We start from the raw sequence: 70,411 nt of genomic DNA, 5'->3' as shown, positions 1-70,411 counted from the left end.
GATTCATTGGACGCCCACCACCCCCAAACAGCACAATTTCTATAAATTTCTAAAAATTAAAAGTAAAAATATTAGACAATAATAGTGTGTACCTAATGCTATAATAAACGAAATGTACTGTTTACGATATTTTTTATAAAATAATTATACAAACTGTTAAATTAAAACATCGATATAATATTCAATAATACTCTCACGTGACTTTGGTTTACCAATGAAAACCCATTAAATTGGGTAATAAATCCATAACGTGAATAACGATGGTCGATCGATGCCGGTTATATGCGATAGAATCGTATATTTCGGACAAAACCGACGAACCTATTTTCTAACCCATTGTTATGTGTAAAAAAATATTTACTGATTCAGAAGGGAAATGACTGTGTCTGGAGGGGGGGGGGGTGTCCTAATACTATAGTATATATCATAGGTATGTATCCACATCAATGTTATATTATTATTGTTACCTGCACGTGCGCGTTTTTCTATACCGTGTTCGGTATACACATAGGTACGTGCCAGCCACGGTCGTATAACAATAATTGACACTATATTGTATTTGTTTTACATTATCGTCACTTTTATTATTATTATTGTTATTATTATTTTATATTTTATGGTCGATTAATAGATGTCGTCGGGCTCTCTGGCACACGAGCGGTTTTCGAGATAAATATCGCATGGTTAACGACTGTGTGTCCGAAACAAATTTACCAGTCCTACTGACTTGTCATATTGAATTATCTGCTAACCTGTCCGACGCACCACTTCATTAATATGCCAAGCTATTATTCCGTGGAAAAATAATAAAAAGGTAAAACGATAATTTACGGGCACACGTATCCACCGCTCCGGCGTGTGTGCGCGCTCGCATGTGTGCTGGACAGGTTTTTCAACGGTATATTATTATATTATACTATATTATATTATATTATATTATTAATATATACCTTTGTGCTCCGTCGTCGTCGTCGCAGTCGTGTTTATAATAATATTAGACTTTTTTTCCTTGTTTTTTTTTTTATTTTTATGTTCATCTTTCGATCTCCGTGCGGGACCGCCAGTCCGCATCTCTCGCTATAGTCGATGATGATCGTACACAACAATATTATGATCGTGATACAAGTGCGGCGTATTCCGTTCGGACAGATTTCAAATGTTCGGTCCAACGACGACAATATATTATTATTATTATTATTATTATTATTATTATTATTATTATTATTATTATTATTATTATTATTATTATTAATGTGTAGTGTGCGGTGATAACAATGACGTTTTTTAAAACAAAAAAACAACAGTTACCCGCACGCAATGCTCGTTTGTATACAGTGTGAGCGGAGTTGTCATTGCATCCTTCTCTACTACAATATTGCCTATCTAATTTAGTTACGGCAGTTATTTTTCGGGATTTCTAACTACCCTCGGCTTTATCTGCGGGTAATCGTTCGAAAATCTGATGGCCGATCTGGCGCGGATCCAGAGGGAGGGCAAGGGGCTTTAACTCTTTATTTCCCCTATTTAAATTCATACTTGATGTGTTCAAATAAATAGTTCATATAGTCTTAAAACCCATAATTTTAAAATATAAGCAAAATTGTAAATATTGCTATCAAATCTTATCGTTCTGTAATGATATGTACAGTCTATTATGCAGTACTGAAATTTAAAACAATTTTTCGTTCGGAAAGTTGCAATGTACACAATGAATTAATTCTAAAATAAAATAAAATCTCTGATATTAATAGTTTCCATTACATGTTCGAAGAAAACTTGTACAAACTTGATGACACAAGTGTTTATATTTCTGTTTAAAAGCTAAAGCGCATAGTTAAGCCTTATATTATCTTTGCATTGTATATAATATATTATCAGTGTTCAGCGATCTTCAACCATAACATATTATTGAACCAGCGACCTAGTTAAGTTATTTTTTTTTATGATACATAATATACGAAGAAAAAAAAACTATGCTCATTGACAAAACCCCGCTCTGATGTTTTATGCGTGTAAAAATTGCCGAATTTTTAAGTAATTTTGTATTGTTATTATTATTACTACTACCTATGTTCGCAATGTGTGTATTCTTGTGTTATAATTATTAACAGTACACATAACAACTCAATTCTGAAGCTCAAGTGATTCAAAAATAGATCGCTACCCACCGGCCGAAGACCACTATAGGTACTACAGGCAGCGCATGTTGTAATATTATACTTACATACACGGACATCTGAATGATCATATCTGTTTGATAAAAACATTTAAAAAAAAATAACTGAAAACAGACTGAAAAACGAATGTCAGAAATCGCATAGACAACAGCACTGCCTCGACAAGACGTATAATAATATTATAATTATAATATAATCTCAAACAGTCAAAGCGTTTAAAATAATAAAACACAATGTATACCTATTAAAATACTGTTGTACATACAATCTCCGAAAATATCTAATTTCATTCCTAGCACCGCAGTGAACCGTTCGCCTGGCAACGGTGCATTATATTTGACTTAACTTTGTCTTCAGTTCGCATTTGGCAATGCTTTGGGTGGACTTCCATTCAGATCTGTCCTATATTTTTTTTAGATCTCATGTACTACGCGTATATCGGATAGAATACGTGGCGACGTACAATATTTCGGGTTTTATAAATAGACGTCAGAATGTAATCCGACCGTGCTCATCAGTCCCCCCCACGCATGGCAAAAATTGGCTCTCATATTCGACACAGACAAATTGTTCCGTTCGAAATTTCGTCCAACAATATACTTACTATAATATGATATATGTATATAATGCGATTCTATGTTATTATATCGATTGAACAGAAATCGGGATACGCGAGTACTTTTATCATTATACATTATATCCTATATTAACCGCATAGACATTTTACAAAAGGTATAACAATTGGTTTTCGCCGACATAATAGTGCCTATATGTTCGTCGTGAATTTTAGTGCACATATTCGAGTATTCACGACCGGTGAACTGGCAACCAGAAAATAAAAATAAAACGATTTATTTATAGACATTTCCTTAAAAACATATTGTCTGCAGCTCTATTGATTTCTACAGGTACCTAATTATAGCTGTAAAACAATTATAAAATTAAATATTATTATCACGACATTGAAATATAATTTTTAAGTTCTTTAGTTGACCTATATATACATTACTTACAAACCGCATTATTATTATTTATTTTTTTTTAATTGTCCAAACACTATATATTGTTATAATATGATGTATATGTTTGGAATTCATATCGCACGAATTTTAATGCTGTAACTTAATATGTATCTGTTTCAGAAATATTTTTGAACATTATTAAATGACAATAATTGTGTGTTATATTTTTTTTCGTTAAATATGTTTTACTCTTACTCTTGATATTTTTACTTTAGTTTTGTTTTTGCCAAATATTTATAGCAGTTGTTTTTGTTTGCAAATATATTTCTGAACTTCGTGTTTTTATCAGTTCACCTCTTATAGACTCAAACTCTAAAACGATAGAATATTAAATTCCTTATAAGATATTATTAGCTGTTATAGGTACTAAATTAAATACGAATAAAACTGTAAAATATACAACTAACATTTTTTTCCTAATAAAAAATCAACGATTTTGATAGGATTTTTCAAATGTTTATAATTCAACTGTTTATAACTTCAAAATATCTCTAAATACATCGGAGGTTTTAGATCCACGGATATAGGTACTTTTCTGATTATAACTAATAGGTAGCTCCTAAATCAAATGGCATCAATAAAATTACAATCAGTAAGAAAACGAGCAATGACTATAATGAGTAATTAATGAGTAATGAGTATATGCACGGATTTCAAATCGTTTGAGCCCCATTAAGAATGTGATAAACGTAAATATTAAACACTATAGAATACCACTATAGTTTATTTATTTCATCCAATGAATGGCACTGTCATACCACCGGTATAATAATTTGTTTGGATTTGTATAATTTTATTTTATGGGATGTTTAAACAGGTACGTATATTGCAGGTACCTCAATAATTACAATATTTCGCCTTTTGTTTCAGCTTTAATATTTTATCTAAAATATCTATAATAAATATAGATAGCAGTATACGGTGTTAAATGTCAATAATAGAATAATACTCTCGACTTACAATCTATTATATAGACAGTATTGTCTGAATGAAAATAGGATTTTTTTAAGTAACTGCCTATAATAATCTCGTTATGACATAATATCACACTAAATAAAAAATATACTACAACAACTGTTGTAAAACTTGTACAGTTGCACGAGTACACATTTAGGTTGTCATAACTTAGGAACGATTAAAATATTTTATGAATAAAAGACATTAAACTCTGCAGTTAGCAAAAAAAAAAGTGAATTATTATAATACATACCTACTCACATAAAAGTATAAGACTATGTAGAACACCACGTAATAATTTACGAAATTTTTTAATTCACGGGTTCGATGTTTTACGATTTATTCACAGTTAACTCATCGTCACAATATTATCAACTTGGTTTTTATTTTATAACTTGTCATGCTATGTATAAAACGTCGTCAAGGCGATTTATTATAATTTATAGAGTACATACCTATAAGTGTCGTCTCATCGCGCAGTTAATGGCCAAAAATTGACTAAAAGTATGCAACCATTTCTGCAGAATACTTGAAGAATCGTATACCTTTATATTACGTAATTAGGTATAATATAATCAAATAATTATCTTAACGTGACATCATGACCTAACTTAACCTTTAAAAAATAATTAGAGTTTTGAAAGAATTTTCGTAAATAATTTTAGATATTTTACCAAGCAATTAATTATTTTTTATAGTAAAATTTTTTTTAATTTGAATGACAAATATATGAATGATTCATTTATTTGGCTTATTACCATGATATGTATTATTTTATTTTTGTGTCCGTCATCACTCATCACCCAATTTTCATCTTCAAGATTGATTTCCTTACCACGGTAGGGGGAGGGTCAAAAGTAAAAAAACTCAGTACTTTTCAACATTTCTGGGAGAATTTTCACACTGAACCAGTTTTCAGCTAGTTAATCGATATTGTTGGAATTCATAGTTATAATTAATTTAGATACTTGAAATTCTCATCAAATATTTATATCATCATTTTTTAGACTTTATTATACCTACGATTTCGGCATAGTGCCATTTATATTTTTTTGAGTGATTCAAATTCAAATGTTGACGATACGTCGATACATATACACACAATAACAATTTATTCTCAAATAATATACGTCATTGTTCAGTAGTATTTTTAGACTCAGCGCCAAAGCTTGAAAATATAATAAGTCGTACCTATAGAATTACAAAAATACAAAAAATATGTATTGGATGTATTAAACGAAAATAAAGATTTTAGTTATATTTTATTGTAATTCAAAATATATTATTCGTAGGGAATTGAAATTTTGAGAACTTAATGATTTTATAATGTTTATTTTTGTTTTGTGTTTGAAAATATTTGCAGACAAATATGCATCAATTTTAAATGTTAGAGAAGAAAAGTAGGTCTTGTTTTTACTTTTGAGGGCCAAAGTTCGTGGTCAAAAAAATCCTCATACTTTTAAAGGAATTTAGAATACAAAAAACATTATTATGAGGGAACAGAAATATTTCCAAAACTATTTCCTACAGAATCAATTGATTTTATCGTTATAATTCAAAAACAAATATTAGTAGATAATATATTGTAATTTTTAAGTAACATTTACATTAGAATTTTTTAGACATCTGATATATTATCATATTATATTATTTAATAATTTTTATCTTTTTTAGCTTTTATATTATAAATGTTAGAAATTTATGAATTTATATTTATATTTTTCCATGAACGTTGATTGGCAATTCTCAAAATTCAAAAAGTTTGAGAATATGAAACAAGGCTTGTCTTAAGTCAAACTTATAATAATATAATTATTTAAAAATGTCGAAAAACTTTGTCACGATTTTTCGTTTATAGCGTAACTGTGATCCCGTATTAATCCATAAATAATGATTAATATGCATACCAGCTTACTATTAGAAATTAAAAAGTGTTATCATTGGGTGACTTCTTTCAATACAAACATTTTTTTTCCTGTCATGCTTTTTAGTTCTTATCACTTGTAATATGTTATTATTTCAATTTCATATAGTTTGTATATTAGGCACTTATAAATAAATTAAAAATGTTTTTTCTTTTCAAGAATGATTTAATTTTTTAGCGGTCGGTGCACACCTGCACATTTCAACACAAACTTTCACCGAATACCAACGAAATATGTACAGATAAGCGATAACCCATCAGATAAAAAAAGGCATCAACTGGTCGTCCTCAACGAACCACAATGCATTTTGACAAACCTAACCAGGAAATATTCTCTTCGGAATATGAAATTAATTACGTATATTGTCATAGCAGATAAGAAAAAAAACTTATGAAATTATAACAATAATAAATAATAAAGTCAAAATAAATATTTTTCAAAAATGTTGTTATATGATGAATTTAAATCGTATAGCAATAATATTTTTAATAAGTTAGTATAGTTTTGAAATGATTAGTTTTTATTGCGTCAATAGATATTTTATACATTATATAATGTTAATTATTAGGAGTTTATATTGTATATTATATATAGTTGTGTAGTTGAAAAAAATTAAAGTACGAGGTATACGTCCTAATATATCTCAAGACTTATTCGAATAAAACTATGTATATACTTACAGGCAAATACCCACTTAATAAAATCATACATGTAAAATACAATTTCTCTAATTTCCCATCGATTTGTATGAACTAAATTGAGATTAAAAAATTGTTCTAAATTATTGTCTGATATAATATATTATATAGGTACCATACACATCTTATAATGCATGCAGTACTTTCAGGAACACCTTGCTATACTTACAATGTTCCTATTGCATATATTTTTGATATTATGAATAACGATCAATTATTAATTATTAACTTTAATATAAAGCGGGTGCACATAAAGGCGTGCGTGTGGGTGGTGCAGGGTGTGCTAATGCGCTCCACCTGCAGTGGTTTTAATTTTATCTTGGAAAATAATTTTGATGGCCAAACATTGCATGGTATATAATTCACCCCAACCCCTAAAAAATAAATTACAGTTTATGAAAATCGTTTATTTTTATCGTTAAGAAAACTGAAAGGTACCTACAGTAATGATTGTCTACGCATACGCCTGTGCGGGAGCAGTCGTATGATTAACCGATTATCAAAATTTATAAGCGTCATATTTATATTTAAAAATGCATACATTTCAACGAATTTACATTAGTTTACAATTTTCAATATCCAATAAACACAGTTCAATACTCAAATTCAATAACATTATAATAATACAATAGTCAAGGGGACGTTGCGGTGACATTTGTCGTCTCCGTAGTCTTACAACTGAGTGACATTTTAACATCAATCACAATCGAAGCAATGGCAAATTCAATGGGAAATTCAATGTCTTTAAATTATTATAATAGTTGACGTGATCTCAAAAAACTTAAATCTACGAAAATTGTTGCCCAACACACGTATAGTCCGTAGTAGAACAGGCAAATTATCTCATAATCCGCCTGTGCAACAAGTGACACTGTGCGGAGACGTATTCCGACCACAATAATATTCAATAATATTCATATATAATTGTATACATTTATTTCGATAGCTGTAATAATAGGAGACCGAGGCCAATAGTGTATTGAAGGGATAGTAAAAATTAAATACATACCCAGTAATCGAAATACCTATACCTTTATCAGTGGTAGTTTTATAATTTTTTTTTTTTACTGGCAACTTATTGGTTATGACTTATGAGTATATAATGTCTTGACGTTGTAATTTATTGCTATATGTTAGATTTAAATTTATTCATAAAACATCTTTACCCTACGAAAAACGATTCTTAGCCGAATTTTTGTGCACAGTGAGCGCGTTTATTTCTAAATAAGAATATTTTAACTCTACCCAGGGGAGCATAATGCACGAATTTCGTTTGCGGTATCGTATCCTTCGAGGGGTGCATCCAGCATACGGACAAGGCGAAAAACTTGGAAACATCGAAACACGACAACTCGGCCACCACTCGTCCGCTGTCCAGACGCGTACAACCATATAGTATTACCCAAAAATCACAATAATTTAGTTATTAACAACAACAACAACAATAATAGTAATAGTAATAGTAATTGGACGTTAATTTAGCCCGTGCCAAGGCTACGGCGGCGGCGGCGGCGGCGGGACCAGACCAGAAATGCCAGGAATGTTGAACCTCGTTGACCCGTGACCCGGCGAGCGCGCGCGCGCAACACCATTGTGTCCGTCGCCGTCGTCGTCGTCCTTACTCCTTTTACGGGTGATGCGTGCGGTGGTCGCGTCTCCGCCGTCGTGATGATAATAATAAACGCTTTTTATTTTTATTTTCACGTAACGGATAACAGGTTTCCGGGTGGGGTTGGAGGGGAGGCCGTTATATATTATATGGTCTCTATACCGCGGGTGACCGTGGTAACCGGGAAGGTGTAGTCTGAGGGGGGGGGCCGCGTTTGAGGAACTCTATGGATCAGATAAGCGCCGCACAGGATCGGATTTTGTGTGTGTGTGTGTGTGTGTGTGTGTGTGTGTGTGTGTGTGTGTGTGTGTGTGCAGACGAAGGCACCTACACTTGACTGCCAGGTCTTTGAGTCATGTCCCCCGCGGGGGTTTGACGCTCGAGCGTCACGTACCGCCGTTGTATACTAATGTTGTATATATATAGTGGGGCTGCAGTGTCGTCGTCGTTATTAATTTATTGTTGCTTTGGTAATATTGTAATAATTTTATCATACGACGACACGCTGTCAAAACCTCTAGACCTGCGAAACAAACGAACGCATTAGAGGTGATCCTGCAGGCAAATATTATGGGGGGAGGGGGGAGGGGGGCTTGAATATTCGTCGGCGTATCCCGCACGCTCCCAAAGAATTCACCTGCAGCACAAACATTTTTAACAGAAACTCCACGATATACTATACTTATTGCATACAGGCACCTGATAAATTATTACATGAATTATAATGAACTACACAATATGCGCCCTATTGCAAAAAAAATTGATTAAATTTGATAGTACCCTGAAATCGAATGCACCAACTAAATCTTGTTCTGGGGACTCACTCTTGATTCAATTGAATGTGTAGTGCGGCCCGTCAATAATATTATACTGTGAGTGTACTATATTCCATTATCATCGTGTGTGATGAGAGGTGAGTCGAGAGTGGAGAGAGTGACTATGGGAATTATATAATGTTGGACGTAGGTACTAGGCAGTAGGAAAGAGAGGGATAGAGAGACCGAAAAATAGATCGGTGACAACTTCCTATTGGTGCGCCACGGAGGAGTAGGACAAGGATGGCTGACCCCATACAGTTATGGGAGCAAATGGCGACGAAGGAGGAGAAGAAGAAGAAGAATGCACGATTCATTATAAAAAATAAAAATATATTAATGCAACATTATGATTATTCGTTAGTTTTTAGTGCTTACCAGTTATTACAGATGTATACGTCAAGTTTTCAAGTTTTCCACGAAACTTTTTCCATTGCATATTGTTTTAAGCCAAACTATACATAACATTGTACGATATGTTGCAGTACTTTATTCGTAAGTCAGACAATCTGTTATATCCTGTATAAATTATACAAATTGGTGGGGTCGACTTAATATATTCATTACAGTAAGCGTCAGTAACGCAGTGCATTACGTTACTAACAAACAGTGGAAATACGTAGATAGGTTACCTAAATTACCTTTTTTTCTCAAAAAATCTTAAAAACTCGTAAAACATTGACATTTTTAACTAGGTACCTATAATAGTGTACAAGTGTGTATTGTTGTAGATTGTAAATTTAGACGTTTTGAACTTTTATTTTTAGTTTTTGATTTTTAATTTGCTTACAATTTTTCAAACAGTTTAGATTTAGATTATTTATACAATAAAAATAGTGATATGCATCGCTATATATGTTACGGGCAATGTGGTCTTGCCCGGCAATGTAAACTACGAATTTTATTTTAACCAACTAATATTATTTTTTATTATTATTACCTATTTATAGTATTGATTTTTTTTTTAAACAATCATTATTAATTTTATTTATGTATCATAATACAATAAACTATGATTTTTTTGAAACGCTGTGTATAAACTTATTTTTTTTTTTTTTTTTTTATTGAACTTAAGCTTCGGCAACTGAGGCCATTAGCTGTAGTAGGATTTGTATTGTAGTTTGTATTGTATATTTTTTGGAACGGTAGGGGGGAACACGTGTGTGTGTTTGTTTTTTGGCAGAATTTCGAATGGGGCACCCGTAGGTTTCTGCCATGCCCCGGGGGTGGGGGATGGCAGCACTTGTTCTCCGGTCACCGCGACTTGTCCGGAGAAAAATGCCGCCCGGAAACTTATTTTTGTTACTTATCGTGCTGCCTATTTAAAAACCAAATGTAGAAAAGCAGACAGACTATGTAATTCCAAGTCCCATGCTTCTAAATCTTGTTCAAATAAATAAGTAATATTATTAAAATTATAATTTATTATAAAAATAAAACGATGATACTTGTTAATTTTTTTTTTTTGTTATTCCATCAAAATATTCGTTATATTATGGTACATGAATAAAATTGATAATAATTGTTTTTACAAAAATGAATACTGTAAATAGTTCATGATTACAATTTATAATAATAATAATAAATAATATTATAGTTGGTTAAAAAAAATGTGTGGTTTACATTGCCCGGGGGCAGGACCACATTGCCCTGTATTCCACGTTGCCCGGAACATATATAAGTATGTATTATATTCTAATAGGTTGAACATATCATTTTTTTTTAAGAAAAAATTTAAGTTTATGATATCTGCATTCGGGAGGGTTGACTGGAATCTGACGTTCTTCTCTGGCACCTTGGACAGTCGATGGTTGTGTGTTTTATCACGATGTAATTGAGTTGCACGATATCCATATCGGAGGTTCCGTTTTTCCCATCGGGCATCGAGTATATCCTTGAATCTTTCGCAATTATACCAATGTGTTTTAGCTTTATTGCCCGGCACGGTTGCATACAAAATATATTATTATTCAAATGATTCAATGACGTTATTTTAATGGACCGCGATCATGGGCCGCTGAACCATGTGTTTACAACCACACTATATTGATTCGTTATGCGCTCGGCGATTTTTCTTTCAAATCCGCCACAATATTTGTTTTAACTACCATTATAATACGGCTAGATACTTCGCAGTTATGTCGGTAACTCTTGTCGCATATACAATATACATATATAGTGGTTATGATAATAATTTATCGATTTTTGGGGATCGTAATAAGTTATGGTGTGATATTATGCTTGCAGAATTTGAGCGTCGATCTCGCCAAGTCTTGGATATTTAATATTTTAACGCCGCCGTAGCTATTATATAGGGAGTGGTGACTTGGGAATCTATTTCGAAATACACGTGCAGAAAATCGTAAGACGCGATTAAATGTTTGAAATGTTATTCTATTCGTTTTTGCTTAAATGTTTTTGAGTACACGTAATATTAGCACTTTTATGCGTCGTCGTCACCATCATTCAGTTCTCATCTTCTGTTCTCAGCGGACTTTCTTTTTAAATGGTCTAAGTGTTCATAAAAATAAGGTATAGGTCCTGTATTCATGTTATTAAATACAAATTATCCAATTCTACTATAGTAGTAATAATACAACATATACAATTTATTTTCTGTTTCTTCATTATATTATCGGTATTAGAAATAAATACCCTCTTTATGCGATCCACGTACTAATTGTTTTTAAAATTTTTGAAACTGAGTGAATAATAATAATAATAAATATTTTTTTTCCTTTTTAACATTAAACCCGGCGAGTTCAACGCATTATATTTGTCAACTACCTATATTGATTTCCGACTGTTAACGATGTTGACGGTATTGCGCGTTCACTTAACTAAACACGACTTGAGTTAATTATTTTCATTGACTTTCCCACCTTTGATATTAATTGTAAGTACCTACAGTAACACCTATATAAGTACAATACACTGTCGTTACGATAATGTATAATAATATGCTAATACAGTTTAAATGTAAATAATATGTTAATATAAAAATCGCAGCTGCAAGATCTGAAATCTTCTCACATAAAAATACCCGTATCACATGTGATTAATTATTATTATCGTTGTTGCTGCGATGATATTATAGTCACGGAATGCCATTGGCAATAGGTACCTGCGTATTATTGTGACGTTAATGGACACAAATTTGACACGTTATGAGCTCACGTTGTTCGCAAGTATACACTATATAATTATAATAAACTAATGCCATGATTTATTCATCGGTTCACTACTGACTTACGAACTGTGGTTAATTTCGTTCAACAGTAATTTAATAATTTTAATTTATATTAGGTACACTCCTATAATAGCGACATAATATTATTGAAATCGAAGAAATATTTTCAATCATCTCCATGCCACCTGTAAAATAATCATATAATATAGTGATTACCGCATGTACCGTGGCATACTTAAAACTAAACTTTTTTTAAAGGGGAGGAGGGTTAAATCTAGTAATGGGCGGTGACTTTTGTTGCAAAAAAGTCATTTCAGAAAAATTACCAGAACCCCCCAAAAAAAAAATGAATACACTAATCAGTGGCCATATGCAACGACCAGTCGCCAGACCTCGCGCACCGGGTCATCACAAGGGAATGTGCCATTCTCGTATTCGCCGAATAAATAAATACAAGGCTTAGACGAATAATCGTTTTACTTTTTTGGATGACGACCGGGGTAGGTATATACTATTTCAAGTGTCATCCATCAGCTGCGTGCAACACTCGTCGCTTGCGGTGGGCGTATAACATAATAATAATATAATATCTATTGTATATACGCATTATAATATAACAGTACATTAAAGTGTTTTCGTTTTTCACATTATCTCGATATGTATTTGCATATGGGTACGCAGGTACAATATATATCGTTTATATGTAGATAATTGTATATATATATATATATGTGCATACTAGTACATAGTTTACCTGCAGCGTGCCACGGACGAGGAACCATATAAAACTCGAGGTCCCCCTCGGGCGTGATTGTTATTCGTAGTTTATATGTATCGTGGACATGTGTACATTAGATTATCGTCATGGTCCTGTAAATAACTGTAATCGTTAAAAATAATACCACTCAAATATTATAAGTGTCTCGCGTGAACATAACGCGATGTTTCGATTACAATCTGCTGCTATGCGTACATATATATATATATATATAGCTAGGTACCTTCCTCCGCCACGGCATAATAATATGATATTATATAGGTATGGTATAGTAGAGGTGTCTTCTATATAGATGTGTAATATATGTTCGAAAACCGATTTTGTCGTATATAAAACGAGCTGCAGGTAATCAAAAATGAGCATACGTTAAAAAAAAAAACAACAATCCATATACGCACTCGTATATTATATTCGATTGAAATTTAAATCACTCGGACCTCACGTATCGCTGTCGAAAAATAATTGCCAAAACATATAACACTGCAAACCATATCCGTTTGAGGACGCTTAATAATATTCAAAATAATATATTATGAGCCACGAACAGATATACAATAGCATTGCCTGTTGGACGCACTCGAATTGCCTCCCATCTGACCCTGTAATAAGCCTCCGGTGATTTTTTCTTTAAGATTACTCGAATTGCCTTTCGATTTCATAAACTTCATTCGCTCAAATGTCCTCCTGTTCTATAGGTATAGTGACCCTCTTGTACTGGAATCGGCTCGGCGATAGTCATATTTATCGATTTTAATTAGATAATCAATAGATTCCTACTTTGAATCTGAAACATTGACTTATTTTTAAATTAAAACCAATTATATTAACGCTCACACGTCGGTTAATCCCGGAGGATATCCCTTACACAATAGGACAAATGAATATATCAAATAAACTGAATAATAAGTAACTACAATGAATAAATAAATGCGTTACCGTCTAAAATTCAAGTTAATAAATAATTATTAATATTTTGACATGGCAGCAATCGTTTTTTAAAAATATATTGAATATAATAATATGGAAATAATGTAATTAAGCCTATGGAAACTAGTAGCTACTATATACCTATTATAGTAATCAATAACAATTTACAATTAAGATAATATCACAAATGGATTTGAACCGACAAAAGCGGCTGGTACCTAAATATTTATAAAATTTTATATTTTTGAACATTACGTAGAACATTATAATTATATAATTGATACTGCACCAAGTGTTATCGCGGATATCTTATTAATAATCTAGCCATCTAGGTTTATATTAAGGGAGCAAATCTATTAGAGAAAATAGGTCAACTATCTAGATTTGGGAGGCCACTCGTGTGAGTCCCTCAATCACTGCGATACAAGTATTTTTATAAATATTTTATTACGCCCGTGTGGTTGTGTGGTTGTTATAGATTTTCGTCTAATCTCATTATAGTCGCCGTTGGCTTCGTAGACATTCGAGTCGAGGTGATTGACAAAGAATCAATGTGGCTGGAAAACGTGGTTTTCATTTTCAAGGAAATGGATTTGCAAGCATATCAGCTAATATCGGGTGTCCGTATGTTGTGTATACTTTAAGCGCTTGGCCGAAAAAAGTGCTTTGATAAAATGAATGTACCTACGCACCAAGCGCAAGGGCTGACGTGTGTCCGATTAAAAGCGCATAGACTGTAAATAGGTTAGTTTGTTCTTATGAGGGGAAGGGGGGGTTGATCCTTGGTAGAAACTAAGCTTCCCCGCCCCATACGCTACCAAGATATGGGTTAAAGTTGTTTTGAAGATGTCTTGCTGGTATTAAACACATAGCTATAATTAGAATAACGTATTATACAACTTGTTCGCAGGCGTATAATATTGTACTTATATATACACTGCCTTTGGTCCGCTTCACTGATAGCGAGTTGTTGGTAGATAGTAAAAATCCAAACGCACAAAATTTCCCGTTGAAAAAATATTAGAGCCATATCATACAGACACACCTGTTGATTTTATTCGCGATTTGCTATTTGATCATAATATTATATACTGCAATTTGTATGTAGGTAGCAAACTCGAAGCCTGCAAAAGCATACTTAAAATATCACACTCTACGCCCATACAATTATATCGTATGGTTATTTAATGATTATTATTATTATTTAAACGCCGCTCGAAGTGTAATAATTTTTCTCTAATTGAGACAAAAAACAAAAAAAAAAAAAAAAACGTTTGAACAGTAATTTTTTTCTTCTGCTCAGAGTCATACAGGTAGGTGGGTATTGCGGTGCCTATATATATTTATACCTACATCACACAGGTATATTAGGTTTTACGTGGTTCAGTATATAATAATGGTAATAATATATTATACGCTGCACTACTGCTGCAGCAATATATGAAATTTGAGACATTTTAGCCGCCGCTGCAGATATATACCTAACAAATTACACAAACACACACCACACACGTGCAGCACACATATTACACGTACACAAACAAATTAAAATATATATTATACAAGCACATAAAACACACACACACACACAAACACACATATATTATATAATATTATTCTCTCACATAGACCACGCGCAGTGTGTGTATTATACGAGTGTCAGAGTGTGTGTGTGTGTGAGTGTGTGTGTGTGTGAGTGTGTGTGTGTGTGTGTGTGTGTGAGTGTGGTATACATTATGGGTACATCATCACCACTGCCGCCGCCTAAGTCACGCAGCCTCCGGCGAGCACACACACACTCGCTCGCGCACACCGCTGTTGCAGGTAATTTGTCCGATGAGTTTTTTATTTTTATTTTTTTTAAGTCTTTTATCCGATCGATCTAGACACACGGACGGGCGCGTGCTATACCTATAGTCTATACGTCGTATATACACCGCATAGGTCCTAGGCACTTTAATATATATATATATATATATGTATATCTGTATATACCACACGCGCGACGTCCGATTTTACGGCGATACAATCCTATTTCGAAAAAATAAGAATAATAATATATAATATATTTCATAATGCGGAGGTACGTACGGGGAATGTTCACGCCGCCGCAGCAGTGACAAACTCGCGCGCGTGCAGGCGACGTATATTGTACATTGTATAGGTATATGGGGGAAAAAAAAACGTATATAATATAATATTATTATTTAAATGGGTGACGGTTGTATTTTCGAGTATGATAATAATAATAATAATAATAATATATATGTGCTGACGACGACCGAAATGATGGTAATACCAAACACGCGTATAAAAACCACACGACGACGCTGTGCAGAGGATGCACGTCATAATAATATCTTATTATTATTATTATTATTATCGTTATATATTATTATACGACGAGCGACGGATAAGCGACGAGAGGAGAGTTTACGCGTCGTTATTTTTTCTTATTTCATTCTATATTTTATTTTTTCTCTTACAGAGAGGCGTCCGACACCGTCCGTCCGTGCGGTGCAGGATTGCGGTCTGTTTTAATAATTTTTCATAATGCAATATATTATAATATGTAAATACAGTGGAAATCGATTATAATAATCTTTAAAATAACGACATCGGCTATTGCGCGTACAGTCGGCACTATCGGCACTGATAAAGCTACCGCAGAAATGCGTCAGTTCCGAATATCATTTTCCTACGTTATTAATTCAACATTAAATCGTATTATATACCCTTGAAAATATATATTACATAGTGCTGCCCGTGATAATAAGTTAAAACGCCGTCGGCATGATAATATAGTCACAGGAGAACTCTTTTTTTGAAAAAAAAAATATATTTTTATATTTATTGCTTTTATTTACAAGATCATAATGCCCCTATTGTACATATTAATTTCTTCGATATTATTTTTATAATATTCAATGAGTAACAGTGTAACACCCGCGAAGGCAGGAGTATACAGTAAACGTACGCAAAGAGGAATATTATCGGTGGGTACATATACTATTAAATGAAATACTATGCGTAACATATTTTGTAACTTGAGGCTATTATCGAAAAAGAAACCAAAATTGGATAAAATATACACCTACTCATTAAAATTATATTAAGAACAAATTAGAACAAAATAATTACGATCATAATTAAGTCATAATTTACAGTACAGACTATAATAGATAAAGTTCCGTATTTTTGACTTAAAATACTTACAGTGATTTTGCATAATGTAGACATTCATTATTCATCATACATACCTTTTCGACGATTTGCGGTACCTTGGCTATTTAAATATTATTCATTTATTTTTTTTTTTTTTATATCTGATTAAAAGGCTTCAATTACAAAGATTGTTAGCCAAGTGTTATTTGGTATATTATTTTTGTTTGGCAATGTTTCAGACTTCCGGTATACTTTTTCGTTGACATACACAAACTGAATTTTATAATTATTTTTCAGTTTTCACATAATTTAATAATTTTTTTTCGATTTTTCGCTTATGTGGGACACAATATATTGTACAAAGGCGAAACTGATTCAACGACTGCGATTATCATGAGAAAATAATATAATAAATTATTGTTACCGTTTACTACCTATACATACTTTATCGGTAATCCGACACGTATAGGTATATAATTTTATCGTGTAGGTAATAATAATAATTATAAGATTATACGGATACGGAGATAAACGGTTAATGTACCTACTTATACCTCTTATCCACTCGTTTTTGTTTGATTTTGGATTTGCCTGCACTTCGCAGTTGGTGTACGTCAAATTATGTTAATAAATGTCTTTTTATCATTGTATAATGTATATTGTATATTCGTATGTTTATGATGTAGGTACCTACATAATTACACATTGATTATTATTATTTATCACTCAATATTCATTATGACACGTACACGTAAACTTTGAACTTTCAAGCAACATAAATGTTGATGGAACCAGAATATAAGTTTATATGTTTTCAAAACTATAGCTATAGTTACTTTTATTATACGTCCTATGTCAAAAAAAGGCGGGCAAGTGCATACCGCTTGTATTGTTAAAACAATTTATTGGACTATTAGAAATTTGTAGTACAGATTGGATGAATTAAATTTTGACAAAAAAAAAAAATTGGTATTTGAAAATATTTTCGTGATCAAATTAGGTCATCAAATAATTTAGACACTTTCAAACATTTGGCCGTTAGCAATTTAGTCGTCTAAATCATCAAAATATAGAATCTTCAGTTTTTTGTGACATTCCAAACTTGTGTAACACATTACCACAGAGCATACATTGTATATATTCATGAATTAAGATGATATATTTTATATTTTTCTGCAGCGCGTCAAAAGGTCCCGTGACGGAGATTAAGCAATATAATCTTTTATTTTCAGGTTAAAAGGTTAGTCTGGGTTTACTCTTGGCCCGGTGTATCATATTATTAGTATTCTATTAAATCATGGTATAATAAAATTCCGTGCCAAGTTTTCCAGCTATTTTCGCGGGTTGCTCGATCTGCGCCGGCCAAATAATGATGTTAATGTATAATATTTAAATTTGAGACGCGTCTAATACATTACATTGAATACGCTCGAAATGACAACATTATAATATTCACATATAATATTTTCGTGGTCACACCTTATGCTTGAAAACAAAATTCCTGCAGATACGCCACCGGGCCAGAGATTCTTCTTGCGCACACCGTCTCTACACACAATGTGACATGTATTATGGGGCATATATTATTGCGATGTACGACCTAAGCGTATATTACATAACCTCCGTGGCCAGGTACCTATTTCAAAAAACGTCGCCCGAATTCGAAGGCCCTTAAATTATAATATCAACACAGCGGTGTACCTAAATATGGTGAAGCGAAGACGCGTGTAATGTTAATGTACTATAATACGAATATTAAAATATAGGAACAGCATCGCTATAACATTTTTTTGCAATACTATATTGCCGGAGGACCACATCTGGGTTAAAATGAATCTATCGTTTTCCGTTTTGTTTCATTCGAATTTTTTATATTATACAATGGTTGACTTAATATGATTTTCCACTTCTAAATATTCTAGACGATGATTTCGTTGATGTGAACATAAAAAAATTTTTTATTTGCTAGGTCTTTCCATTACACCCTGTATAATAATATACAATATATAAAAAAGTAACTATATGCCATATTTCTACTATAATTAAAATGTCAATATAACCTGTAACCAATGGTAACCATTTAAATAAACAAAAAAAAAAAATATTTGTCTTTCGTGATCCAAGACTAAATCTATGTGTGAGCCACCTTGCTATAACAACCTATAGATGTGGACAAAATAAGTTATGAACACCCAAAGAGTCACAAAAAATCTATAGATGAAAGTTACCATCGAAAACTGTCTAACAGTTCAAACATTTATTTTTATATATGTAAAAATATAGATTATAAGTATAGATTATGAAGATATTGACTGTTATAGTTTTAATTGTTTTTTTTATAAAAATCATTTTTTAATTCAATAATTTTGTTTTAGTAACAATTTATTTTTACAGGTATAATAATATTGTAAATAAAACTTATTGTACTTAAAATAGTTGTCAGTGTATCTTAGGTTCGGTTTTCTCTGTGTAAATTATTTGTAGATTCGAGTAAAAATGTTGTCGCCTCTGTTTTTGCTACACACTGAACTATTTTTAATAATATTATTGTAAACTATTTATTTGTAATTTTAAAATTTGTATTTTTACCGTGGTATTTTGTTCAGCCGGCCCTTGTTATTGCACAAGTCGTGAAGTGTCGGTTTTACGTTCGAAGGCAGTTCGAAATAATTATGTGCCTTTAAACTTTAAACGAAAGTGAAATTCGATACCGGCTTGACTATATTATTTTTATCAATTTTACTTTCGGTTTCGCAGGCGCTGATGCAGGTCGTAAGCACGTGCGCGTTATACCGCGGTATAATGCCGCACGTTGACCGGATAAAATCATCGTTGGTTTTCGATTTATTCAACAGTACTTAATAGTCGCCGAAAAAAAAATAATGTATTATGAAAGGAATGAACGTACGTAATATTTTCAATAATATTTTATATTAATAATTATTATGAATGTGTGTTGAAAAAATCGTCTCTTTTCGCGGAAGCGCTCAAGACGTATTGTTGTACGCGCGCAGTTCTCGGTAAACTGGTTTTTTAACGTTTCCGAATTATCGTTGTGTTCAACAAGTTTTTTTTTAATGAGTATAATAATTAAAAAATTATACTATTTATACACATTTTTTATTACGTTGTTTTTAGACGTATTCGACGTTTTTGCATTAAGTACAATGCTATATAGGTAGATAGGTATAGGTATGTATTATATTATATAGATATACTTAGTGTGTTCTCATTGTATATAACTATACATTGCAGTTTAGTTTAAAAAAAAACATTTTGGTGAATATTCATGTTCCTGAATAACAATTCCTTGATTATTCAAAGCCAGAGTGTATATGTGTATACATTATGATGTGCGCGCGCACACACACACACACACACACACACACACACACACACACACATATTGACATATATATGTATAACATTTGCATACATTATTAATATATACCTACAATATATTATATAATATTCGTTAAAATACAAATTGTATTTAATTTCTCACGAAAAGGCTTAACCAGAGAGATAAATACAACTTAAAAGTAGGTACCATAAAGTGTATACCTGAACATAACATATAAATAATATTTAAAAAATATTAAAAAAATAATTTTAAACGGTATGCGTATACTTATATTATTCGAAATGAAAGTTTATTTATTGTAACGTATACCTACCATACTAGGTTTTTTTTTTAAATACTGAACAACAATACGACTACATCATAAAATATAATCTAACGTCTAAATCACGTAATACACATAATATTATAAAAATAAAGGTGATGTACATACTATCAATTTTATAATAGGAAGACGAAGACAAAATTATTAATTTATAAATCAATCCATAACAATTCATTTTTCGAAAAAAAAATTGTAAAAACCTATTTGTCTAATAAATTATACCTATTCTAATATTTGTCTAGTGCGCTGTATTGAACAGTTCAAAAAACCTCAAACTTTAGATACAATTTAGGGCAAGACCACGCACTCTCATTAGGTTAAAACAGCATACTTTTACGCGTTTCTTCTAATGTTGGTCTATCCAAAAACCTCTGCACATTTTATAGTTGGTTAAAATTTAAAATTATATACTTTAAAATGTACAAACCACTGCAGTAATTACCTAAGAGCCAAGTATATTTTTACGTGTCACAATACAGCCATCTGATCATCTTATTTGCAGTAAACGTAAATAATTTTTTTTTTCATTTTGGGTACATGTGCCATATCATACACATATTATGCATAAATACACAATACGTTGTGCACAACATAATAAACACAACCTTGTGATTTTTCAAAACTTTCCGTCAAACTATTCGGTAAGAGTATTCGATGTTTATAATACATCTGCGCAGGTCTGTAGATTGAAAATAGTGTGCAAATTTTAACCTACACTCTGTTGTAGGTGTGTGCAGTATTTTCCTGTACAATATGAGCCGACAAAAAGTGTGAGATTTTTGACCATTGACATTTTTCCAGTCGAAATCGTATAAACGTGTCGCAGTCTTTGGATGCAACCGTATTAGACTTTAAACTGTTTATTTTAGGTTTCTAAACGTAAGTTCAGGACGCGCCTTTTATCCTCATATGGTGTGTCACGTCCGTTCGTTCATTGGTTGTCAGTATACATCGTTACAATTGTCGATGAATTAAAATATATTCTTTTTAAATATTGTAAAACACCAAAATTATAGGTGATATAGTTTTTCTTATTGGGCTGTGTTGAAGAGCTCGTAGAAACCGGGAACTTAGCAAGCTAGCAGAGTGAGCTTTCCCGTAGCTTGTTTGTACTCATCATATCTAGTCGAATACTTTAATGTGTTTAGGAATATAATTAAGAACAATTTATGCGTCGTATGTATTGGTATGCCAATTCAATTCATCTGCAAATACACGTGGCATAGTTATGTTTAAGTGTATTGTGCACTTGTGTGTATACCGCATATATTGGTATAATATATTACGAGCATTATAAATAGGTAATTATACCGCACATTCATACTGACACTATACCTGATTATGGCTCAGTGCGGAATCTGATGAACAGTTATAATAAAAAAACGCTTTTATTATTATTATTATTATTATTATTATTATTATTATTATTATTATTTACTTCAATCAATTACTGTAAAAATATTACGCTGTGGTACTTATCTACTTGTTTGCCAGTTTACAATATTTATCGCCTCGCCAGCAGGTGACTTTACTTGTCTTGACCTTAGGTCTGCAGCTGCAGTATTTTTGTTGCGACTATACACGGTGGTTTTCGCTGTGAAATTCGTCGAACGGATTTCGCGGCGAGTTATCGTGGTGGCTGGCTAAACACGGCGATTTCGCGGGACGGATTCGCTCAATATTTTCGTCCTAATTTAAAAAATATTTATCATATTTTTGACATAACTAAATCAAAAATTAAAATGTCTACGTAAATAACACAACATATTTTGAACATTTTGTAAAGTGTGGAAAACGATAAATGAACATCTGATGAAAATGTCAAGTAGATACCTAAGCTCTTTTAGCCACTTAAGAGTATAAAGCAACTACTAAAAAAGTAACGAAAAAAAGAATGTGAAAAAAAGCAAAGTGAAATAAAAACAAATGAAAAAAAATAAAGGGAAATATAGAAGCAAATGGAAAAAAAACAAGTGAAAAATATTTTAAAGTAGGTATCTAATTATAAAACAGTAGACAAATTACTATGATGATTAAAAAATATCCAATATACGTACATACATTTTTGGTTGTGTATATTTATCATTGTGCTATGATTGAAATGTCGTTATTGAAGTATAAGGCGTAAAACTGCACATACAACCAATACGATAAGCTACATTTTCCAAACTTTTCATTTAAATCTTATATGTGATGATATAGCTACACTGCTACAGCGTTTAAAAAATAATCAATATTATTTTCCTGCATATTTTCATACATTTTTTTTTTTAGTTGCAAATTACATATTGTGTTAATTTTTTTTACGTCGGAATCCATCTCAACTATTCTCAAAGCTGATTTTTTTTACATATAGGAGTCCAAATTGAAGATTGATTATAACTCACAAGTTTGAAAAGTTTGATGGTCGAATACCTCCGTTTGGTAGTTGGTTCGTTTTAAATTTGAAATACTAGTTTCGTGTAAAATGTGTAAAACAGGATAAAACGTGGGGGGGGGGGTAGATATTTACATCGAAAATTAGTTTGTTTTCCAAGCCGTGATATTCCAATTAATTAATACCAGAATTATATGTTTAATATCAATCGTTATACCTACTTTTCCGTTTTCTTAATAATTTTCGTTTTCATTTTTATACAATTGCATTTCTATTTTTTATTATTATGCTTTTGCTATTTTTTTCAAACCATTTTTTAATATGCACAATTTAAAAATTATAATTTATACTGTAATCAATATTGAAAAAGGGGTCATTTTGAGAACCATCCTCCCCCTCCATCATTTGATAGCACTGCAATTATAGAGCAATTGTTATTATAATACACATGCTTCGTTATCGAAATTAAAAGACAAGTGGATACATAGGCGTTAGTTTCAGGTGCACCACGTGAGATGAAACTACCCCATTTCATATTTTTTTTCTGAAATAACAATTAACCCAAAACCACCTTTTTATACTTTATTTCTGGCCCCACGACGAAAACGAAATCGTGTACAATATAAAAATGATTAATAAAAAAAATCGAATTCTAACAAAATATTATACTTGAATAATATTATTATTTCATAATTAATATTGTATCGGACGATTATTATTATTACACACATTATCATTTTAGTAATACGCAATAATATTTCATTTTCTGAGAAAAATCGATGTGTATTGTCATTTTCTTCCACTTATAATATATCGTATAAGTACTGTAACGATTATACTTGAACAGGTATTAGGTAAGAATGAATACTTGAATACTCACAATGATATCATAATAGGCATTTGTAAAGTAAACTACGTAAAAGTATACCTAATGCGCATCGAGTTTCTAAAATACTAGAAAACTATAGGATACTAGACAAATAAGCCATTGGCAAATTATTTAAATCGCATCATAATCGAACTCAACAACGTTTAAATGTATTTAAATTCCATGCAAGTAATTAATATACATATAATATATAAAAAATATTGACTTTTATCCTCATATGAGTCATGCCCAGTTCGCTTGTTTTTGCAGACTTAATTGATTCTGTTCATTATTATTTTTATTAGATACAAAATATTTTTTAAAATATTGCAGTTTTAGATTTGATATTGTTTCCGCGTCTGAAGTTTAAATTTTAACGAAATTTGATACCCCCGCGTAAAATAAAATGTGATTTCTCATCAAACTTCTTTTCTTATTGGCTCACGATCTGTCTTCGATCGTAATCGTTTTTCATATACCTATACACAATTATTTGTCGTTGAGTTCAAATCTAACACAATATGGGTCCTCCGTGGATTGACTCTCTCGATGACGACGTAAACTCGCACCTACTACAGGCTACTATAGCTGTACCAACACCAGAGCCGACGACTATACTATACTTTCCCCTTTTCATAATGTTTTTTTTTGTCTCCTATTAGATTCGTACGAATAATAATTAATTACACACCTAGATATTACAATAAGACCTCGCTAAGTCGGAATCGCTCGTGACCGTTCAATTTTTCCGTCTTAAAGGAGTTTTCGTTATGTATTTGAATCGGGACCAAAGACGTTTTCCGTGTTACCGAACTTTTACTGCATTGAGTTAAGTTGGTTTAGTACTTAGAAGGCATATTTAAAAGCTCGACTTAAAATATAGCTCAGTGCTATGCAAATGGATGCCATGTTGTATACTATTGTTACAACGATTTCAATTATGAAAATATTAAAAAGTGTTTAATTGTCATCATTTGGTTAATTACTCTAAAGATTCTTAATAGTTTTTACTGATTTTTATTTTTAGGAAGTGACTATTTCAGCGCGTCATTACCAGCAGCTATTTTAACGACCTGTATAGTGGCTGCAGGTCTATTGCCATAGATGACATTTTTTTGGTAATAATGAAAAGATATATGCTAGAATTATATAAGCAGTAAATACGTATAATTATAATAATATGCCATTGGTTATTTTATTTTTTTGTTTAACTCTTATTTTAATGTTTTTGTAAAACCACTTGTTTATTAACTATGTAGGTATTTAAATAAATAATTAAAAATCATTTTACTTATAATAAAGTTTTAAAGTGCTTTTTCGTTGAATTAGGGGCTCAAGTCCTGATTCTTGATCATTGTTTAACGCCAAAGTATAGGGAAATACATTTTATGCATTCATCATACCATTCATGGTATGTTTTTTTACAGTGTCCTATTACATGTTTAATTATTAATCTTCACGAACTGGGTCACACACTCGTATATTTTATAAATACATCTTTGCTTAACCCAAAAAGAATTGCAATATGAAACATTCCATCGTTACTTAAATATTATACTTTTGTATACTCGATGTAATGTTCAAAATATTAACACTAATTTTAAGCTATTCATAATCATAGTCTTTTTTAAAACGTTCAAAATGGTCTTTGTTTTTAAAAAAATTATACTAAAAATATTTATAAAAAACTATATTGGTCCAAAAATACATGCATTCACTGATGAATACAAAAAAATAATAAACGACATAATACGATGAATTCAACAATTTCATCAGTGTTAGTAATAAAGAATTATATTTTTTTTTTTTCATCTAGGTATGCACTATAACTAGTGCCCCCATAAAAATCACAATTTCATACTTAATTCCGAAAAACCACCTAAACTATGCTGAAGCGTAGCAACCGGTTTTTTGTGAAAATAATTTAAATTTTCGTGTGTAAAATGTAACCCCTTAAAACGACTAGCAACCGAGGTCTGTCGGCCTCTAAAAAAAATGACTGGGTGCAGTATTTGCTGCATGCGCTGCCGCCGTGCGCATTACTTCGGGGTAAGTACGCCAAGTACTCGGATTTGAAAACTGATTCCGTGGATTTCGTTTGACATTGGAACAATGTAAATTTACATCCCCTTTCGACCAAGATGAAGTTCTCAACTATTATTTCTTATTTTAAATGCATTAATTATTAATTATTGTCATTAATGAGTTAAAAATAAAAAATGTAATCACTTTTAGAACAAAGCAACATAACGAGTTACTATTTTTTTTTTAAAGTTACTTCTCACTTAACGGGTCAATATTTGTTGCATACTATAATATGCAATTAATTCATTTTACAGTCATGATGTCATTTATTTTCCTAATATGAACTTCACATATTTTTTTTGTACAAATTATAATATTTTTATACATATTACATAGGTTTTAAATTTTAAATATTATACAATATACATGAATATGAGTACTTAATGTAAAATGTTCAACAATAACACTGCCTATACCAGATAAATCAGTTCAAAGTGTTACCCTTTCCCTACCATTGACATTTGACATATAATAATAAAACATAATGTGCCGTCACTAGTTTCTATTCAAGTAATAATAACAGCTTATCTGTAGGATTTCCAAAGACGAATCAAACGAAGCATATAAATTCAAGGTATTAACATTTTATCAAACGCTTTTCATGCATTTTAATACTTTCCACTGACTATAAGGTGTACCAAAATGTTGTTAGCAGATAAAAAAAGCTAAGCCTGTGAGCTTAGGGAAACCATCGCTGACACTTTTACTCAAATTTTGTGCCGCTAGACGTACATCATATAGTATTTTGGCAATATTTAATTTATTAGCAGCATATAAACCTTTACTTTCTTGAATGTTTTGTAAATTAACTATGTGTTCCCAACAAATTTTATGACCATTGTAATATATTAATTTATTGTCGTCTCTTAATGTGTTCCTAACAAGCCCAAGCGTATCAGCAGCGTCGAAGAACACAAATATTTTTTCTAGTGGTTTGGCAGGATCATAGAACCAGGATTGATAATTTTCTGAATAATAATAGACGTTTGCTCCAGTTATACACACATGCCAAGATTTGAAAGTGCGCAATCAAATATAATTGAATCGCATTTTGCACCAGCTTCAGAAAATAGTTCTAAACATTTTGATACCAAAGATTTGTTATTATGTTTTTACTTAGCTTGTGCCAGTTATTTTTCCCACGATCTTGTTTTCTACTTATATTCCCTTTTCTTCTTATATTATAATCTCGTAATTACACATCAACCAACAATGCTACGGAAATGGGACTATTTTTTAACTTTATAAGTTCCTAAAGTATTTAAACTTGAAGCTTTCTTAAAATGTCATTAAATTTGCTTGCATAAAACCCCTTAAAAAGAGGTTGTGCTCTGTGGTTATTGAACAAATGTATTTATTAGATTCTGAAAACATGCAGCATGATTATCAAATGTGGGCAAGGTTTATAAGGGTAAATTAATTATATGGCTTTATCGCGTTTAATCATTGTGTGCTATATCAATAATTACTTTTATGTCCTATTTAGTTTTTCTGTTATGAGTTAGAACAAAGTTTTTTTTAATAATATATTCTAAAATAGTTACCGTAAAAACGGGTTACTTAGCTGCTTGGGTTAAGCTGAAGGTATCTATACTCCATAAAAAATTAAGGTACAATATTCGTACAAGCTTTGGAGCAATATTATTTACTGTCCAGAACTTTTAGATTACTTACTAGTCGTATACCACATCAATACATCATATTATCCTGGTAACTAAAATGTATACTGGAGAGTAGGTACTTTAATATAGGTACATGTATTATACTATATCACATTACTTTACATTTTAAATTTAATGACATAAGACTAGGGCTAGGATTTATAAGCAATAGTATGGTTTTTTTGCAACTTCTGACTATTATTTTTATCAATAATGTCCACGAATGTCCACGATGATTGCATATTATTGAATATTTGAATAAAATGATCATTATTACATATTTCGACTGTAGAACACGATAATTGCATGTTTTATGGTATATTTTGGCCAAAATAAAGAAACAGTTTCTGAAAAAGTCAACAAAAAATTAAAAAAATGGAGGACTGAAATCTATGAATGCGATGTGTAACATTTTGAATGGCACTACTGTGTATGAAGATTTCCCGAGTCTAACTTAAAGGGAAGTTACAAAATTTAGATACGTGAAAATCACGTCATGTGGTGTCGAACGGTTTTAGTAAATATAAGAACATAATATATTGAGGTCTAACAAAAGTTTGTTCATTTTTGAAAAATTAAAACACGATGCACCTAATTGTTTCGTTCCATACATTTGAATAGCGTAAATAGTTAAGAATAATATTTTATTAATTTTAAAACTTGTAATTTTTTTTTTTTTTGTGCATATTTCATACTTTTTTTACAGTATTAATGCATATTTTTCATTTTTTATTGCATGCAAATCCTAGCCATACTTATGACTAATAAATGTGGTAAAACTGCAGCTGAGGGTACATTTTCCATGTTTCGCACTTGTACGACGGAGACAAGAAATAGTTGTGCCGCTTGTTCTTACACAAATCATAATCACGTAAAATATACTTTGAATCCTAAACGATTGAACAGGTTTATTTATTGTTTTGTTTTTTGAGGTATATCTTTATATTACCTAGGTATCAAGTTTTTAATCATTATTATAGAAACTGAAACTTCTATCAATTTTATCATTACCTACGCTTTGCCCAAATTATTGTATACCATAATTAACAGAATCTGTGATAACGTACCAACATATTATAACCTATGATGGGCTATTCTAAGGCAAATGTAGAAACTCTGAGAAAAATGAAGTTTTTGTAATAAATGTGATTTGGAGATAGACACCGAGCAAGCTTTTATACTTTGCATATCAAACCAACAAAAAAAATCAGTGTATTATTTTGTGTAATAGGTAATGTAATACAATATGAATAACCTAAAATTAAAATAGGTAGGTAAGAATTTTTCATTATTTTCTAATAACAATTCAGTTTATGTGAACTGTAATTTATAGTATGTATTTCTTGCCAATTATCTAATAAATGGTTATTTTATTAAATAGATAGATATACTTTTGATAAGACATTAACTATTTATTTAAGTCTTTCTGACATTTAAATAGTTCACAATGAATAATTACATTTTTCTAAGGTAGGTATTAAATTTAAAAAATATTCTATCTAGTACTAAGATTATTTATTTATTTTAAATTCTAAGAAACATATTATTTTCAAATAATAGGAAATAATATGTGTACAAACTAAACAAATATTTGCAGTTAATACAAAAAAAAATGTTCACAGTGTTCAACTGAATTTTCTATAGTCAGGAACACTAAAGAAGCTCATAATTTAGACTGTCACTTAAATAACAAAAATGTGCCTTGTAACACCCATTGGTGTAATTTTAAAAACGGGTCATTATCTAAGATAAATCACGAGTACATAACAATTAATTTTTCTCTCATAAAAATACTTTAAATAAAATCATAAATGTATTACTTATACAATCGTCAATTACTATATACCTAGTATATTACATTATTACAACAAATTAATATAAATTGTAAGCACGAATTTCGTGAAATACTTTTAAACAGTTCATTTAAAGTCTGTTAATATGATGGAATTACAAAACCTTAACATTGAAAAACGGGCCAAAATAAAATGGACAATAATACATAGTACATTGAAAATTTTAAATTAATAACTTTATACAAATAAGTAATAGCCTATTATTATTTAAAATATGACTTCACCAGATATTTAATTTTTTATAATGGTTTTGAAAAACAATTGTATTTTTCTCATCAAAGGGTTCCACCCAAGACAACTTAATTCACAAATTTTTTTAGGCATCAAACATCCTGTAAGATTGAATCTTTCACATATATGTTCATTATTGATTTGATAATCCTTGACTCTTGCTTCTTGCGCTCTTGTATACGTCAGATTTAAGTCATGGTTTTTTTTAATATTGAAAGTGGCAACCCCAACAATACTGAAACACAAAATGTTTAAAATTGTTATAAAATTAGATCTAGCCCTCAATCTAAGTAAATGCTATATAATGACTTTTAGTGGGAAGTGTTTTCCTCTTATCTACTAGATACTCTCTAAATTGTTCGCCACTTAAGAGGATCTCATACTCACATGTGGTGTCTCCGGTCTTACAAATGTACAATATAGTACATTTTACATTAATTCTAAAATTAGAGTGAATTGATTCATTATAAAATGCAGGGGTAAGATTATTATCAAGAGCATATCTAGAGCTTGTCTTCGTTCTATCTACTTTTCTTTGAAATGTATCCCAGGATAAGGTATAGTTGTGTACTTGTGATATCAGTATTTAGAATTGATTAAATATAAAATAAATGAAACTGAATTAAAGTTAGAAATGTGGGTTAAATAATCAATTAATTATTAGAAAAGATTAGCAATCATCCAGGCAATTTAAAGTGACTAAAGAGCATTGCTCAAAAATTTGTTTTTTCAAATTTATATAAAATGCTACATTTATCACTTTCTGTTCCAACAAGATCAGCATTTATTGATAGAACATTTTCAGCAATGTTCAAATAAATAATTATATGAGATCAACTATGTTACCAAATTGATAATGTTTAAAATGTAGTACGAGTATAATGTTTATTATAATTATTAACGTGAAAGAGATTTATCAAATGTTCTAAATAAAGAAAAGATTTTTAAAAGATACCTAACCTAACCTTAAGCGGAGGCTTAAACCGTATTCACTTGTGTATTATTATAATGTTAATTGTTATCCATATAAATTCTTTAAATTTCACTAATATTTTAAGAAAATTAAATTAAAAACTTGAATTTGTAAATAAAATAATAAATTTTAATAATTTAATGTTTACCATTAATCTCCACTTTTCACATTTTTATGATTTGGATTAAACACACGCTATAATAATATAATAAAATAAAATATTTATTGTTAGTTAATGTTACATGTTTTGGGGATAGTGGGTGGAGGATGGAGCCTTCCACTTAATTTACTTATTATAAAAATGCTAGGGCTGAAGTCCCCTAGACTTTAAAGTCTAGATACGCCTACGATGTTATAAATAATAATTATATCCCACTTGTTTATTTTTTATTGACACCAATGTCAACTAATTGTTTTATTGATGCATTTCAACATTTAGCAGAAGAATTCAGAAATATGACATGCAATTCAACCATGTTTGAATGTATGACATGCTGCTGCAAATACTGTCTGGCTTTCTATTCCAATAAAAGGGCGTAGGATTCTATCTACGATAAAGTTAGGCTTAATACCAATAGAAGAAAAAAAATACTGAAATAAGTAGTTTTTTAAAACTCTTTTTTTCAACTTTGTTTCTTAAATCCACAAGATGTTGAAAACTGTTTTACTGGTCATTATGTCAATACAACTGCCTCATGCTCAAATATTAGAATCCACGGACTATATATTAGAATCATATATACTGAATGACTCTGACTTTCCATCAGAAATAAGAGCGAAATATTTATCATCAACAACACACAAACAATTGCAAATCTTTCCATGAAAAATGAAATAATTCATTTAATTCTTCCCGCCCAAATATTATTCATTCTATAGATAAAGTGATGCTTATAAAGCGTGACGAAGCCAGGACAAAAAACAAAAATTTAAATTTCTATCTGTTTCAACATAGACTTATAAGTTATAATAAAAAGTTAATAGTTAATAAAGGACACAGTTGGCAGAGGAAAATTCAACGGATAAAACTTAATGGCGATAAAAATATGAAATTTAAATAATTAGTATAACATGACGTATCCAAAAAGAGCTTTAAATAGTTTTGTTCATTAAGTCTGAATAAAAAAGTGTTAATACCTGAAACATTCTGTTTTTCATTACTCTGGTCCACATGTCTTGATAATATTGTACAGGATGTTGACGGCTGAAATGTGAAATAGTTACACCAAATGTATTCCATATACCTCTATTACATGGACCATCGTTTCTATATTATGTACTTCGAAAGTTGGAACCCAGAATTTTCAAATAGACAACAACGTAGGTTTAACTGTATACATTTTTGCAAAACATTGTTTGGAGCTGCAACTCTGCTCAAAAAAGCACCAATGGCTTGTATCCATGATCCCCAAAATGGCTTATCCGAGAAGACAAGACACAATATTTGTATTGAATCTTGTTGTATCTGAGGTTCACCTTTAGTAATTCGACCCATTTTCTTCTCTTTTAAATTTTTGTTTGAAATGATTGATCTTCATTTTCATCAAATATAGGTACCTGATATATGAGCTATTATAAATTTAATATACTAACAAATTTTAAAATAAAAATAAAATAAAATTCTTTTGAATTATTAAAATTAAAACCTTATTAGAAAGTCTTCTTGTTTGCACAACTTATTTATATTTAAATTATATTTTTAATTTTGGTTTCTGTTGGCTTTTGTTTCTATTCATGTATTCACCAAGATTTTGACAGTATTTACATCGAACACATTCATCTTCCACATATAGCATACATTTTGAAGACCATTGATTTGTTTTTGTCGAATTAATACCAGGACAAATGTTTAACAAATCAATTTTACTCAATAGGTTTTCAATATCATCACGTTTTTCAATATATTCTTCAATTTGAGTTTCTTTCTCTCTTATATATACCTATATTGTGCATTTATGACAATATATGAATATTGAATGTGATAAATTTACTCTTTTAATTGTAAAATACTTACCTTAGCTACATTGGGGGTAGTAAACATAACACATTTATCATTAGAAATGTCTTTGATATGAGTAAAAAGTGTTTTTTCTGAATAATCAGTATGCAGCCCCCACATTGCACCTGGTAGTTTAATATTATTCGCATCAGTATGGACATTATACCTTAATGATTCAATTGTATAATTATCTGTTACTTCAGTGGCTAATTGAGGGCTAACAATCGTTTCATTCACAGCCTGTAAAAATGTAATGAATATTATTTAAACTTATAAAAGAATGTGATATTATATTGTGTAATGTCTTACATTTATGTCACTGGGTTTATTCTTCTTAACATTTTGTGGACTTGTTGACCTTTCTGTTGAAGTTCTTCGTTTTTTACTACTTTTGTTGAAACAAGAAGGTAAATTAGGGAAAATACAAGGTATAGCAGTTGGGTTTAAAATAACCTTCTTAAGCTCATATTTCATTTCATTTCCTGCTGTATCTTCAAAAACTCTACATGAAATAATATCTTCAGAAACAAAATGCAGTTCACATACTCCATCTTTTTTGGTTAACGATCTATCAGCTCGTGAAATTTTTAAATTCCAAGTATCAATCATTTTCTGAAAAGTAATGAATTATTTGCATTAATATGAACTTTTCATTGAATATATATAATATAAATAAATAGATTTATTTAATATTTTCCTTTAATTTTAGAACTAAATTTTCATGATCTCTAGTTCCACTTAATAAGCTTACTAATAGTATACATTTTTTAAACATCAGCAAATATAATTATGGTGACTACACATAAAATTCTAAAAAAAGTACATACTAGTTATTACTAAAGCAAGGATTTTGGCAACTTGATTTTTTTTAAAGTGCTATCCAGTTCTAACCAAAAATTAAATTTGTTTCGTGATACAACAATTTAGAATGTGTAATTTTTTATTTCCCATTTTTTCTGCATTTTTTGTGTTAAATTCATTTTATAGCATTTTTAAGATCATGTTTACAAATATTACGTTCAATTTGTGTATTTAAACTAATTTTTGTTTATTTAAAGTTTTTTTTATATATGTTGTATAGGTAATCTCAATTAGTACCTATAGTACTCTTATGAAAATAGTACCTTTGAACTTAGATTGGCAACATACCATATTATCGCTGTTATACCCGTTTTCGATAAAATTATTGTCACCTGTCTGCGAATGGGGAAAGTTAAAACTATATTAATAAAATAATATTGAAAATATTTTAAAACTGTTATATTTGTTGGCAAACTGAGTTATCAACGAATTGGGATTTGACAAAATGGGTATGAATCGAAAAAGTAATGTAATTAATTAAACTCACAAGTCAACTTAAATTTGAATGTATTTGTTTGATTTACTTCTTAAAACAAATTGTCACCTTTTTTGTGAAGCATAAAAATCAATAAATAATAATTTATAGTAATATTTATTTTTAAATTAAATTTTTTCACTCATCTGAGTACATTCTTTGTAATTTCATTAGTTCATTTTTTAGAGTTTTTAGGGAATTTTTGAATTTTTTTTTTAGCATATTTTAATGTGTATTTTAGGTCATCTTGTTTAAAAAAATATGTTATTTATATTATGTAGGTATAAATCATAAATTAATAATGTGCAATTATTTTAGTATTACATTAAAAAATATAAATTAATACTTAAAGTATGGACAATAATAATATTGATATTTTAAAATAAAAGGGTAAAATTTGGTGCACGAAACCCCCACTCTTAACACTGTTGTTAAGGACACCTAACTAAAATGAAATAAAAAAAGTATCTATGATCATTGACCACCATAAGTATAATTACATGTAAGCTGGTAATTTAAAAAAATAATAATGATAAACACCTCGCAGCCTTTTGTTATACACAGTGGCAGGCCAAAATGATCAATTTTGAAACTGCTGAGTCAACTTTTCAAAACGGTGGAGGCAGTGCCGCCTAAGTCTATGTTACGGTCTAGCGTCCCCTTGGCCTCTTTTGACTCTATTATTTACATCATAATTTTGTTATAAGAAAATAATATGAAATTGCGTCTTTCAGAATTAATATTTCAGCCACCCACTGGTTGAACATATTGTATGAAAATAAATCAAAAAATAATTAAGGTCCTCGATAAATAAATAGTACCTATAGGTTAATAATATAATAATTAATAATTACTAATTAGTATAGCAAATATTGTACCTCGGGAGGATGAAATACCGAAGGCCGTTTCATACCTTGCTCTTGATATATTTTATTTTGTTTGGGTGTACCTGAGCTGCACCCGGGCACAAAACACTTAAGAGGCATACTAGATGAGTGAAAAAAATAACAAAAATAATGATAAATTTTTCAAACTACTTTTGTACAAAAAGAGTATGTTGTGCGTGCCTATACGGATAACAAAAGGAAAAATACTGAATTGATTATCGGCCTGGCGCAGAGGTACCTATAAATTATAATAACCATAGACTATGTTGTCACTATGATAATAACGCGAAGTATGCCCAAATTGAGCGATAAACAAACTGTCGATTTTCGTGATAACAACAAGAGATAACAACAACATCGTCGTTATCTTAGATAACGTACATCATTTTATTCACATGACATTTAATATTATTTTAATAAATATTACTCAGATATTTTGTTGCATACTAATTAATAATAATACCTAATAATATGGTATTCTTTAAATATCAGAAATTCACAAACACATAATCAATAATCTTATAAATAATAATTCACATCTTAATACAATTTGTAAGAGTACCAAAATGTCATTACCGATCATATATTTTTTGCTTTTCAAATGCTTCGTATTAAGTGATAACTGATAACTGAAGTTCGAACTATTATCGTTTATTTATTTTGTACAGTCTCTGCATTGCCATAACTTACTAACTTAGGCTCTAAAAGTCTAAAATATACACTTTAACTTTATTAATTAGTATAATTGATTACTGTATGAAACACATTCAATCCGATTGCTGCAATCTGCTGGATCCAAAAGTCCTGGCTACTAAGTAAAAAAACGATATTGAGTCTACCATCGATCATTCTGGTGCTTCGAAATCCTTCGGTTTCGATTATCCGCCGAGTTCACCGAAAGCTGTGCTCGGACATGCGACCGTCATAACCGTTAACGATTCCTGAGGATACCGTGTAAATGGGAAAGAAGAGGGTCTGCGTGGTGGTCTTGGGCGACATAGGCCGGAGCCCAAGAATGCAGTATCACGCGCAGTCTCTGATCCTCCAAGGTTTCGATGTCGACATCGTCGGGTACACTGATAGCCCTGTGCTGGACGACCTAAAGGAGAACGCCACGATTATCGGTGTTCGTAGACCGTTTCCGTTCGACCAATGTAAGTATCTACGTATAAACCTCAATCTATGTCATTTGGTGCTCGCCCATACCAATATAAATAATCCGATTTTCGATAGTCGATCAATTGATAACTTCATTTTCGAAAAATCTATTTACCTTGACCATGTCCATCGTCGTTTATCCTCTCACCCCCCACATGGTCATAGACTGTAGTAACTGCTTGAGGTGTGAGTCACATTTGATTGGCGACTTAATGTTGTGTTTTTATCCCACAGATGTTCCACAGATGATAGCATTCCTATTCAAAGTTGTATGGCAAACACTGACGTTGTTCTGGGCCATATTGATGAAACGCAAATCCGATATCGTTATAGTTCAAAATCCACCTGCGATTCCGACACTCGCTGTTTGCTGGTATTACTGTCTGCTCGTCAATGCAAAATTTATAATCGACTGGCATAACTATGCATACTCAATACTTGCCCTGAATTTGGGTTCTGATGCACCTCTGGTAAAACTCTCACTATTGTACGAACACACTTTTGGCAGATTGGCTGATTTTAATCTATGTGTTACTAAAGCAATGAAAGATGACCTGCATAAAAAATGGAATATCAAGTAAGTTTTTATCGGTTAAAATATTTCTGTTTTAGAAATTGTCATAAAAATATCGATTTTGTGTATCTATTTTAGAGCTACAACCCTGTATGATCGCCCAGGACCACAGTTTAAAACAATTACATTAACTGAAAAACATAATTTACTAAAAAAAATGAATTTAAACAGTTTCACTGAGTTATCAGAAACTGGAGAGGTACGACTAAAATCCAACCGGCCTAGTCTCCTTGTGTCCAGTACTAGCTGGACTCCAGATGAAGATTTCTCTATTCTATTGAAAGCTCTACAAAGTATACACACAATTACCTACATAAATTACTGATTTATTATAGTCAATTGAATGGATGATCACTATGTTTGAATGTATTTGTTATTCTTAACTTTTCTTGTGCTATAGAAGTGGTTTTGGGTAACTGTTGAGGATTATTTTGTTATGTGTATGTTTAAATCTATTAATCTTAAGAGATAACTAGGTCACCACAATATAATATACATTGACTGTTTCAGAATACGATGAAAGTGATGATATCTACCCAAAACTCATATGTGTTATCACCGGGCGAGGCCCATTAAAGTGTCACTATCAACATATGATTTTAAATTTGAAGTGGAAAAAAGTTTCAATCATTACACCTTGGCTTGAAAATAATGACTATCCACTTCTTTTGGGTAAAATCACAGAATTATTAAAATAAGATAAATTATATTTTGTATAATATATTTAATGAATAATTTCAGCGTGTGCTGATCTTGGTGTGTGTTTACATGCGTCCTCGAGTGGTTTAGACTTGCCCATGAAAGTGATCGATATGTATGGTGTTGGTTTACCTGTCTGTGCATATGATTTTAAATGGTAATAATTATTTAATAGATAAAAAATTCTAGTATTGCTACATTAAACTTGCAAATTTTTTAAGGTTTTAAGAAATTTTCATTTGTTTCAGCTTAAATGAATTAGTTCGACACAACGAAAATGGTCTTATATTCTCCAATGGAAATCAGCTTGCATTGCACATTATGACATGGTTTAAAAACTTCCCTTCGGAGATCTGTGAAAAACAAAGTAGATTTCTCAAAGAAATTGATAAATTTCGGGCGGTTGATTGGCATACAAACTGGATGAATAATGCGTATCCAATTTTTTCAAACAACTAAGATTAGTTTCCTTCTTTTGGCCATTTATTTTTAAAAACTTCAATACATTTAAATTCCTTTATTTAATGTAAAATTATAGATATAAATTTATAATTAATTTCAATCATGCATTTATACATAAATTATAAAAATTTGTTACAAAAATGTTATTTCTTCCCAAGCACCATTTCTGAAAACATAATTTCCCAAAATCTGTCGACTATTGTAGAATAAAAACTAAAAACAAGAAACATAACATATAAATAAATACATTTTATTGTTTCTAAATATTTTTTTAAGGACAAATAAGTTGAAAAGAATGCAATTATGTAACTGTTTTAGAATAATCTTGTGTTATTATATAAATAAGATTTAATTATTTATTTAAAATGTCTACTTCGTAATATCATAATTTGTATACCAAAATAATTGAAAATCTAGTAGGGTAAATCAAATTGTTGTAGGATAAGTGAAACAATACAAATTGGCTGATATTTAAGATAATAATAGAAAAAATATTCAATAAAAAATAGTTTAAGACACATGCATCTATAATTTGAGTATACAATTTCTAAATGTGTAGTTATACTTAACAGGTATTTTACTTTTTAATGACTTCTTTTGTTATTCCATTAATTGTTAAGCTATAGTAACTTTTGGTAGAAGATTAATCAACATAAATAAATAATAATGAAAATCCCAACTTAGTGATTTAGTAAAGAAATACATTTAAGAGGATGTTGTTCCCTCCAAGCAATTCTCTTATTGTGGGACGTTACTCTGCTCTACAGAGACATCTCTATTCTCATCTATATAACACTCAGTTTTTTTAATTGTTGAATTTTATAATATATATGTATTTATTCTCTTTATACTTCGTGTTCTCCGTGTGATAACCAATTGGTTGGCCTTTTGTCTCATATTTATTATCATTGCTCTGGTCATTATTTGATTTTGTTTACTTTCCATTGCCAACACCACTTTTATATTATGATATACTGCGTTATTGTATTTCCGGTATTGTCTTCGATTACTTTGATTTTTCTATATTATTTTATAAGGTTGCACTGTGCACATACATTGATTATTATTATTATTAGCATATGCTTCAGTAATCCTTACACTGGTATTTTTTGTGAATATATAAACGTAATATCCTCATTGCAAGGTTAATCAAAATAAACCTATCAAACCATTATGAATTTGTGAGTAGTCTTACAAACTTCAATATTTCTACATTATCATAGTGCCAGGGTAGGCTTAGGGAAGACGCTGACTGGGTGAGACAATCATTTTGCCTTCCACTTATGCATCATCGACTGTCGAGTGTTGGATTCTCGAAGTTGACGTCACCACCTACAGCGTGCCTATGCGTAATTCCGCCACAAACGTGTATATTGTGTGAGAGGCCGCCCAGAACATCTAGACCTATTTCACTACTGGATTGCCGTCAACTCAAGACACCAGCTGTATATATATATATAGCAAATTAAGTAGTTGTTAAGTTACCCAACTATTGCAATTGAACTCTCTGTCATTGCATCCTACCAGATAGACCACCTCTGGACCACTAAACTCAACAGTCTTTAATTTCTTGTACTTTCAAACCAATGTCGGTTACTGTTCTTTGCTCAATCACTTTCACGCCCCTTAAGCATGTGAAGTGGTCTATCACCTTTATTAGTAGGAGCATTCGAACGAATTGAAAATATTTCAAATTAGTCTCGGTTGTCACTTCTTTGGTCTGTCCTCCTGTCGTTAGGCGAATACAGATGTCATCGCAATGTTTGTTTTCTCATGAGTTCACTCTCAACATAGATAAACACATTCGTGTAAAATTGTTTGTTTTATGATTTTTTAGATATAGAATAAAATCACCTACTTAAAAATTATAGGAGGATAATATTATTGAGTGTTTGACATGTAAATTTTATATTGAGTTAGTATTCAACTTAAAATTAAAAAAATTAATTTCTGTAATTAAAATTAAATAATATATGTAATCGTTTAGAGACAATATTTAGACAGTTAAATATGTCTGATGAGATTCACTCAAAAATGTTATTCTCCACTTAAAAAATAAAATTATTTTACGAATAGGTAAGATAGGAAACAATTAAAAAATAGTGCTTGACGTTCTCTATGCTTTTTTAACATAAATTATTGAATAGTGAATCCATAAAACCATTTTAATGCAATTTATCAGAATTAATTTAATATTTTGATTAAAATTGTTGCTTTCTTACATGTTTACGCCAGGTGGTGAAGTTTTTACCATTTTCTAAAAAATATATATCTATATCATAAAAGAAAATTAGTTGAAAGAAAAGGGCTTTGATTGTTATTACCCCAAACAGTTTTTTCCTCTAAAAAAAATCAAATACTTAGGTTTTTTTTATCCATTTCTGAATTAAAATATCCATCACTTTAATTGTGAACTTAAAAAAAGGAAAAAAAACATTTTATTTTGCCAACATTGACTTGATAATAACTGAATAACTATTTCAATCAAAAATTAATTTGCTGACAACTACAATGTTTTCATAATATAAATTATATTTATCCCATATATTTTTGAAAATACCCTTTAAATTTAAAAAAATCATATCAATTGTATGATGAAATAGAAAATGTATTTTTAGTTATTAAAATTAATATCAATATTAACCTCGTATTATATGGTTTAATTGCTAAATTCATTCACCGTTCACTTAGTTGACTGATTTTTGTAACGTATCTAATATTATTTTATGTCTAGTTTTAATAAGTGCTAAATTCCTAAAGATACTGTTAGATGTACTTAAATAATTTATTAACATTGTTATAAAAGTATTTAAATTAGATATTTTTTTTAGTCATTGGTACTATTAGTCGGGGTATCTATATGACTGATCTGTAATGTACATGAGTGGTATGTTAAACCAAACAAGTTTGGGAACCTCCAACTTAAGTAATTTATGACTGTAAAAAGCTTATAACAATTTATTAATGTAATTTATTTATGTATACTATCTAGGTTATATACAAGTTTTTATGTTTCCCCGTTTACAGTTATTTTATTTATTTTAATAAGAACAAAACAACAAAATGCTGATGATTGTATAAATAATAGGTACTTGTACAATATGCTATCTACAAGATATGAAAATTGTCTTACTTTTGTAATGCAATATTTCTACTTGTTAAAATCCAATGTTATACCTAATAACTTTTTAGAAATGTACCCAGAATCAACTATTTTTAATAAATCAAGGCGATCTAATAAATAATAATATCAATAATGGTGTCTAATGATGTTAACTTTAAAGATAATCTCTACCTGTAATATTAAATCAGAAGTTATAACACAAAAGAAAACTGTACATGATCGAAGTCGAGTTAATCAGCTACCTATAGAAAAGTGTAATGTAATTCATGGGACTATGCTGTCTTGATAAAAATAAAAATATTTTATTATATTTTATACTAATCAATTAAACCCATAAAAATTGTCTTTGTTTTACAGCATTGCATCACAGATTAAATAAATCATTATTTAATCTGTGATTACTGATTACATACACTACCGACTCACCTACTCCAACTTGACTCGTCATTTATTGCTTAGGTATTATAACTAGGTAGGCACCTAAGTGCCAACAAGCTAATATCAACAAAGTATATTTATGCGTTCTTTAAATAATCGTTTCAACTATTTCAAGTGAAGAAGATATGTTATATAATGTAATTTATTATTAATTATAATGGATATTGTACAGAAAGTTTTGCCTGTCCAATAGGTATAATAATATAATACTGTGGTGGCAATGGATGGATTATCTTCTCGTGCACCCTCCGGATGGTTACCTCGAGCAAAGCCCGTCCTTTTGTTTTGTATTCGACATTATTATTTTTATTTTGTATTCGTTTGGTGATTTATACTGTATTCGACTTCTGCAACTTTCATATTTATGTTCCTTTTCTCAATATGATCTCGAGTCCCCACTCACAGCGCCAATGACTAGCTGTTCCCGTGACCGACTTCCATTTCCGATACCACGTTTCTAGATCTACGACACCAAGCCTGGTATAGTGAATCTACCCGTTGGTCTTAAGCACACCGCTCGTGCCCTAGGGCTTTAGGTTGTCCGAATTAACGAAATATGAAAGTCTGGATACAACAAAATAACCAAAAGTCGTAAATTCAAGAACATTTTATTGGATGTTTTATTATACAAACTTTAATCTAATACATACTTATATCTAAGAATATTAAATCTTAAAAATAGTTAATTGTATTATACTCATTATACATGTACAATGCACATAGATACATATAGCATTAAGACACGCTTTCATTATTTACACTTGACAAGCTTACTGGTTAGAAAAAATTGCTAATCTTTACTGAATTTACTTATTTCGAGTTCTATCTATAGACCATCGATGTGTCCGAGATATGGATTATTCTGTTCTATACCCATCAACGATCTATACACCAATCATCTTCCGAGAGAAAATGAATATAAATCGACACTCTCATACCACTAAGTTATTTTTTTGACCCAACGAATACAATTTTATTGACACTTATAGAATAAAAAAATAAAAAAAAATTTTAATTTTAAATATCTATAAATAACTCAAAACAAGTCAAACTATTTTGAAATTGTGTTATGTACAGCCGTATAGGAAATTAAATAATAAACATTTTATGAAAATTTCAAATACCTATCGATAATAATAGCAACAAAATAAGACAATCGTTGTATGAGGATCTGTTAATTTATGGGTGAATACCAAAATATGATATAATGTCTAACTTCAAACGCCCGTAAAAAAATAATTTGACTTTCAGGCAAACTTTATTTTGATAAATGTAGGAAAATGTAAGGGAAATTCTGTATATGAATTTCTAACTCAAAATAATTTGCTAATTTTTGTGATTTTGATGAATTTTGTCAAAATATTTACTTCAGACGCTCATAAAAATTATTTTGGATTTTTTATATTCAATTTGTTTTATAAGATTGTAAATAAATTATACTATAAGTCTATACGTAATTATTTAATGATGATTAATATAAATAAGACGATGAAATTAAAAATATAAATATAAGTAAAGAAGTGTGAATACAGTTTTTAAGTTAAACAAATGTTTACTGATATACACAAAGTCAAAGTGGTAATGCATTTTTCAACATAGTCGAGGAAAATAAAAAAAATTTTTCATGATTTTGAATTTAAGACAACGGTTTTTCTAGATTTTACTTCACTAAACTTTTGAATTAGATCTGAAAAATCAAGTGTGTTGGTTAGTTATTTCCCGTAAGCGGCCGTAACTACGTAAGCAATAATATCATACAATTTCCACCAGGGCCGTATTTAGGGAGGAGCAATAGGGACATTTGCCCCGGGTGGATAAATATTGATCCATTTAGGGGGCGGCCGGACCCCCCATGGTAACTCGGTGTAGTATTGTATCAATAATAATTTTTTTTTTTGGAAAGAATTTACTATAACTCGACCCTTGTGAACTTAACAGTGCAACGATAACGGATAAGTGCTAGCGCCTAGCATAGAATATAATTAATATTATTTTAACATAATCACGGTTGTAGATAGACATTAGACAACCATGACTTAACTAAGAATTTTAACTAAAAATGTGTTAAGAAAAATCAAAAAAGTGGATCTATTTTTTGGTTGGAGGGGTGGGGGGCGTAAAATTATGATTGGCCCAGGGCGCAAAAATTGTAAATATGGCTCTGAGTGCCACTTTAATAATACAATATCAACAGGGGCCCAGGGCCCCAAACAATATCATTGCCCGGGCTTCAACCCCCTAGCCCCCCTAAGTTGGGCCTGCTTATTCAGGTACATTATGTATCATACTTATTAAATATTAAAAAAAAAACATTATTTTTATACTTTGTGTTTAAAAATATCAAATACAAATAATAATTTATTTTTAGGATTATTTATTGTCTGTAATAAATACTAATAATTGACGTATAATCATAGCAACGGTTTACTCAAATGCAGACAACGTAAGTACAATAATTTAGGGGTTCGCTAAATTGGATATTGGTTTCGTGGCTTTAACACAAGGCTCGCAGAATCATTGTAATTTGTGTCGCAATATATTGTAGTCATAAAGGTATAACAGTAAGTAAAATAATAAAAACAGGTGGGCAAGTGGGTGCCGATCTGATGTGCAGTTGAAGTTGTCGAGTGATTTACCGTAACATGGATGTGTTAAATTGTAAACAATTAAATTGAAAATGTCATTGAGTGTATAATAATAATAATATACTCTCTACGTTTCAAGGACATACAAATAGTATTTTTAAATTACAACAAAATAACTTAAACTATTGTTCTTTGTTTAAAATTTAAATACCTAATTTTGTCCAAATTGGAACTTAAAACATACCTACATAAAATAAGGTAATTATATATTTTGTTAAAATTTGAATTATTTACATAAATTCTTATAAAAATATTTTGCCTAATATAATATCTTTATTAATTTTAAGCTTCTATGATGAGAAATTTTGTAAACATTTTCAAGCCTAACATTTTTATTGACAAGTAAAAATATATAAAATAAATAATAAATTAACAAAATAGCACAAACATATTTTGAAAATTTAATCTTGTATGGAAAATGGTCATATAAACATTTAGTGAAAATATAAAGTCAGCATCTACTGTTATTTATTTTTGAGTTATAAACTACAAAGAAACAAAATCGATTTTATAGAACAAAACTGGTTTTGCCCCTGATGCTTTTGAAAACCACTTGAAATTTTTCATTTTTCATAAGTATCAACTACTATTTACTACCAAAAATTGTTTTTCAAATAACGCACTTCATTGTAAAATACATTCATTTATAAATACTTTGTATTTTTACACTTGTTTGCATATTTTAGACGACATACATAATTTAAATGTAGATTACCGTTTTCATTGCTTTATTAGGGAAAATATTTTATTTTTATTTTATATTATTATAATTAGGTATATACGCTTTGAACATATGATTATATATATAAGTGTTTACTGTGTCTTATCTTTATATTATGTGCAAAATTTTAAATAAAATTTATATTGGTTCAGATTTTGATTTTTTCGATGTCATTAGACTAGACAATTTTAGTAGGCTTATTACTGTGAAGGAGGGTATAGTTGGTTAGAACACGTGTATATTTGTCTAGGATTTGTCACCAATCCGCTAGTGACTCCGGCTGATGCTTGACTTCAGAAAACGTTAGTCACTGAAGCCAAACACCGTGCCACATCAGGCCACTATAAAAATGTTATTTGACTGAAAACAAAAATAAACTCATTTTTTAATGTTTTCCTGATTATTATGTTTTTATTTTAACCAATGTCGAATTCATTATTCTAAAGGTCATAATTTTACTTTTATTCTATTATATTTATATAATATGCTTGAGTTTATTATTAGCACACAAATTTCAAGTATTTTGAAGTCATTATTAAATCCACAATAACGCACTTCATTGTAAAATACTAAAATCTATTCACTTACTTCGATTTAAAATTTTTCATGTCATATTTATACCAACTCAGTATATGCCTAAAAGTTGATATATGTCTCCTGAAAGCCAAAAGATTGCTCTCCCACTTAATCTCAAATCAATCAACCCATATCAACATTTAGCAAAAAATTGGCAGGTTAGGTTTTAAAATTTGCAAGAGATTGTTATAATATTATAGAGAAAGGAACAAAAATAAATAAAGGTGGGCCAACTTTACGTAGCCCCCTTTTTTCAACCACAAGTTCAAAACTGGTATCGTTCGATTTCTCATAATTAGTTAAGTAATTGCAAGTCCATTTGGTTTCAGTATGAACTATTTATGAGTAACCATAGTGTTTTGTGTTACTCTGTAGAAATTTTAAGCTAGTTATGTTACATTAATGTGTATTTCAAAGTAAGTATACAGAGATATATTTTTTAATAGAAAATTGTACAGCGTACCTATGTCAAATTATATTTTAGTTATGAACAAATTCCAAATAAATGGTTTTATATTGTACAGCAGACAAGCTAGATTTTCAAATAACTCAAAATGCATTTTATAATTATTCGGTTGGTATGGAAATGCATTTTGAGTTATTTGAAAATCTAGCTTGTCTGCTGTACTTACTTAATTTCTAGTAATATATTACGTAAGACCTTCCTTACATAATATTTTATAAATTGAGTCATCTACTCGTATAACTGTGTGGTGGTTATTATTAAATTGGTAACATTTTTTAAGGGCAATGAAATTCATGGTATCAGCTAGTATATTATTCATGAATATATATAATATAATCTTTACACTAGGTCGTATAATACTTAGTATTCAGCAATATATTATTATGTATTATTATTATTTATGTATATTATTCGAAGAAATTAAAATAATTCAAAATAGATACTTTTATCATACCAAGCTTAAAATAGATAACCACTATAACAATATAAAACTAATATTGATTTTAAGGATGAAAAATTTATTTTTTGTTCCTATGTTAATTTGGTCCGATTTTGTTGCACGTATAAATTCTCCAAAATATTAATTAAGGTAGTTTGGACCTAGTGTGTAGTTCTTGTTTCGCCACTTCATCATTGACCACCGTGCATAATCATTCTACGTTTTTCCCTCGGACAGCTGCCACAGAATCAACAAAACAATTGTAAATGTGATTAACTGCAAAGCTAAGTGTCCACCGTTCTCGAATTCTTGAATAGGTTTCTACTTAACTTAAGCAAGCCAACAATCAGAATATTATATCGTTTCCCACGGTTTATTATAATACCTTCGATTTCTTTTAGTAGAATTGGCATTGATCTGTCCGGGACTATAATGAAAAAAGCTATGCAAAAATAATGGGCTAGCTAGTTAACATAAAAAGTAAGTACAAATTATATTGTCATTAGTTATTAACTGTTCTTATAAGGAATGTATAGTTGCTGGTCCAACCATCTCCTTCGCTAGGAATACCTTTTTCTTGGACAATAGTTAGGTAAGTTATTACTGCACATCCATTATGCGGCGAGAGCTACTCAATGACGATTGACGATATACATAGGTACAGTATAGATACACACTCAACTTGAAACCTTTTAAATACGTCAAAGCGATATCCAACTACGCCATCATTAATAATCTAAATAATAATAAACCTAAATATTATTAAGAATTTATAATTTATTATTAACTATAATTTATGCGATTCTATAAAAGTTGTCTTCATCGAAACCTTTAAGTGTTATGATGCTCTTCACAACAACAATGACCGGTGATCTTAAAACAATAGAAAACTATTATAACTAAGAGCATTACATTGTACTATAGCGCGTCGTGAATACTTATTCTTTAATGATTACTATATGATTTATAGTGGGTACTGGGTTCAGTTTTTTTTTGCGTTGAATTTATTGTGTTTGCTAAAAATGATTTATTTTATTTTGCGACAGTGAAGAAACTGCAAGGCACGGAAAGTTTTTTAAGTCTTACGTTTTACAGTTCTGCAGTTCATCAATTTAATGCTACTGGTTTTCTATATAGTTTTCCAATGGACATTTGAAACCGTTGGAAAGATTTTATAAAAAAAAAATGCACCTCTAAATATTGCAATGATTCAGGGACGTAATGAAGGGGGGATGCGATAAAAAAATGTCTATCCCCCCCTCCTCAGAACAAATTCTTAATTAGCCCACTGCAAAGACCGATCTCCAGTATGGACCACAATATTATTGTAAAAATATTTTGCGAAACACTACCTATCTAGCGACATTTTGCTTTAAATAAATATATTAATAATTTATTTATTGTGCTAAACAGAAAAAAAGAAGATCAGGTACCTAATTCAATGTAAGAATCATCTCGTTGTCCACAAAATAAAAATATTATACAGTATATTATGATATAATATTTGTTAACAATTCTTATAGTGAATCTATTTAGATTACTCTGTAATAAATTCGTATGATTAAAACATTATCTTACAAATAAAACGCTCGAACGATATGATAAATACATTTCAATAAGACAAATAGTATTTAAAAAAATTAATACAGAGTACATTGCCATTAAAACATATAAAACGTCTTTGATAAAATATAAGTACACGATTTTTGATCGTGATAATAACGCACCTAATTTATATAATATTATGCTTAATACTAATCAATACAATCCATAAACATTTGTTTTATACAGCATGTCAACATTGTGTACACCTTAAACATTATTCAAACTTTACTCTTAATTTATAGGTTATTATAACTACTATATAAGATAACATAAAGGAATTACTCATACATTTACTTGTTCTCATAAGTTATAATAATAATTTCAGGTCAAGTATAGGTATGCAACTGAATGCCGTAAACAATATAACATAATGTAATATTAATTTTCAATGGTATTTTACAGTAAATTCTGCTTAATATTATATTATTTGGCTAACAACAAAATTATTGATTATTTTGGTTACCCAATTCATATATATATATAACAATTAATAACTAATTACCAGTTAACAGTTCATCACTCATCAGTATTTATTGAACTACTTTGCAGTTTATTAAATGTATCTATTTTGAGCTTCATCACACACATTTCTGAAACCTTTCTCATAAAAAAAAAAATACTAATAAGTAACAACTTACAGAGAAAACTAACATAAATTGGCATCCGTTCATACGTCTTAGTTTTAGTATTTTTTACGCGTTGATAATAGAGGACTGTAATTTAAAATTTAAATGTATGGGCAAATACTATTTATAAGCTTACATGGTGTACGCCACTGAACTCGATTACCGATAAGTATCAATTATTTAATATTATTATGCAATGACAAACCAAATACCTTAGTATAGTTATAATAACGTAGGTCGTGGTTAATATCCATAAACAAATCATTTTTAGTTTTTAATTCCGAAACGCACGTGTGTATGTGAAATTTGAATTCACAACGATAAACGGCCATCGAAAATATGAACAAAATGGAAAACATATGTTAAAAAATGTGTAATTATTAACTTAATTAGTTACGTTATTTAAATTTAACATTATTATATATTTTAATTTGTATCAAGTAGAATAAACTTATTCCAAAAAAATTAATGTTTGTGCAGGGTCAATTATATATTAAACTTAATAAAGATTAATAAATTCATCAAATAAATGTATAGATACGTTTAATTTAATTTATAAAACTCGCTGAGATACCTATTGTTGTTTTTAAAAAGTACACCAAACGGCCAGCGCTGTTGAACATCCAATAGCTATTTTAATTTTTCTTAGAAATGTTGTAAAAAATAGTATTTATTATTTTCGTCTTACACGTAAACAAATAAAATAAACACCGTTAACTACCTTCGGTGAGTTTGTCCCTGAGACTTTATTACAATCTGCTGAACATGCAGATTTGAAATATTTAAATTAACCCCAAACAACCCCTGGGTCGATAATAAGTTGTATAATATAATGCTATTAATTGTTACATTATTTAAATAATAATATTATGCGGGAGTGATTTAAATAAATAAACAGTTTCTGACGAACATTTAGACCCCCCCCCCCTAATTAGGCTTGCTGCAAAGTTACACACTGAAATCGAATGGTTTTTAATATAATTTAATAACATATTGTTATGTGTCAGTTACTAGTGCCTTCGTTCACTTTTTCTCACGATTTTTCGTCTTACACTTTGAATAAAAAATATTATGTAAGTACCGGCATTCAGTCATTATATGAGAGATTAATATGCACAAAATATGTTATTTAACGACTTCTTATCTGTTCTGCATCGAATAACCGCAGACGACAAGAACGCGAATCAATGGCGTGAGTTCGTGGGAAGCAGCAGCAGCAGCATGGGGATGATCATATTTAAAGTATAAGGGTAAGGGTGGTGGTGCGCTTAAATCGAACGGTTTTTTTAACATAAAAAATATAATATTATCATTATTGTTACGATGAGTATATGGCCGCGGAGAGAGCAGCGTTAAGCCGGATTCACGGCTACGTCGTGTGTCGCGTCGAGAGAGTTGTGTGGTGACTATAATACAATGGTCATCATAACTGGTAACCAATATGGTTTAAAAGTCAAACTGTGTTCAACACGCTTGGTACATAGGTACACATTGGTTACAACCAGGTTATTGCGCACGATGCATTGAAAAATGAATGCCCAGATCAACACGACGACGCGGCACACAGCGCAGCCACGAATGCGCCCCTAGCCTAAGACGCCGACTGCATCATCGCAGCACCTCCGTTGACGGTCTGCAATGGGTGCGGCGGCACTTCTTCGCGGACGCGGTGGAACACCTTGGTGCCGAACTGCAGCGCCGCGCCCACCGGGAACTTGACGTTCAGCCACACGGAGAACCTCATGTTGTAGTTCAACACCGGCCGGAACACGAAGGCCAGCCAGGCGTTGGTGAGCAGCACGGAGTGCGTGAACACCTGCACGTTGTACATCCACCGGCTGTACCGGGCGACCAGTGGCTGCCGTACCGGTACGCCGCACAGCTCGTGGGTGAACGCCATGAACGCGTCCGTGTCCAGCATGGGCGAGATGGGCTTCATGCCGTCCAGCAGCGCCTCCACCATGTGCTCGAACCGCGGCGGCGGGTTCAACAGCCCCGGCGCATACACGTCCCGCAGGATCAAGGCGCACGTGCCGCGCACCTCCTCCAGGGAGCCGCTGCACAGGTTGTACCTGCGACCGCAACAATAACGCATCGTTAGGCATATGATATATATAACTAAAGGTATATTTATTTGTTTGTTTATCTATTGTGTACCTTTATGATAACGTATATTTTATACGAGTCTATCTTATAATATATAAGAGGCCAAAAGTCGTAAGAAACGATGGTAGAAAGATTAAATTGACATTAAGGTTAAACTCAGACTGAGACTAAACGAATAAGTGACGACTAAGACCTAATTCGCTGTTGAGATAAATTTATAATTACATAATTATATTGCAATGGATGGTGAAAAACAAAACCTTTTTTTTATTAAGGTACAAAAAATAGAAGGGAATCTTCTATTAAAATGTGTAATCTTATTTTGGTAAATATGAGAAAAAAAACTTTTACGAATTTCCAACAGAAATAATTCCCAAATTCTCCTCATTTTGATGAATTTTGCCAAAATTTGAATTTTAAATGCATATAAAAAATGTGAGTTCTAATTCTATGTATTTTTAAAATTTTGTATCAGGTATTAAAGCATCTAATGAGGACTATTAAGTTGAATTGTCAAGCTTTTTTTTTAATAAAAATGTTTTTATCGATAATAATCTAAAAAAAAAATTTTCAAGGCTATAAATAGCTCATAAAAATTTCGAATATGTTACCAAATATGTAAAATTATTAAATTAATATTTTGTGAACATATCAAGTGCCTATACCTAATATTTTTTGAGTTACAACAAAAATATAAAATCGATTTTTTCAAAAATTGGTTTTGTGTAAAAATTACCATTTTGTTAAACTTTTTTTTTTTGTTTTCAAGACCTTTTCAAAAAGTTCTGAGTAGCAAGCACCAACTAGATTCGCTTTTTTTTATCAGAAAAGATGCTGATGTCCAAAATTGGAGCATTTTTACTGACCCAAATGTTGATGACAGACGGACAGAAAAAAAGGGAAAAAAACACATATCATTGAAAATGCAATACGTTTGTTCTTTACTTTCAAAATGTAAAATAGCAAAATTGATAAAATTAAAAATATTTATGCCCTTCAAGAATTTGTTTAACTTGAGAAAGTTCTGGCCGATGTAAAATAAGCTTGTTTATATAGGTTAAATTTCTTCAATCGGACTTTTGAAAGTAGGTACTTAAATTTTTGTCAATCTTATGAATATTTTACGTCAATTAATTGATTTTGAATATTTTGATCTAATGACTAAATTACATGTGCATGTGAATGAGTAATATACATGACAAGAGTGACTGGTGGGGAAGTAACACATACTAATGATCATTAAATACACATCCAAAGACGTGTGTGATCGCCAGGAACGAAAGAATTGCCTAAACACAACTCCTTAAAAATGACACGTTTGCAGGGCCATTAATATGAAAATATAAGAAATTCGTTTGCAAGTTAATTTCGTGGAAAATTCAAACATGTATTCATGTAACTTCAAATGGAAAAAGATTGATACTATTAACTAAAAAAAAAAAATAAATAATTTATGTTCGTGTAAAGCGTTATTGACATGTGAGTGCCAGTGAGAGAAATCTCTGTTGTTTCTTTTACACACAGTCACACCTCACACTAACGATCACTTACTAAATAGTTACTAAACACACATGAAACATTCACACGACCCGCAAATTTTTAGAAAATTGCCTATAGTGAACTTTTAAAAGGCAGTCGCTAATCGAATCCACTTAAATAAAACAGCACAATATACCTACTATTGTTCATAAAATTTGAAAACTACGTAAATAATCAAACACGCAAACATCTGAATTATCAATTGGTAGTTAATATTATAATTTAATATTTCTTTTTTCAATTACATATATAAGTAGTGAATACTTATTCTGAAAATGGCATTAATTATAAATTGTCTAATTGTGTGAATAATAAAATAATAATTGATTTATAGGTTGGTATTTTGTTATACCTATATGGCTGTATTAAATCACACTAAATAATCCTTTTTTTTTAAATGAATTTCCACGACCAGAATTATAATGTAAATACATTGATTTTTTTGAAATTATGTGAAGCGTATAGCGCACGTGTTACATACAAATAAAATCTATACGATTGCACAACACGACGACATTTTAACCACGCCTTACAACAGTATAAAAAAAAGGTTTTTTTGTTAGGGGTGATGAGTTCGTCATATCATTAATATCCCTTAAAATGCATAAACGTCAATAATATTCAATACTACAACCTTTAAGTACTCACCTAACCATTTAAGTTGTATTGAGAACAATTTAGTTTAATAAAATACCATAAAAAGGTAATAAGTATAAAATATAGATTCGTAATAAAAATACTTATACCTATAGGCACCAACTACCTATGTCCTACATAATATTGAATGAATGTATTAATTTTATTCATTAGTGCAATTATGCAGTGCTCATATGTATGACGAATGCAAAATAATTAAAATATGTGCGATACAAACTGCAAAATGATTTTGTTTAGATAAGTGATTCATTTTTTTGTAATTCCTACAAATTAAATTTGTAATTTTAAGTAATAATTCTTATACACGTGTCTTAAAATATTTCTTAGTATAGGTACGTAAGATTAAACATTAAAAAATAGATAAAATAACGATTCTGTTTTCCTTGACACTCGGATAGTACATAATAGATACCTATGTATGACGGCGAAGTCGATAATAATGTAAATATTACTCACTTGTCTTGAATTCCCAACAAGTATCCAATAGTTCGCCAAAAATGCAGAAGGGCCCTTTCATCTTCTTCGGTTCCTACAATGGCCAATTCTTTTTTTTTCAACAACGGTAAGCCCATGAATCCGAATTGAGTTAAAGACATATCTTTTTGAGTTACCCGCAGTCCAAGTCCAGACTTATTCGACACTCGATTCGCAGCACAATGAAGTCCATGTACAATGGCCACAGAAATTTGAGATCTGAATACAATATAATATTTTAAGTAAACTGGTTTGCATATTTGATTGATTACTGGAGAATAAATTTAATGATTGTGATTGTTGAATGTATAAAGGTAGGGATATGTTATAAGTTTGTAAGGTTTTTGATGTACATCATTAGGCACAAGTACGAAGTACATTAGATAACTGTATAGCTGTTAATCAAATATACTTCAGTGTTTGTATGATCAATTTTTACGACTTTACAAGTTTACAACTTAATATATTCTTATCCAGGAACATTAAATCCATCATACTTGTTTATTATTTTAAAAACTTATTTTTACATTTTATTTTTTAAAAATATGAAGTCCGAAATTCTTTCATGCAGTATTTTTGGCTCGTGTTTTAAATAGTTTTGGGCAAATCTAAAATATTTTTCCCCAGAAATTACGAAAAATTGTATAGTAGTGAGTAGTAATTAAGTAAATAGATATAATCACAAAAAACAACAAAGTATATTATAAGACATAAAGAGGCAAAAACATAAATTGAAATTACATGATCGAGAATGGGATTTTGTTTGTTTACATGTATTTTTTTTTATTTCTTATCAGGTAATAGGTATATGGTACATATCAGAGGAAAGTATATTTTATTATAACTGATAAGTTATCTTTTTTTGTGGTTTGTGCAGTATACATTTGTTTTCAGCAGGTTTTACTTATCAAGGTAGAGAAATTAAATTTTTTAGGATTATTCTCATTTACATACCTAATATTTAACTACAATCAAATTTACTCAAAATTTGACCATGCAATTCGTATTTACGCCTTCGTTTAGAAGGTATTTGTTATTTGTTACATCCCGCTGTAACTAGGTAACAATTATAGGCGATTCATTTTAATGGATCACAACCAGACTACAAATACATATTTTATATTTAGATTCTTATTGGAAAATGTATATTTAAATAAATAATTAAATATCTATTTTTGCATACAATTTTTAATCAAATATTTGAAATAATTTGAATAAGTATTTTTTGAAAGTATGGTAATGTCATAATAAGTATGTCGTAATTGGTATTATACATAATATATTAAATATTCACTTACTTTGACTTAGCATTTGTCGCGTCGTATCTATACCACCTCAGCATGTGCCTAATGGTATCAAGATACCTCCTAAAAGCGGTGTAAGGATCTGAAGATTTATTTGTGAACACTAATACATCCAATATTGTTGGGACTGTTAATACCAATATTAATCCAATCAAATTTGAAGCGAACATTGCATAGAAATTGGAATAAAAATACTTTTGTCCCCTGAAAATAAAAAAATAAAAATTTTCAAATTATTTTTCTTACACACATCGTTTTATTATTAAAATACATCAACACACACTTTATTGTTATTTCAATTTTAATATCAGAAGTCCCGTACAAAATATTTTATTTATTTTTATTTTTTGCTTCATACAGGCCATTAAAGGAACCTTACCGTTACTACCATTTCTTCTCAATGACAAATTAATAAAGAACGCATTTGATCATTTCATTCTATAATTTTAAGTATATATATATACCTACTATAGTAAAAAACATAAGTATCCATATATCTTATAAAACAAAAAAGAACCTTTAACCCTCAAAACAGTTGTATAATAAGTTAAGGAATGCCTTAATTATCTACCTTTAAAACTATCTTAGTAGGTAGTTCTAACAAAATATTCTATGAGCTAGGGCAGTGCATGACTTTGTAGATCAATTAACTTACTGTGTTCATAAATCATAATTTATTATTGTGAGATAAAATTCTATTATAATTTACGATCTTTTTAAATGAATTAATCGTTTTAATGAAATGTTACTTTGTATTTTTACACGTGTTTGCATATTTTAGACGACATACATAATTTAAATGTAGATTACCGTTTTTATTGCTTTATTAGGGAAAATATTTTGTTTTTATTTTATATTATTATAATTAGGTTTATAAGCCTTGAACATGAGTATATATAGGTATAAGTGTTTATTATGTCATGTCTTATCTATATATTATGTGCAAAATTTTAAACAAAATTTATATTGGTTCAGATTTTGATTTTTTTGATGTCATTAGACTAGATAATTTAATAGGTTTATTACTGTGAAGGAGGGTATAGTTGGTTAGAACAAGTGTATATTTGTCTAGGATTTGTCACCAATCCGGGAACTAGTGACTCCAGCTGATGCTTGACTTCAGAAAACGTTAGTCACTGAAGCCAAACACCGTGCCACACCAGGCAACTATAAAAATGTTATTTGACTGAAAACAAAAATAAACTTATTTTTTAATGTTTTCCTGATTATTATGTTTTTATTTTAACCAATGTCGAATTCATTATTCTAAAGACTATAATTTTACTTTTATTATATTATATAATATGCTTGAGTTTATTATTAGCATACAAATTTCAAGGACTTTGAAGTCATTATTAAATCCACAATAATGCTACATTTACAAATAATGACATAATCACATGGCGTTGATATATTACATAGATATTGTTAAAATATTACGATGTGTTTGTCATAAAATAGTCATAAATAATGAAGATAATGTAACAGTTAATATTTTCAATGATTTTTTCAAATACATACTACATTAAAATATTAAATCAGTTTAAAGAAAAACCATGTTATTTTCGCGATATTTAATTTTTTTAGTTTCTATTTATAGGTAAAATATTATAAACCAAATACTAGGATTAGTAATTTTAACTATTAATTATTATTGTACCAAAAATCCTATTCGAATAGAATCAATTACTAACCAACTCTAACCATTTTTTATAGCCTGAGTCAGATATAATTTATAATCAAAAAAGCTCAAATTTTGCCACCTTAACCAATTGTTGAACAGACCTAAACAAAAATATCTCGGACACTCGACACATTTTTGCGACCTCAAAACGGCGTTGGGCATAGATTAAATTATCGTTGTATACAGAATTACAGCTGCTTACCTACATAGTATTATATGGATTGGGAAAATGTGACGGAATATCTAAGTGATAAGCACTGACTGCAAACTTATATTGTTATAAAATTATTAATTACTCAGTATAGTTATGAATTATATAAGTATAACTAAGCATAGGCATTACATTTGGCTATTGAAAGATTAAGCACGTCTTATCTTTCTTTTCAGACGATTGAGCACGCTTAAAATATCACACAGAGCTCACCGCCGACCTTAAAAAATCAATACGATTCAGCACGATATTACGAGCAACGTTGCCATATCATTTATTTAATTACGAAAAGTCACAAGTGAAATGTTGAACTAAATCAACTAGTTAATGACAAATATATTCATTACATTTTCTGATACACGATTAGGCAAGTTACCTACTCGATTGGTTTCTATCGTGATTTCAACATACAAGATGCTGTAACTTGGAAGTGTGTAACTGATTACAATTTACGAGTGACATTTACAGACTATATACAAAAACAGTAGTCAGTGACTTAAAGTTAGTTTCATAAGTTATCACCAGTTACCTACTTAATTAATTTTGCTTATTTTTTGGAGAAAATAATGACATTATTAAATATTTGTTTATAGGCTTTAATATAGAATACGCATATATTAGGTATGTAAGTAAAATTTGAAAGTAATATTAACATTGTAATGTATAGTAATGTACCAGTATAGTAAGAACTGAGAGCATATTATTACTATAAGATACGATATAAGATATTATATAAGATATTACTATATCCTTACCTTAGGATAGAAACTCATACACCAATAAAACAAATAAAAAAATGATTGAATTTGTTATATTGGAACAAAAAAATGAATAGCGTGCTCAATATTCGTAATTATACTCAAAATATTTCTACATAAAGATCGCACTGTCAATCGTATTTCACTGTTACATTTTGGTGTTTAAAATGTTTTCCAAAACTATAAGCTGACGATTTTATAAGTCAAGTAAAGTATCAAAATATCTATCTACACATTATTACATTATAGTAATTTTTATCGTTGCTATTATAACTGTTTAAGTATAACTTTTGATTAATGATTTAATGGCACTTGGGTCGATCTAAATGTAGGTTAACACGTAACATCCTAACATATATATTTAGATTATTTATTTAATATTCTGTCATCTGTCCCTATTTGGAACAACAAAACTACGTTAAATCATAACCCTAGGTATCATTTAATTTTTTTATTTGTTGTTGGTGCGTAAGTGTATTTAATATTTTATTCAACAGATCCATTTTTTAAATTTAATTGTTATGATGTTGATAAACAATTAATAAAATAAATTATATAAATGCAATTGTATAATAATATATACATCCTAAAATAGGTAATATTTTATTTTAAATATTAACTCTTTATAATACCCAGTATTCTTTAAAAAATCGGTTTTCTTACAAATTATGAGAGTAAGATATTTATTAGATAAGATAAATCAAGTTATTTAAAAATACAATAATATAACACGTGTTATTATGACTAATAAATTAACTATAGGTAGTAAGCAAGTGTATATCTCAGCGGAGCTTAAACGTCCAAATACTACGATTAATAGTCAATTTGTAAAAATAATAATTCAAAGGTAATCATAGACCACATTTTATTGCTTATGACTTGCAAATAGTACAACTTACAAGTTATAATACATGTATTTAGGGAAATATACAGACTTATACATATATAGTACAAAACGACGACAACCAAGACAATAAATGATTAAAACATCGACAGGGATAATATAAAGTAACCTACCTATCAATTATTATCATAGGTCAAGATGTCGATAGCTGAAAAACAAAAATATTATTATAAAGTAACATGAATTATGATAAATTTTATATTTATACCGACTCGGTCAGTCAGACAATATAGATAAGTAACCTTAGTAACCACTGACTGTCTATATTATAGCGGGAGATAAGACAAAATGCCTTGCTCCGCTAAAATATGACAGTCCGTGAGAAGATATACTTCCTAATTTTAATACAGAACATATTAACGATGAAAAAATAAAAGTGCATTAAAACATCAAAGTCTTTAATAATACAAACATAAATAAGTAAGCAATAAGTTAAGGATGCGAATAAAATATTTTATATACAAAGTGATTTTTTAAACATGCGCATACTCATTTTTCCCTTTAATAATATATTTATTAAAATTCTGATTTTTAGAATTTTTGAATGTAGCTAAAAGCCATATTTTCAAATTCCAGATATTGTTCGTACTACCTAAGGAGTGTCCTGTGATAATACAAACTTCTATTTTTTTTTATATTTTACTTTTAATTCCCCAAAGTACTGGGGAGTACAAATTAGATTCATAGAGCATTTTTAATGCTTTAAAAAGTGATGAGTGATGACAAACGCAAAAAAAATAAAAATAAAAATCACACATTGTAAAATCGATAGATACGTCTACTTAGAATCTAAAATAAGAAAAACAGTATTGGACTTATATTATGTATTTAGTAATAATATCATAATATATACCATGAAAATCATATTTTTTATAAATGTTTATGGTGGTGGTTAATCAATTGCTTGCTTCGTTTTATAATTTTAAGTCTTATTATTTGTATATATGTTTTTTTGTCTTTTAATTTATTATAAAATTAAAGTTTATGATTTTAAAATCGATGATCATTAGTCATTTTCTATTAGATATATTGACGTTAATTTAAACACTTTAACCTGTCGATGATTTATTGTTTTTCAACGTTTCATGTTTTTCGACATTATGAGTAGACATCATATTAAACAACTACCTATAATAAATATCATATATTCATATAGGTCAGAGGTATTCAAACTTTTTCATTCAACGGCACCTTAGTGTTTTCACAATATTTGACGGCTCCCAAAGTTTTGGCGATGTTTTAATCAATGACGACTGTTGACGAATATAACTCGGGCAATAAATGATAATAGCAATGACTTTACTACCTTAAAAATTAAACTTTAAATTTTTATAATCTCTGTAATGATTAAAAATAATACATTTTATATTTCTATATTACATTAATTTTGGTTCCCAGTTCTTTTACGCGGCTCTCTTTGCCTACTACCGCGGTGCACAATTTGAATACCTCTGATATACGGGCAATTAATTATATTTTTATTAATTAATTACACAAGTATTGAAGTATGTATTTTAATTAGATGATTTTACCGCATTTATTCGTGACTAAATAAAATAATTTTGATTAAACGTAGTCAAACTGGCTGACCTCATTATAAATAAAAACAAACATTTTTACTCAATGTTTACATATTTTTTACGATCGTGTGAAATTAATGAATTCAGTGATTTGAATGATGATGGTTTTATTTTCAAGCACCAAAAACTTGAATGAATTCCAATATTCTATTCTATTACATCAGAAACGTTAAAAAAATACCTTATTGTGAAATTTGATTTGCGTTTACGAATATATTATTTCTTATATTGCGATGTAAGTATGGCAAAAACAATTCAAGTGTATTGTATGCATCAATTAACACATTATTAATAGCCGTTACTTATTATAACTCACATAGTCATTACTCGTTATATGCGTTCATAGGGTATTTAGGTACAATAATTGCAATTTTGGTATTGTAACAATAAATAATTAGGAATACTGAAAACTACTTTGTGAGTAAAATATATATCATGCAATTACAACTGCATAACGATGGGTCAAATAATGTTTTCATTAGAGAAGTCTGTATAAAACACAAATGAAACAATAACCAACGAAATTATTTCAAAGTTTAGCTCGTTACAATAATTATTATTTATTACAAATATGCATACGTATATAAAACTTTGGTTAGGTACCTATGAAAAAATATTCTCGACATTTATTGAACGACTTAGCTCGTTTGTCCCAAAAATAGTTTTACTGTTATCTCATGTATTATCAATACAAAGTAGGTATGTAGTCCACGGATATAATAACGACGTTATTGGAAGAATGGATTTTAAAATGTTCGTTTCTTTTTTCGTAACATTGCCTCGTCATTTAAACATAGTAATTAGGTACTAAAAACTCGCCACATCGATAACCCAAATTTGTTGTTTTAGCTGTAAATTTACAGTAGTTAGATGGTTTTACCTGGCGAACAATTGCGCGTCGAACCATTCCGGAACTCCTTTTGGCCGTACGGTGTCGACAGGCACGTTGCTTCCGGCTTCCATGATGGTCTTGAACTTTTCCTTTGCGGCATCGTCAGTTTTCGTCGAATGCGACACTGCGTCAATCGATAACATAACACAATACTATTATTGTATAATACGTATTATACACAGCCGCGGAGAAAAGTTAAGAAAATCGAAAAGAAATAATGATAAATAATTATAATTTCCAAATGTTTTCGTCGAGTCTTACTTGTAAAGTGGATACTTTGGAGTGTGTACGGCGATGACACGGAGGTACAAAAATACCGCTATCTGGTCGCTAGCTTGCTGGACGAACACTGAGCGAATAGTAAAAAAAATGTTAAAAAATTAAAAATATATTGCAGGAAAAATACGATCGAACCTGACGTCCGTCGACTCCGTCGGCGCGAGGCGAGCGAATGACTGCTCGACGTTCACGTCGGTGCGCGCTCACCGTGTGTGTGCAGACAACACCATCCGACCAGGATGGTTCGACGGTAGAAAGTGATGGCCAAACCGGTATTATTATCGTTAACGTGTAGTTACGAGACGACGACCGCCGCCGCCAGGGCCACCTGTCATAGCTGCTGTGGTTGTCGAGTAGAGCTCTAGCACAACACTAGTAGTTGTGCCACCTAATATAGTGGGAACAATAATAATAAAACAATAAAAAGATAGTGATAACGATAATGGGTAGGACGTAGTGATAGTAAAAATATACCGACGAAAAATAAAAATACAACAACAATATAATAATTGACGCCAGCTGTAGCGTGTGCGTTCGTGCGTGTCCCGAAAGGTTTTTTTTCGCCAACACTTCGTCACGTCACATAAAAGCACGCAGGACACGTGAACTCGTCGATATTATAACGATAATATACAAGCAGGACTACCGCGTTTGGCCAGGAAATGTTAGGCGGATACCTATATTTACGTAGGTACATTTCGTAAGTTTTTCAATGTCACTATATATCGAGGTACCTATACAACTATACCGCATACCTAGGTACTTATATCTGCGGATATGTTTATTATTATAATTTACAGTATGATTCAAACCAACATCATCTTCCGATTGCTATAGTAGCATACTAATTATTCAGTAATTTTGCCATCTACATATCCGTTCAATGATTAATGTAATATTATGATACGTTTTTGTGAGACGCAATTGCTTTTCACGTGCCCTTAACCAGTTTTTTAGGAGGCGCATCGACGAAAAGCTTATTCTTTCTGCGCACGTATCGGATTTACAGGCTCACAGGAATACTGCGCAGTTATAGAGCAACTTGTAACAACATATGCATATTAATCTTTTTTTATAAAAACGTAGTATAGTAAAAATATTACACAAAACAGAGAAACAGCTTATTTTTCAAATAACCTTTAGTGTTCTACTATACTGCGGTGCTGAAGCACGCACAACCTCCCCCCTCTGAGGCCCTAGTTTGTACTCACGTCAATATGCACGATGCATGTACTATAGTTATATTTTGTTCGACAGTTAGCAAACAGTTTTCATACGACACACCCATTGGCTATTATAAAAATTTATGATCAAGTAGCCACGCAAAATAATTATTATCAAAATATTTATTAAATAAAATGTCATGGACTCTTACATTTATATGACATTCCAACGTAGCCAAAACAGTAAACAGTTGTAAAAATAAAATAGTTTGAGCCAACTTTTTGATTATAATATTTTAAATTAATTAATAGTCACAATAATATATCGTGAATTTGTAATGTTTTGTTGCGTATATTCTAGTGTAGGTAGGTATAATAGAAAAAAACTCACCGTTGTTAATCTAATGTAGGTACCTATATTCCATGCATTCCTTTAGATTCTAACGTGTTCAATCAATAATAACTGCAAATACATATTGTTTTTAAGTTAACACGTATTAGTATAAGTTCCTACTAAACTTACATAATATGCACATGTCCATTCATTCAAACTATACATATTATTCAGTATTCATAAATTTGTGTTACTATAAATGCTAGCTGATTAGTGGTTCCACGCGACACACTACTATGCAGAAATAGTGAAAGTGAACAAAGACGCAGGTGAAAGTAGTCAAAATCTTTTAATCGGCAACCATATGATATTCTTACAGTTCGGAATAACAGACAAAAATTAACTAATAAATAATAATATATTATAAGCTCATTACAATACTTAATATTATAGTGGCAGGTAAACTTTAAACAATAGGTTTTTAATAAGACCGAATTTAACATTATTCTCTATGAGTTCGAATTTCAATTTTTGACGAATTTCATCAAAAGCACTGAAATAAAAAAATCATATCGTAATGTTAAAATATCCCAACGTTTTCGACTGTAATAGGTATCTTCTATCTAATAACTAATAAGCCTTAATAATGCAACATATTAAGGTTTATCGTAAGTTTTTCTTATAGACATTTAAAAATATTGAAAATAATTAATGAATAGATAAACATGTTTTTGGCTTTAAAATTCAAGTTTTGAATAGACATCTAACATTTAAACAATAAATATCTATTTTAGTTATTTTGTTGACATTCGAAAAATATTAATCGTTGAGATTTACTCCCGAATACTCTTTACCGTTACGTATATTATTATTGAAAAATATTTAGACTACTTTTAAACTATTAATAGTCACGCAGTACCTACTTCAATATTGACTCATTAGTAAATAATAATATATTATAACATTATAAATCAAAATATTATGTTATATTACGCGATGTTTATGACATAAATTAGTTCATCATAAAGAAGGCATTACTAATACAAAAAAAAAAAATATTAAGTATGTTATGTAAAAAAAATATACCTAAATAAAAATAAAAGTTGACACAACGCGAACGTTTAAGTTCAGAATCTTTTTTCGTATGTACATACAATACATTATTAATCATTGAATTCAAATTGAACACATTCGCTAGTAATTGATATCATTGAACTAGGTACTCGATGAGGTACATTTGAAAACAGACGAAGCCTGCAGCATTATAACATTAAATTGATATTACACAATAGATAGTGTTTCGGGGTTTTCAAACTCTTGTAAAAACATTTCAATTTATAAGGAATCTGGATCTAGGCACATGCCTACCTCTGAACGACTTAAGAAGACGTCTTTTGTGCATTATTTCTTTCCCCTCAATAGCCTACGCGCAACATAGTCAAAATGTAATTAACCAAAGTCGTTTTGATTTTCATGATTTTGAGTAATCTTAAAGTAAAATTATTACACACTGCAAACATTTTAGAGAATAATATTTTTGAGGATTCTTGGACTCATAAATTGTTCTTAATTTTGTCTCAAACCAATTTAATGTCCATTTAAATGTACACCGTTTATTTTCTTATTTCTTAAGTCAAGTATAAAGTTAAATAATAATAAAAAAATAAATAAAACCGATGTATCAAATCCTCAAAAATAGTATTCTCTATAATTGTCATAATAAAAACAATTGTACTCCAAAATTTCTCAAAAGTCAGGTTACTCATTATAATTCTATAAGAAATACGATTTTACGTCACTGCGTTATTTTATGTTGCAGAGCGTTGGTTTAAGACTCTAAGAGAAAGAGAGATGAGAGACATAGAGTGTAATCAAATATTTAGCGAGCTGACATCCTCTTAACCTATTATCATGACACATTAACATCACTGCCGTATGTAGTACGTATCTAGTAGGTATGTGCACATTTGCCTACTTATACAAAGAATTTTTTCAGGATTTTAGATTGCTATAGTTTTAAGTGGTACACAGCTAATTGTTAGTAAGCTATTAAACATAAAGATTTGTTTATTTGGTGTGTGTATACTTAGAACTAAAATACTTTCCTCATTTTTTAACACTCAACCCCGAATTTATAAACGAAGGAAATAATTAGGAAGCCAATTATTTATTGTGATCAAGTGATATTTAAAATACATGAATAATTGAACTTTACGGAACTTCCAACTAGACTAGTATTGCATTTGGTACTTACAGGGGAATCTCATCCCCTCTATTTATATCCAATACAATAATACTAAATTCTACATTTTTACATGATAAGTAATTAAAACAAAATTCAATTTTTTATCATAATATTATGCTTTAAGCATGGTTTCACAATAAATTATATTTATAAAGACAAAATTCGCAAGTGTTATAGATACTAAAGAAATAAAAAGTATACATGTTGACGTGAGGATCTCGAAATCTGAGAAGAGGGAGGGAGGAATCTGATTTTTGGAATTTTTGAATATATACTTAAAGATCATATTTTGTATTACTTAAGAAGTGTCCTGTGGTGATACAAATTTTTATTTTTCAAATAGTAACTCTTTTTTTACTGTAATTTATTCAGTGGATAATGTTTAAGAAAATATTGAGGTATTAACTATTTAGTTCAAAATTCAAACTAGAAGTTTTTCACTTCTTATAATTTTATGATGTTAAGGTTAGCATTCCTTGAAAAATAAACTACAAAAATATAAAGTATAATATGTAATATTGGTCATTAGATCTAGTTTTTATTTATTATACCGGTAAAGAACGATTGAGCATAGACTATTTTATGCAACACATATTCACATTGCCTACATTTTGTAATTTATTTTTTGTATTTATTTGTATTTTTTATTAGGTACACAAATGATTATTATGATACCCAACTTTAATGAGCCGCGAGCCCGGTTTTATCGTCAATATTGTTATCGATTAATAATTAATTAGTTCCGGAGCAATAAATATTAGTTATATCTGTAATATATACTAACCGTTATAGATTCGTTTTAAGGTGTAAACATTTAGTACTGGGGAAAAATATAAGATACCCTATCAAGATTAATATTAAATAACAATTTCCTATAGAATTAATTCAGTTTATGTATCGTTCGAACATCCATGTCCTACAGTCGTGTCAAAGAGTGCGTTAAATTTTTTTTAATATTATTTATGACATTTTTAATTCGTAAAATATTTTGAACTATTTAAAATTTGAATTATTTAAATAAATATTTTTTGTGTAGTATAATTCAAAATTTAAAATGGTACCTAACATCGAAGTGTTTTTATGCTCAATCGTGTTGTTTTACTTTTGTACAAATCTGTTCAATCGTGTCTTATAAATGTTTTCTAAACAAGAATTCCATAACTATCTTAAAATTAAAAAAGTATTTTGTATTTTCAACACCAATATTTTGCATAAATTGTACTTTGTATTTGAAATACATGAAGTGATGTATTTATATTTTATTCCATCCTTTTCCATAAGTTTGCTAATATAATAATGCTTAGATATAGTATAATTTACCACCTTATGCCCTTGTTACCTACAACTTATGCGTATTATTATTATTATTTATTTAATATTGTTATAATAGTTAATATAATAAAAACTAATTAAATAATACTTAACAACTATTATAGCAAATTACATAAATAACTAATTAAACACCTACATTAAATTACATATTATATTCACAAAAAATAACAGTATAATAATATTAAAATTGTTTAATTATATACTAACTTGATATTTCTTTCAAGAATTCTTTTTTCGATGTTAGGACAATTCGTTTATAATATTTAGGTTTATATTAAAAATTGAATATGAATATAATTTTATAGATTTAAGTTGAATAATTTTAAAGTATAATTAATTCAATGTTTCAAAAGTCTTTGAATATGAAAATGTGCGTTGTTTATAATTTACTGTAAGTTTAATTTTACAGAAATATTTTAGTTCATTTTTTTGTACAAACTGCTCAATCGTCTACTCTGTGATCACTATATAGTTCATTGGCATTGGTCCAAAAAACCTTTGTATAAATTTAGATTACTTAGACCCGGCATGCTGAACATAAATAAAAAAAAGTATAAACCGGGCATAAGGATTGGTTTTATTCTTGCTATTGTATATAGTATCAACGTATCATACTATTTTATATGACAACATTGATAAATCAATACATTCAAACAAACACTTTAAGAGGGAATCGGTGGATGGTATAAGAAGTTTTTCGAGTTTGGACATCACAGAAAATAAATATCGGCAAAAACATTTAAAATGTAATGCGAGATTCCTCATAAGTTGATATAATATCAGTTGATTTTATTTGTAAGGATGTTAAGTTCAAATTTTGACAATATCTATTAAAACCTCGAAAATGTACAAATTATTTTGTAGTTGACAATGCATAAAATGTTCAATTTTTAGACCTAAAGATTATATAGTTCCTACTGTAACGAAAAAATCTAAAAATATAAATAACACAGTTTTATTTTATAGATATTTTAACTTAAGTTCAAATTTTAACGAAATTAGGTAGGTATTTAAATGAAGTATTGTACCTAATTTAAAAATATTATTCGTGATTCGTTGTTATTTGAAATTTTGTATGTATATTATAGGTATGCAAGTGCAATTTTCTGGCAAAAATAAATTCTCTCTACTGTATTATTAATGTCTAATAGTAAAATAAATTACTTTAATAGGTAACAATATTATTATAGAGACGCATAAAATATACTTTGTAATATTATATAGGCTGGCAGAACGTCTTCGCTCAGAATTGGTTTTCGTATACAATGATTTTATACACTTGAATTCAAATTCAATCCATTTGTTTCAGCCGACCCATTTAGATACTGTTTTGTACAGAAAAATGACTTCCTAGGTTTTTTTACATTTGACCCTCATAATACTAACCAGGACCATATATTATCTTATGAGTTGAAGATTGATATGCATTTTTACTGCTTCAAAATACGATGGAGGAAAAAAAACACATTGTAAAATCGGTAGGTACCTACATTTATCGCTCCGCTCAGAATCTAAAATATAAATTCTGATGTTAAGATTTATTTGTGCCACAAAAATTGACATCGTAAAACGTATATATTCATTATTCAACCATCGAAATAAATTATTCAACTAATAAAAAATAATATTTTGTTATAATAATTAAATAATTTCTAATAACTTCTTCACATATTAGGGTCCAGACTACGTAGTAAACCAACGAGAAACCTGTAATAAAACGCGCGTTTGTAATTAAAATTTCATGTCTTTAATCCCGGAATCTTTAAATTCGATTAAAGAAAATTTCAAAATAATATCGTCGTAATTGAGAAATAGTTTCATTAGGTTTAATAGTAATAGATATGCTGCTCGAGTTAGCTACGTGAGTATTAAAGACTAAACACATATTATCTTTAAATAATATTTTTATTTATTACTTATCTTTCATAGTTCCATTATATTTTAATTTATTTATTACTATATTATTATTGCCAATGAAACAGTTTTAGAAAAAGTTTATAATTTATTGATTTGTATGTATAATAAAAATAGATAGAAAACATCAAACGATTAGGTGCCCGCCAACATTTCTAACGAAATACAACAATTGATTTCCAACTTAAAATTACCTATCTTTTAATTGTGTATGGAGAAAACCATTAATATTCTATTAAACTTTAACGGTGAAGTCATAATTAATAAAATAAGTTCTACGGTAAAAAAACATAGTATAATCAAAATAATCATATAAGTACTGATACGTATCACATTATTACTATACAATTCCAGTTCCGTATTCATTAATATTAATTTCATAATATTATTATAATTCCATCACACAATAATTGTTCCTGTATTTAAATGGATCCGGCGCGTTGTTGTGTAGTCTATACGTACGTTTTCGGGCGCTCTTTTTACTTTTAGGCAGGCGTTTCTGTTTTTTTTTAGTTATAAAAAAATATGTAGAAAAGTTTATTTATACTATTCAACACTTTTATTCTTAACTACCTAGATAAATTAAAAGTTAATTGGCAACAACAACATCATTGTAGGGAATTCAAATGAGACTTTGTATGTCGATATAACTATTAGGTAAGTTATGTTATGTCATCTTCTCATACATGGAGATAAATTTTCTGACCTAAGATGAAGTCTCATAATGTGAATTATGGAACACTCAATATAATTTACGAGTGTACAATATTATTAGCGAGGTGACTGAAATGCTTTATAATAATATTATTTATAACACCAGCACTCGGGGTCAATTCTATTAAGATAAAAATAATATTTAGATCAATTATAATAAAATTACTCTCAATCTAATACTACAAGTCGATTGTACACATTTTGGTGGGACTCTCACAGCCACACAATGTGATCCTGCTATGAGTAGGTACCTATATTAATGAGTTGCATAGTTCAAATAATTTCTCCTAACAATAAACTATTATATTAATTAGTAATTAATTACGATATTCATCCATGATTAAACAGGTGATATAAGTCATTGCTTGCTGATAATAATTAATAACCACAACAATATAAGAGTATATCATCATTTAAAATTCTTTCTAAAAAAACTACGTAACTTAATCTTGCTTTTATATCTTGACATTTTCTGCATAAAATAATCATAAACCATGAGTAGGTAGTTAAAAAGTACCACAGTAATGGTATCTATACCTACTGCTTCACTGTACTCCACTATACTTACTACACTCTACAGCATCAATGTAGCACCAATATTTCGAAGAACGAACTAAATAGTTTAAGACGCTACCCAGAACATAACACAAACGTATTATATATTAGAAACAATATACCTAAATTAACGAAAACTATAGCTATGGAGCACAGACGCCAGCTTAGTATGACTAATCGACATTTATAAATTATAATGCTATTGTATGTACACATGGAAAAGTATAGCAACTGGACAAATCAACACTATTCATTATTGAGTGCTCATTGAAAATAATATACCTACCCACAAGAAAAGTGTAAAGTAAAATGTTTTCCGAATATTATATTATTATTATTATTTTTTTTTAACTATTATTAATAAAAATGTTTTCACTAGTTAAAAAAACTTGAACATTTAGTACAACAATCATTTAGTTGAAACAGAGAGTTATAAATATAGCATTTTATATAAATTTGCAAAGCTGATTTTTGAACAATACTCTTCAGCCGCTTTAAATCCCACATACCTATTATTGTTCAATAATAATACAATATTTAATGATTAACAATTGACTAACAATCAATAATTGATTATCTATTTCTAATTTTAAACCGATTATTTTATATATATTAAAACCTGAAAACATAAGAAAATAAAATTTGACTAATTTATTATTATAACAAAAATTATTATTACGTTGGCCAGAATATGAACTATTAGACACTAGCACACAACTGTTGTACTTATGAAGATCAAAGGACGATGATAAATGAAACTATATAATAAATAAAATAATATAAAGTCTGTTTCTGTTTTTAACAGAAGACCCCTAAAAAAGCGGTCGCCTGTTGCAGCAATTGCCGACAGGTCATCGTTACTCCTTAGTCCGTACGTACCTACTCGTTAGTCGTTATCACCATTTATACATTAATATTACATAAATTAAATATATTCTTCTGAGTGAAAACTATTTTTGTGTTTGCTTTATTAACAACTACTCACACTCATTACGTACAAATGGTATTATACTA

At 29.8% G+C, this 70,411-nt stretch overlaps 3 protein-coding genes across 9 annotated transcripts; 1 reads left to right on the top strand and 2 right to left on the bottom strand.

Annotated features, from left to right (window-relative positions):
• Window positions 1-32,134: 32,134 nt before the first annotated feature.
• On the bottom strand, window positions 32,135-35,505 carry LOC111030338. 4 transcript variants are annotated; one of them, XM_022309775.1, is made up of 5 exons: window positions 35,211-35,505; window positions 33,306-33,608; window positions 33,012-33,236; window positions 32,644-32,937; window positions 32,135-32,566 (listed from the first exon to the last, which is right to left on the bottom strand). In XM_022309775.1, the coding sequence occupies exons 1-4, from the start codon at window positions 35,316-35,318 to the stop codon at window positions 32,689-32,691; spliced, it is 885 nt and encodes a 294-aa protein (XP_022165467.1). In that variant the 5' UTR covers window positions 35,319-35,505; the 3' UTR covers window positions 32,135-32,566; window positions 32,644-32,688. The 4 variants fall into 4 exon arrangements, with proteins under 4 accessions (XP_022165467.1, XP_022165466.1, XP_022165469.1 ...); XM_022309774.1 differs by having other exon boundaries at window positions 32,135-32,554; window positions 35,211-35,504; XM_022309777.1 differs by lacking the exon at window positions 35,211-35,505 and adding an exon at window positions 34,121-34,291 and having other exon boundaries at window positions 32,135-32,554.
• Window positions 35,506-36,177: 672 nt separating this feature from the next.
• LOC111030337 (chitobiosyldiphosphodolichol beta-mannosyltransferase-like) lies at window positions 36,178-38,962 on the top strand. Its single transcript, XM_022309772.1, has 6 exons — window positions 36,178-36,373; window positions 36,612-36,954; window positions 37,030-37,244; window positions 37,462-37,623; window positions 37,693-37,807; window positions 37,899-38,962. The coding sequence occupies exons 1-6, from the start codon at window positions 36,178-36,180 to the stop codon at window positions 38,107-38,109; spliced, it is 1,242 nt and encodes a 413-aa protein (XP_022165464.1). The 3' UTR covers window positions 38,110-38,962.
• Window positions 38,963-49,619: 10,657 nt separating this feature from the next.
• Window positions 49,620-66,587, bottom strand: LOC111030339. 4 transcript variants are annotated; one of them, XM_022309779.1, is made up of 7 exons: window positions 62,695-62,828; window positions 61,276-61,528; window positions 61,123-61,210; window positions 60,850-61,013; window positions 54,827-55,036; window positions 53,511-53,747; window positions 49,620-50,824 (listed from the first exon to the last, which is right to left on the bottom strand). In XM_022309779.1, the coding sequence occupies exons 4-7, from the start codon at window positions 61,002-61,004 to the stop codon at window positions 50,344-50,346; spliced, it is 1,083 nt and encodes a 360-aa protein (XP_022165471.1). In that variant the 5' UTR covers window positions 61,005-61,013; window positions 61,123-61,210; window positions 61,276-61,528; window positions 62,695-62,828; the 3' UTR covers window positions 49,620-50,343. The 4 variants fall into 4 exon arrangements, with proteins under 4 accessions (XP_022165471.1, XP_022165472.1, XP_022165470.1 ...); XM_022309780.1 differs by having other exon boundaries at window positions 60,850-60,985; window positions 62,695-62,822; XM_022309778.1 differs by lacking the exon at window positions 62,695-62,828 and adding an exon at window positions 66,422-66,587 and having other exon boundaries at window positions 61,123-61,528.
• Window positions 66,588-70,411: the final 3,824 nt, after the last annotated feature.

Source organism: Myzus persicae, unplaced genomic scaffold (assembly GCF_001856785.1).
Source record: "Myzus persicae strain clone G006 unplaced genomic scaffold, MPER_G0061.0, whole genome shotgun sequence".
Classification (NCBI taxonomy): Eukaryota; Metazoa; Arthropoda; class Insecta; order Hemiptera; family Aphididae; genus Myzus; species Myzus persicae.
Note: the sequence above shows the minus strand (reverse complement) of the source record. Positions and strands in the feature narration are given on the sequence as shown.

What these genes read in the sequence shown, in the direction of transcription:
- LOC111030338 (XM_022309775.1), bottom strand. Translation starts at nt 35,318, where the DNA reads ATGCCTCTTAAGTGTTTTGTGCCCGGGTGCAGCTCAGGTACACCCAAA. An exon ending in CGGTATTTCATCCTCCCGAG is followed by an intron (nt 33,609 to 35,210) that starts GTACAATATTTG and finishes ATTACTTTTCAG; the next exon opens with AAAATGATTGATACTTGGAA. An exon ending in CTACCCCCAATGTAGCTAAG is followed by an intron (nt 32,938 to 33,011) that starts GTAAGTATTTTA and finishes TGCACAATATAG; the next exon opens with GTATATATAAGAGAGAAAGA.
- LOC111030337 (XM_022309772.1), top strand. Translation starts at nt 36,178, where the DNA reads ATGGGAAAGAAGAGGGTCTGCGTGGTGGTCTTGGGCGACATAGGCCGG. An exon ending in CATAAAAAATGGAATATCAA is followed by an intron (nt 36,955 to 37,029) that starts GTAAGTTTTTAT and finishes TATCTATTTTAG; the next exon opens with AGCTACAACCCTGTATGATC. An exon ending in TGTGCATATGATTTTAAATG is followed by an intron (nt 37,808 to 37,898) that starts GTAATAATTATT and finishes CATTTGTTTCAG; the next exon opens with CTTAAATGAATTAGTTCGAC.
- LOC111030339 (XM_022309778.1), bottom strand. Translation starts at nt 61,004, where the DNA reads ATGTTATCGATTGACGCAGTGTCGCATTCGACGAAAACTGACGATGCC. An exon ending in GACGCGCAATTGTTCGCCAG is followed by an intron (nt 55,037 to 60,849) that starts GTAAAACCATCT and finishes TTTTATTTTCAG; the next exon opens with GGGACAAAAGTATTTTTATT. An exon ending in GCGACAAATGCTAAGTCAAA is followed by an intron (nt 53,748 to 54,826) that starts GTAAGTGAATAT and finishes TATTGTATTCAG; the next exon opens with ATCTCAAATTTCTGTGGCCA.